General features: G+C 45.5%; 2 protein-coding genes across 2 annotated transcripts; one reads left to right on the forward strand and one right to left on the reverse strand.

The window, feature by feature from the left end:
• Window positions 1-23,399: 23,399 nt before the first annotated feature.
• Window positions 23,400-25,343, forward strand: LOC125547277 (uncharacterized). The gene is made up of 3 exons (XM_087516182.1): window positions 23,400-23,999; window positions 24,133-24,321; window positions 25,209-25,343. Exons 1-3 carry the CDS (start codon window positions 23,400-23,402, stop codon window positions 25,341-25,343), a joined length of 924 nt encoding a protein of 307 aa, XP_087372308.1.
• Window positions 25,344-25,752: 409 nt separating this feature from the next.
• LOC147982043 (uncharacterized) lies at window positions 25,753-27,349 on the reverse strand. Its single transcript, XM_087516183.1, has 3 exons — window positions 27,076-27,349; window positions 25,931-26,312; window positions 25,753-25,849 (listed from the first exon to the last, which is right to left on the reverse strand). The coding sequence occupies exons 1-3, from the start codon at window positions 27,347-27,349 to the stop codon at window positions 25,753-25,755; spliced, it is 753 nt and encodes a 250-aa protein (XP_087372309.1).
• Window positions 27,350-72,089: the final 44,740 nt, after the last annotated feature.

Consider the following 72,089-nt stretch of genomic DNA (forward strand, 5'->3'; position numbering starts at 1 on the left):
AACTCTAATGTCACCTAGGTACTCCAATGTCACCACAAGTATCCATGAGTTAATTATTCATATGCATCAAACAATTTGAGTTTCGAAATATTCAATCCAACACAATAACTTCAAAAGATTACCCCAAAGTTTCTATGAGAGAAAGTAGGATGAAAACGCGTATCAACCTTTGTGCCTAGATTACCCAAATGTCACCTGGGGAATATGCAAGCTGATTACCAAAACATATATCAAGTGACTCAATAGAATACCCCATGGTCACCACAGGTATCCACATGCAAGACATAAATAAAGTGATCTCAAATCCAAAGTATTGTATACAATAATAATGAAACCTCAAAGAGCAACAATTCATCACAATAAAGCTAGACAGGGAAGAATACCATGTGATTCATATATATTAACAAAGTCCATGATACATCAAGATCATGTCAAATCAAGCACACGAGAGAGAGAGAGAGACCGAACACATAGCTACTAAGTTGGTGGTGATGTTGATGGACAAGATGCCCCCGATGGTGTCCCGGTGCGACCGGAGGAGAGGAGGAAGGGGCCCCCCTCCTTATTATTCTTCCTTGACCCTTTGGGAGAGAGGGAGCTCTCCCCTAGATTGGATCTCTTTGCTGTCTTCTGTTTTTCGCGACTTTTTCTAGAGCCCTTCACCGTTTCTTATACTCCTGGAGATCTGTAACTCCGATTGGGCTGAAATTTTGAGGGGATTTTTATTCGAAAATCATCTTTCTTGCAGAGAAAGAATGGCTCCCACTAACCTAGCTACGAGGTGCCCACAAGGCATTAGGGTGGACCCAGGGGGTAGGGCACACCGTGTTGCCTTGTGGGCCCCTCAAGAACCATCTTGTGCTGATTCTTTTCCCAAACATCACATATATTCCAAAAAACTCTCCATAAAATTTTACCGCGTTTGGACTTTGTATTTGTTATGGTTTTTCTGCGAAACAAAAACATGCAAAAAACAGCAACTAGCACTAGGCACTAGATTAATAAGTTAGTCCACAAAATAAATATGAAGTGCACCAAAACCATATAAAATTATTGTAAACATGGCATAAATACTTCATAAATTATATATATGATGAATACGTATCACCTAGGAAGGCGGGTACCCCAACATCCTTTATAGGAGTAATGCTAGATTGTTGCATGCTACTTTTTGTTCTAGTCATGAATTATTTACCGAAATTAATCATGAATTTGCCTAATATTCCAATAGGTTAGACCTAGATAAAGAGGAGTTCGATGATCTAGTAATCGATGAGGTGGATCCGGTGATCAATAATCGTGTGCGCTGGCTAGCGCTCGCGAGGGTACACGTGAAGAAGACATTCAATCGGGTGGCATTCTTTAGAGGGATGCATGCCGCTTCGAACCCTGCACAGCCGATGCGCTTCTAGCCATTAGGAGCGGATTTGTTCATCTTCATGCCTTGGTGACTGGAAGAGAATTATGAATCTTGGCTCATGGATCTTCCGCTTTTGGGCAGTACTCCTCCATCTGTGTGATGGGATTAGTCATGTGGTGGATGTTCAGATGATCTACATGTCAATTAGGCTTCAAATCCACCGTCTTTCTGGATGGTCACTGTAGCAAAGAGATCATTGAAAATCTCACTAAGAAGACTGGAAGGTGTTAGAGGTGGGAATTACGGGGAACTAACATGGCGATTTATGCAAGGATCGAGATGTGTCATGATATCTGGGAGCCTCTGACTAAACATGTGAGCATTATATTAGGGAAAGAGTGCAAGGTATTTATCGTCCACTATGAGAAGCTTGCAAGATTGTGCCAATTTCGCGATAGGATCTAAGCTGAGTACAAAGAGTGCGGCTCTGTAATTTATGAGGCAAAGGATTTAAATTTTGGTGACTGGTTGTATGCAGATGCTATCAATAAACCTCAAGCATGGGTGGATAATCGTGCTGGTGGTAGAGGTGGAGAAAACATGGGTGATGGTCCTGGACAAAGTTCTGGTGGTGGTGGCATTGGTAACAACGAAAAAGAGGATGACTTGAGAAGCACCGACACTAGTCCTAGGAAGGCTCTACCCCTGAGTGATATTGATGCTGATAAGAAACTAAAGCTCTCTGGAAAGGAGTTGATGGATGTGGACAGGAACACTAGGAAGCGGCTTAACATGGAGACTCTAGATGGCCCTTCTATGTTTTTGACTGGGGCGGTCCTAGCGACCATCGATGGGAAGGATGATCTCCTGCCGGATTTTCAACCCCCTACATCAATTTCAACAACAAGAGGGCAAAGATGGACAAGAATGCAACTGAAGGTGATGAATTATTGATACATCCATTTTGCATCATGTTTTCCTATTGTTATTTATATTGTTTTGGGTCAATATATCACTTCATGAGGCAATTCTAATGACATTTCTATCTTATTTTGCAAGTTACAAATGAAGAGGGAAATTGTCGGCAGCTGGAATTCTAGACCTGAAAAAGCCACATCAGAGATAGCTATTCTCCAGAGCTCCAAATAACCTAAAAATTTATGAAGAATTATTTTGTAATAAATAAAAATACTAGAAGAAACATCACTAGGAGGGGACCGACCAGGGGGCCACAAGCCTGGGTGGCGCCCCCCTGGGGCGCACCATGTGAGCTTGTGGTCCCCCCAGCAGGCCTCTGGGGCCCTTCTTCTCCTATATGATGCCATTTGCCTTAGATAAAGAAAAATCAAGAGAATACTTTGTGATGAAGCGCCGTTGTCTCGAGGCGGAACCTGGGTAGGAGCACTTTTTGTCTCTGGTGGAGCGATTCTGCCGGGGATACTTCCCTCCGAGAGGGGGAAATCGAAGCCATCGACATCACCAATGATCCTCTCATCATGGGAGGACCGATCTTCATCAACATCTTCGCCAGCACCATCTCATCTCAAACCCTAGTTCATATCTTGTATTCAATGTTTGTCTCAAAACCTCAGATCGGTACCTATGGTTACTAGTAGTGTTGGTTACATCTTGTAGTTGATGTTAATTGGTTTATTTGGTGGAAGATTATATGTTCAGTTCCTTAACCATATACAACACCCCTCTGATCTTGAACATGAATATGATTTGTGAGTATTTACTTTTATTCTTGAGGACATGGGAGAAGTCTTGTTATAAGTAATCATGTGAAGTTGGTATTCGTTTAATATTTTAATGATGTGTATGTTGTTCTTCCTCTAGTGGTGTCGTGTGAAGGTCGACTACATGACACTTCACAAAGTTTGAGCCTAGGGAATGACACTGGGGAGTAATAAGTAGATGATGGGTTGCGAGAGTGACCGAATCTTAAACCCTAGTTTATGAGTTATTACGTAAGGGGCTGATTTGGATCCATATGTTTCATGCTATGGTTAGATTTATCTGAATTCTTCTTTCGTACTTGCGGATGCCTGCGAGAGGGCGTAATCATAAGAGTGTTCCTTGTTCAAGTAAGAATAGGACCCTAGCACTGGTGCACCCACATATCAAATTATCAAAGTAATAACATGAATCAACTAAACATGATGAACGTGACTAGACAAGAATTCCCGTGTGTCCTCGGGAACACATAGCTTAATATAAGAGAACTTTCTGGTTTGTTCTTTGTTACTATTGTTACTTGATACGTCCCAAATGTATCTAATTTTCCAAACACTTTTACTCTTGTTTTAGACTCTAATTTGCATGATTTGAATGGAACTAACTCAGACTGACGCTGTTTCAGCAGGATTGCCCTGGTGTTGTTTTTGTGCAAAAATAAAAGTTCTCGGATTGAGCTAAAATTGCATGGAGAATATTTTTAGAATATATAAAAAATATTGGTGAAGAGAACTACAGGAGGGTGGCTACCCAGGAGCCACGAGCTCAGGGGGCGCGCCTGGTGAGCTTGTGGGCCTCTAGAGGCTCCTGCAACCCTAATTCCAACTCCATATGGAAGGAATTAGAGAGAAGGAAACATAAGGTGTTCATGTATTCACTATGTGTTAATGCTTTGTTTTGGTTCTCTGTTAAAAGGAGGAATCATCGCGATGATACCCTAGTTTGAGGAGTTCATGTATTCACTATGTGTTAGTGCTTTGTTTTGGTTCTCTATTAAAAGGAGGCCTTAATATCCCTCAAATTTCCTTATGGATCCTGCTACCACGGGAGTGTAGGACAAAATATGTCATGCACGTTCTTATTATAAGCACGTATGACTATATATGGAATACATGCCTACATTACATTGATGAATTGGAGCTACTGTGTGCCGCTCTAGGTTATGACTGTTACATGATGAATGTCATCCAACACAAATATGCATCACTGATCCAATGCCTACGCTTTTCGCATACTGATCTTTGCTAAGTTACTTTCGTTGATGCTGCTGTTACAATCACTATAAAACTGCTACTGTTTTCATTACTATTGCTACTGTTACCTCTGCTATCAAACTATCATACTACTATGCTACTAAACACTTTGCCGCAGATATTTGATTCTCCAGGTGTGGTTGAATTGACAACTCAACTGCTAATACTTACAAATATTCTTTGGCTCCCCTTGTGTCAAATCAATATATTTGGGTGAAATACTACTCTCGAAAACTATTCTGATCCCCTATACTTGTGGGTTATCAAGACCTTTTTTTAGCGCCGTTGCCAAGGAGCATAGCTCTATTTGTTGAGTCACTTGGGAATTATATCTATTGATCACTATGAATAATCTGAAAGATACTAGAACCAAAAGATCATACCCTCTAAGACGAGGGGAGGTAAGGAACTGTCATCTATATGTCGCAAGTAATTGATGACACTACTTCTGCTATGAATGATGCTAGTACTCTGTTGAATGAAACAGTGCCACTAGGTGAATTTTATGATGAACAACTTGCTAAAGCTAAAGAACTTAAGACTGTTGAAACTGATGAAAATTATGACTCACCTATTATGCCTAGCTCTCCTACTAGAGTTGAAACACTTGAAATACCTGAGGGTTATGTTATGGATGGGGAGATGGCTAGAGACTTTCTTGCTTGTAATGATAGAGATGATGTTAAGAAATTACTGAGTAAGCTTAAAGAAAAATCTATGATGGAGAGAATGAACTATGATCCTAAAATTGCTACTTCTCCTATCTTTGTTACCGATAAGGATTATGAATTCTTTGTCGATCTTGAGTTAATTACTTTGGTTGAATCTGACCCTTTTCATGGCTATGAAACTAAAATTGTTGTGGCACACCTTACCAAATTAAATGATATAGCCACCCTACTTTCCCATGAGAAAAAAATTCGCTATTACTATATTCTTAAGTTGTTTTCTTTCTCGTTAAAGGGTGATGCTAAGAAATGGTTTAATACTCTTGCTCCTGGTTGTGTGCATAGTCCCCAGGATATGATATATTACTTCTCTAAAAAATATTTTCCTGCTCATAAGAAATAAGCTGCCTTATAGGAAATATTTAACTTTGTGCAAATTGAAGAAGAGAATCTCTCTCAAGCTTGGGGGAGGCTTCTCCAGTTACTTAATGCTTTGTTGGATCATCCTCTTAAGAAAAATGAAAGACTTGATATCTTTTATAATGGACTAACCGATGCTTCTAGGGACTACCTAGATAGTTGTGCTGATTATGTTTTTACGGAATGAACTGTTGAACAGGCTGAAGAACTATTGAATAATATATTGAGAATGATAATGATTGGACACTTCCCAAACCACCACCTAAGCCAACTCCGAAGAAGAGAGGTATTATATTCCTCGGTCCTGAAGATGTGCAAGAGGCAAAGGAATGTATGAAAGAAAAGGGTATTAAATCTGAAGATGTTAAGAATTTACCACCTATTGAAGAAATACATGGGCTCGACACCCCGACATAGGTATTAGAGGTAAATTATCTTATAAGATTTGATGAAGGTGATATTCCTCATAATAAATCCGCTCGTCAATGCCTGGATGAATTTGGTAACCACATTGTTAAGCAAGAACATTTTAATATGTATGTTAGCAGGCAATTGAAACTTAATGCTTTCATGATTGATCCTTTGAGTGATTTGATGTTTAGAATTGCTCATGATGTTAAGGGTTAAGGAAAACATGCATCCATGGTTCACACCCAGTTAGAACAAGTTGCTAAGTGATGTCGCTTGTAGCTACGTCGGTATTTCCCCAAAGAGGAAGGGATGATGCAGCATAGCGGTGGTAGGTATTTCCCTCAAATATGAAACCAAGGTTATCGAACCAGTAGCAGAACCAAGCAACACAACGTAAACAACCCCTGCACACAGATAACAAATCCTCGCAACCCGACGTGTCAAAGGGGTTGTCAATCCCTTCCGGGGTACGGCGCCTCAAGTAGGCAAATGGACGTGAGATAAATTTTTAGTAAATTGATAGATCGAAAGCCAAATAAAATAAATAAGAATAAATTGCAGCAAGGTATTTTTGTATTTTTGGTTTAATAGATCTGAAAATAAATGCAAGGAAAAAGTAGATCGCAAAGGCAAATATATTAGAAAGATACCCGGGGGCCGTAGGTTTCACTAGTGCACTAGTACAGCGAGCTGCTAAACAAATGGTTTTTAACCCATTTCCGCGCCGGCGTTTGGAACCATCGCCAAGTGAGTGTGGACGATAGGGGGGTCCTTCCCACGCAATCCAGAAACCTTCAGGGATATGCCCTCCTGGAACACACACTCGGCAAAATGAGGTCGTGTGCGACCGGCGAGCGCTCAAATACGAAAATACATACAGTAGAGCTAAAAAATACAACTATATGCCGAAATTGTTTCCGGTCGCAAGTACATCCCACACAGTCAGTCCCTGCTAAACATTTCCGTCCATATGTACATCCCACACAGTCGCTCCAAGGAAACCGTTTCCGTTCATAGGTACATCACACACAGTTTTTCCCGTTAAATCATTTGCGCTATTGAATGTATCACACACGGTCCGTAGAAGAAACTGTATGGCAAAGGCTGTCCATCACACATAGTTTTTATGTGGTAAAAGTTTGCGCAAGGTGGCATAACACAAACAGTTTTCAAGAGAAAGTCGTGTGTGATTGTTCATTGATCCAACACGGTTTATTCCTAGAAACTGTGTGCGCTGCCTGAGGTCATCGCTCACGGTATTTTTTCAACAACCGTTTGCAATAGCAAAACCCAATTAGCAGGCTAATTCGCCATTAGCAGGCTAATTATCTGATTATTCATAATCCATTTATTAATCTAATTGACATTTCATATTAAGCACACAATATATTTCCTTTTCATAATTGAAATACATCAGAGTACAACATCATATAACTTCAGCACTCAGCTACCCCATTACACAACTACACCAGGACCAAGTTTCACATGCAACATCTATAACCTTTCGAAATTAGCATCATAAACGGTACATAGACAAATGTATCTCATCTGGAAAACTGCTGAAGCAGAAGGCGAATATTGAGCCTTCATTGATGTTGAAGGTCTTTGTAACTTTGGGCCAGTGCCTGTGGATGATTGACCGTCCATCCTTCATCCTCTTCAGGAACACTCCAATATTGAACCGTAGGTGTTGTATGAATACCTTCCTCGCCTCCTGACCATACAGGTGGTTTGGGAGGTAATCATCAGAGAACTACTTTGGAAAGGCCTGAAAACAAGGATGTGCATAAATATCTTCTCTATATTGTAAATGGGGCAAAGGAATAAAAAGGCAAGGTATAATAGTTAGTACCACCTTGTAGTGAACTGATGTCTTCTTCATTGTGCAGACAAAGATCTTTTTGTTTTTTGTCACTAATTTCTTTATCCTAACAATCTTTTTGAGTTTCTTGACTTGACTGATATTCATGGACAACTCATTTCCCTATATGCAAAAAGGGTCGAACAGTGGGTCAAAACCTCTGATAGCAAGACCTACATGTGCAAGACCAAATTGTTAAAAACAAAAATATTAGAATTGTTCCTGCAATTGCACAATAATGTGCTATTAGATAATGGACCATGCACGTGCTAACCTCGATTGCAAACCTCAGTGCTTCCCATTGTTTCCCTGCAGCACATATAAGGTAGTTAGTCATCATGTTAAGTAAGGGTTCGCATGCTATCAGTAAAATATGTTGATGAAAAAGAAGCACATTGCAGATTCAGCAGATTAATTCAAGCCACATGGAAAACCCATTTATCCAAACCAAGCATGATTAAGAACTAGGAAATAAAGCACTTGTATATGTTTCTCATGTATTAAGTGCAGCCAAATTCGATTTATTTCTCACATGCACAACAATACAAAATTATACCCACGACAATTGGACATCGCATTGCAGAATTGAACCAAGCAGTTAACTAAACACCACAACAAATGAACCAACATTAACTGAGCACCACATTGCACAATATAACATACTCCAAATAGAAGATCAGACAGTTAACCAAACAGTTAATTACAACCAATTGTAGCAATTGTATTTGTTTCTCATGTATTTACTACAGCCAAATTCAATTTATTCCTCACATGGTATATAATAACAGAATGCACCCACAACTATTGAACATGGCATTGCAGAATTGAACCAAACAGTTAACTAAACATCACAACACAAATGAACCAAATGTTAACTGAGCACCACATTGCACAATGTATAACTAAACCAAACATGCTTGACAACTTGGAAATATAGCAATTGTATTCATTTCTCATGTATTTTGTAAAGATAAATTCGATTTATTTCTCACATGGAAGACAATACAAAATTGCAGCCTGAAGAATTGAACATCACATTTGCAGAATTGAACCAAACAGTTAACCGAAGACGACAACTAATTAACAAAACAGTTAATAAGTGAGCACCACACTGCACGACACATAGAACATATACACTAGAGCAACAGACTGCATGGTAAAATTAGATAGCACAATTCACTAGAAATTGTGAAGGAAAGGCAGGAGCAGCACACGCAACGGGTAAATCAAGCATGCTTAACCGGCGTAGCTAGCAAATGGCCAGGTGCTCCTCCAAGATCTGGGGGTCGGCACGAACGGCAGCCATCGCTGTTGGGGAACGTTGCAGAAAACAAAAATTTTCCTACGGTTTCACCAAGATCCATCTATGAGTTCATCTAGCAACGAGTGATCGGATTGCATCTACATACCTTTGTAGATCACGTGCGGAAGCGTTCAAAAACGGGGATGAGGAAGTCGTACTCGACGTGATCCAAATCACCGGAGATCCTAGCGCCGAACGGACGGCACCTCCGCGTTCAACACACGTACGGTCAGCGTGACGTCTCCTCCTTCTTGATCCAGCAAGGGGGAAGGAGAGGTTGAGGAAGATGGCTCCAGCAGCAGCACGACGGCATGGTGGTGGTGGAGCAGCAGTACTCCGGTAGGGCTTCGCCAAGCTCATGACGGAGGAGGAGAAGTGTTGGGGAGGGGAGGGGCTGCGCCTTGGATGTGTGTAGCAGCCCTCCCCTCGCCCCTCTATTTATAGGGGAAGGGAGAAGGGGGGCCGGCCCATCTAGATGAGATCTAGAGGGGGGGGGGGCAAGGGGAGGGGGCTTGCCCCCCAAGCAAGGGGAGGGCGCCCCCCTCAGGGTTTCCCCCAACCCTAGGCGCATGGGCCCTAGGGGGGAGTGGCGCCCCAGCCCACTTTGGGCTGGATCCCTTCCTCATACAGCCCATAAGGCCCTCCGGGAGAGGTGGCCCCTCCCGGTGGACCCCCGGAATCCCTCCGGTGGCCCCGGTACAATACCGATATGCCCCCGAACCTTTTCGGTGACCGTATGACAACTTCCCATATATAAATCTTTACCTCCGGACTATTCCGGAACTCCTCGTGATGTCCGGGATCTCATCCGGGACTCCGAACAACATTCAATAATCACATATAAGTCTCCCTAATAACCCTAGCGTCACTGAACCTTAAGTGTGTAGACCCTACGGGTTCGGGAGACATGTGGACATGACCGAGAAGGCTCTCCAGTCAATAACCAACAGCGGGATCTGGATACCCATGTTGGCTCCCACATGGTCCTCGATGATCTCATCGGATGAACCACGATGTCGAGGATTCAAGCAACCCCGTATACAATTCCCTTTGTTAATCGGTACGTTACTTGCCCGAGATTCGATCGTCGGTATCCCAATACCTCGTTCAATCTCGTTACCGGCAAGTCACTTTACTCATACCGTAATGCATGATCCCGTGACCAGACACTTGGTCACTTTGAGCTCATTATGATGATGCATTACCGAGTGGGCCCAGAGATACCTCTCCGTCATACGGAGTGACAAATCCCAGTCTTGATCCGTGTCAACCCAACAGACACTTTCGGAGATACCCGTAGTATACCTTTATAGTCACCCAGTTATGTTGTGACGTTTGGTACACCCAAAGCACTCCTACGGTATCCGGGAGTTACACGATCTCATGGTCTAAGGAAAAGATACTTGACATTGGAAAAACTTTAGCAAACGAACTATACGATCTTGTTCTATGTTTAGGATTGGGTCTTGTCCATCACATCATTCTCCTAATGATGTGATCTCGTTATCAATGACATCCAATGTCCATAGTCAGGAAACCATGACTATCTGTTGATCAACGAGCTAGTCAACTAGAGGCTTACTAGGGACATGTTGGTGTCTGTGTATTCACACATGTATTACGATTTCCGGATAACACAATTATAGCATGAATAAAAGACAATTATCATGAACAAGGAAATACAATAATAATCCTTTTGTTATTGCCTCTAGGGCATATTTCCAATAGTCTCCCACTTGCACTAGAGTCAATAATCTAGTTACATTGTGATGAATCGAACACCCATGGAATTCTGGTGTTGATCATGTTTTGCTCTAGGGAGAGGTTTAGTCAATGGATCTGCTACATTCAGGTCCGTATGTACTTTACAAATATCTATGTCTCCATCTTGAACATTTTCACGAATGGAGTTGAAGCGACGCTTGATGTGCCTGGTCTTCTTGTGAAACCTGGGCTCCTTGGCAAGTGCAATAGCTCCAGTGTTGTCACAGAAGAGCTTGATCGGCCTCGACGCATTGGGTATGACTCCTAGGTCGGTGATGAACTCCTTTACCCAAATTGCTTCATGCGCTGCCTCCGAGGCTGCCATGTACTCCGCTTCACATGTAGATCCCGCCATGACGCTCTGTTTGCAACTGCACCAGCTTACTGCCCCACCATTCAAAATATATACGTATCCGGTTTGTGACTTAGAGTCATCCAGATCTGTGTCGAAGCTAGCGTTAACGTAATCCTTTACGACGAGCTCTTCATCACCTCCATAAACGAGAAACATTTCCTTAGTCCTTTTCAGGTACTTCAGGATATCCTTGACCGCTGTCCAGTGTTCCTTGCCGGGATTACTTTGGTACCTACCTACCAAACTTACGGCAAGGTTTACATCAGGTCTGGTACACAGCATGGCATACATAATAGAACCTATGGCTGAGGCATAGGGGATGACACTCATCTCTTCTATATCTTCTGCCGTGGTCGGACATTGAGCTGAGCTCAATTTCACACCTTGCAACACAGGCAAGAACCCCTTCTTAGACTGATCCATATTGAATTTCTTCAATATCTTATCAAGGTATGTGCTTTGTGAAAGACCTATGAGGTGTCTTGATCTATCTCTATAGATCTTGATGCCTAATATATAAGCAGCTTCTCCAAGGTCCTTCATTGAAAAACTCTTGTTCAAGTAGGCCTTAATGCTGTTCAAAAGTTCTATATCATTTCCCATCAAAAGTATGTCATCTACATATAATATGAGAAATGCTACAGAGCTCCCACTCACTTTCTTGTAAACGCAGGCTTCTCCATAAGTCTGCATAAACCCAAACGCTTTGATCATCTCATCAAAGTGAATGTTCCAACTCCGAGATGCTTGCACCAGCCCATAAATCGAGCGTTGGAGCTTGCACACCTTGTTAGCATTCTTAGGATCGACAAAACCTTCCGGCTGCATCATATACAATTCTTCCTTAAGGAAACCATTAAGGAATGCCGTTTTGACGTCCATTTGCCATATCTCATAATCATAGAATGCGACAATTGCTAACATGATTCGGACGGACTTCAGCTTCGCTACCGGTGAGGAAGTCTCATCGTAGTCAACCCCTTGAACTTGTCGATAACCCTTAGCGACAAGCCGAGCTTTATAGATGGTCACATTACCATCCGCGTCTATCTTCTTCTTAAAGATCCATTTATTTTATATGGCTCGCCGCTCAACGGGCAAGTCAGTCAAAGTCCATACTTCGTTTTCATACATGGATCCTATCTCGGATTTCATGGCTTCCTACCTTCCTACCTTCCTTCTTCCTTCTCACGCTCGCCCCCAGCATGTCCTGCCCCAACCGCCGGACTCCACCACCTGCGGCACCGCCTTGCCTCCCCGCCCTTCCCTCAACCTCCCCCACTGTCGTTGCTGGCCATCCCTCTAGGTGTCGCATCGGTGAACAATTCCGGCGATCCCCTTGCACCCACGCACCCCTAAGATAGATAGCGAGCTTGCTACTTCCAGGCGAACCTGCACCTCCACATCTCTAAGAGAGAGAGTGGGGCTTCTACTTCTTCGGACAGTTTGCTTCTTTTCCGACGAGGTCCGGCCTCCCCATATCGCGCTCGGGGGAGGAAGGAAAAAGTGGCTGGTGCCAACAAAAAATTCAAGCAGCTGAGGTTTAACAAAACTGATAGTTTAATGGTTTAGTTTCTTTCTTGTAACCATTGTTTGCAATTTATAAAGCAGCCATGAAAACATTCCCTCAAACAAAAATTATCATTGGAAACATTTTTCAATATGAATAGAATGGTATACTTTTGATTATACCTTAATTTATGAGAAAGGTTCTGTTCCGACCAACCGAGTCGAAACTCAACCAGTCGTCGATGATGTCCCAGACTGGGGGGGCCTTATCACATCGCCTCTCGCCTAGTGGGACGGGTCGAGGGCCCCCCATGTCGGTTCATCAATGGGACACGTTTGAGCGGCCCATGGCATACAAAAGGAAGGCTTTCGAAGATTTGTCGTACACTCCAAGATGTTGAGATCGTATTAAACGCGTCCTTCCTGTTCGTACCAGACTAGGATGAAACCATAGCCCCCCTCCCGAATACCCATATTAGCCGAGGAGCAGGGCACGCAGAGGATACACATTGATCCTGACGTAGATCATCTGTACTTTGCAATGTTTCGGATATCGGTAACTTGTAGCTGCTCGGTCCGGTGAGGAGTAGGGATTAATCGGTGAATATGCATGTTAACAAAATTTACCGACAACCCATTTATCAATAGGTTAATTAGGGTCATATCTATATATCTTAGCTACATATGCAATAATGCAGCAGCAACAACAATAAAGGAGAGGCAATAAACATCAGTAGCATGTAGCATAGCACAAAACATATTAGCATATAACACAAACGGTTATATGCTGGTCTACAGGTGATGGCCTCGGGGAGGGGGAGGGGGCGGCGAGCTCGAGCAGCAGGAAGAGGCTCGGTTCCCGATACGTCGTATCTATAATTTTTTATTATTCCATGCTATTATATTATCAATCTTGGATTTTTATATACACTTTCAGGTAATTATATATTAATTTTTGGGATTAACCTATTAACTTAGTACCTAGTGCCGGTTACTTTTTTTTGCTTGTTTTTTGTTTCACAAAATATCGGTACCAAACGAAGTCCAAATGCCACGAAACTTTTTAAAGATTTTTTTCTGGACAAAAGAGACACTAGAAGCTTCGAGAGAAGACTAGATGATGAAGCGTGGGCCCACGAGGCACCGTTTGACCTAACTCCACCTTTATAAATTCTCTAAAATCATGAAATCAATAGAGGAGTCCATGAAATACTTTTTCTGCCGCTGCAAGTTCCAGAACCACGAGATCCCATCTGGAGGCCTTTTTCGGCACTCTGCCAGAGGGGGATTCGATCACGGAGGGGCTCTATATCATCCTTGTTGCCCCTCCGATGATGCATGAGTACTTTACCATGGACCTATGGGTCCATAGTTAGTAGCTAGATGGTTTTTTTTATCTCTATTTGATCTTCAATACAATGTTCTCCTCACTGTTATTGGATGTCTATTTGATATAATGACTTTTTGCGGTTTGTTTGTTGAGATCTGATAAATTGTGAGTTTATGATCAGATCTATCCATGAATATTATTTGAGTTTTCTCTGAACTCTTTTATGATTACTATAGCCTCGTATTTCTTCTTCGACTTATTAGTTTGTTTTGGCTAACTAGATTGATTTATCTTGCCACGAGAAGAGGTGATTTATAATGGGTTCGATCTTGCGGTGCTCAATCTCAGTGACAGAAGGTGGCATGACACGCATGTATCATTGCTATTAATAGTCAAAAGATGGTGTTTATTCATACGTGAGTTTATCTTGTCTACAACATGTCATCTTGCTTAAGGTGTTACTCTGTTTTTCCATGAAATTAATACACTAGATGCATGCTGGATAGCGGTCGATGCGTGGAGTAATAGTAGTAGATGCTGATGTCTATATATGATCACTGCCTTGGATATCGTCATAATTATTTGCTTTTTTCTACCAATTGTCCAGCAGTAATTTGTTTACCCACCGTATGCTATTTTCAAGAGAGAAGTCTCTAGTGAAAACTATGGCCCTGATACGTCTCCAACGTATCTACTTTTCCTAACGCTTTTCCCCTTGTTTTGGACTCTAATTTACATGATTTGAATGAAACTAACCCCGTACTGACGTTGTTTTCATCATAACTACCATGGTGTTGTTTTTGTGCAGAAATAAAAGTCTCGGAATGGAACGAAACTTTGCGAGGATTTTTTATATCGATAAAGAGAATTTCTGGGGCCAAGAGTCACCTGAGGGGGGCACCTGGGTGGGCACAACCCACCAGGGCGTGGCTGCCCCCCCAGGCGCGCCCAGGTGGGTTGTCCCCACCTGGTGGCCCCGCAGACCCTGAAACCGACGCTATAAAATCATATTTTTCTAGAAAAAAATCAGGGAGAAAGAATTATCACGATCCACGAGACGGAACCGCCGTCACTGATGACCCACCAGTATTGGGGATCAATTGTAGCTCTTTTCGATAAGTAAGAGTGTCGAACCCAACGAGGAGCAGAAGGAAATGACAAGTAGTTTTCAGTAAGGTAATGTCTGCAAGTGCTGAAATTGTAAGTAACTGAGTAGTTTGATAGCAAGATAATTTGTAACGGGCAAGTAACGATAGTAGTAACAAAAATGCAGCAAGATAGCCCAATCATTTTGAGGCAAAGGACAGGCCAAAACGGTCTTTTATGATAAGCAAAGCGTTCTTGAGGGTACACGGCATTTTCATCTAGTTACTTTCATCATGTTGGTTTAATTCGTGTTCGGTACTTTGATAATTTGATATGTGGGTGGACCGGTGCTTAGGTGTTGTTCTTACTTGAACAAACCTCCTACTTATGATTAACCCTCCCGCAAGCATCTGCAACTACGAGAAAAAGTATTAAGAATAAATTCTAACCATAGTATTAAACTTTTGGATTCAATCCGCCCCTTACGGAATACTGCATAAACTGGGGTTTAAGCTTCTGTCACTCTCACAACCCATCATCTAATTGCTACTCCACAATGCATTTCCTTAGGCCCAACTATGGTGGAGTGTCATGTAGCCGACGTTCACATGACACCATTAAGGGAATCACAACATACATACTATCAAAATATCGAACACATATCAAATTCACATGATTACTTGCAACATGATTTCTCCCGTGACCTCAAGAATAGAAGTAACTACTCACAAATGATAGTCATGCTCAACATCGGAGGGGTATTAAATAGCATATTGGATATGAACATATAATCTTCCACCAAATAAACCATATAGTAATTAACTAGAAGATGTAATCAACACTACACTACTAATCACCCACAAGCACCAATCTATAGTTTCGGTAACAAGATTGAACACAAGGGATGAACTACGGTGTGAGATGAGATGGTGCTGTTAAATATGTTGATGAAGATTGCCCTCCCCAAGATGAGAGAGTTGTTGGATGATGATGAGGACGATGATTTCCCTCTCTGGGAGGGAAGTTCCCCCGGCGGAATAGCTCTGCCGGAGGGCAAAAGTGCTCATGCCCAAGTTCCGCCTTGAAACGGCGGCGCTCAGTCCCAAAAGTCCTCTCCTTATTTTTCTATGTCAAAGTGACTTATATACAAGAAGACGGGCACCGGAGGTGGGCCTGGGTGAGCACAACCCACTAGGGCGTGACTGGGCTCCCTGGCGCGCCTAGATGGGTTGTGCCCACCTGGTGGACCCTCTCTGGTACTTATTTGCCCCAATATTCATCATATATTTCATAAAAATTCTCCGTGAAGTTTCAGCTTGTTTGGAGTAGTGTAGAATAGGTAGCCTGACGTAGCTTTTCCAGGTCCAGATTTCCAGCTACCGGAGTTCCCCCTCTTTTGTGTGTACCTTGTAAATTATGAGAAAAAAAGCATTAGACTTACTTCAAAAAGCATTATTATGCATAAAAACATCATAAATAACAGTAAAGAAACATGATGCAAAGTGGACGTATCAGTCACCTCTTGTTCTTCGTCGGGAGGCCAGATCTAGAGTCCGTTTGGGGGCTCCGGAGAGGGGAATCTTCGTCCTTCATCATCACCAACCCTTCTCCATCGCCAATTCCATGATGCTCCCCACCGGGAGTGAGTAATTCCTTCGTAGGCTCGCTGGTCGGTGAGGAGTTGATGAGATTCATCATGTAATCTAGTTAGTTTTGTTAGGGCTTGATCCCTAATATCTACTATGTTCTGAGATTGATATTGCTATGACTTTACCATGCTTAATGCTTGTCACTTTGGGCCCGGGTGCCATGATTTCAGATCTGAACCATTTATGTTATCACCATTATATTCATGTTCTAGATCTGATACGACCGTGTGTCCTGTCACTACTGGCGTTATTGTTATTCTGCCTTATCCTAAGGATGTATATGCACCATATATACCAAGGTACCTGCCTATCATCTACACTATGAGCCAGATTGCTAATTTGCATTGTACTGCTGAGAGCAAGATTATGCACGTCAAGGAACGAGTTAGCCAGATGTTACCAAGTTATGTATGCATGCAACCAATAACGTGTAGAGCTAGGATTGAGCAAACAAAAGAATCTGCATGCAACATTCATGCGCCAGAGATAAGGAAGGTCACGTGCATGCATGAGAAATTAGTCCATTACATAGCTACAATACAGGAAAGAGTCCTGACCAAATACAGGTTCCATCAGGTATGGCCACCCGATCAGGAATTGTACTTCATGAGGTACATGAAGATTCAAGATTTGCTTTCTTTGAAACAACAGGGTGGGGTCCACCTGCAGACTACACGAGAAGCCTCACCACCAACCAAACAAGTCATCGTTATTTTTGTTTCCTTAGATTAAATCAAGTCGATTGTTATCTTTTGGTAGAACAAGTTTGTTTTTCCTTTGAATTAGAGGTGTGCCTAGCGTGTTGGTCAAACCATGGTAGGGTCGGCTATACTAGTATAAATAGCCAGCGTATGGTCATTGTAAAGACATGTTATTTTTATATGAAATAGACACGATGTGTTTTTCAGGGTAGACACCTGTATCAAGTTTTAGAGGGATCTTTAGAAAACCTCTGTTTTGCGATTTCTCTTCGTGGAAATTGTTTTGCGCGTGAGTACCTTCGTTGAGATTGGTTTTCTCGTGCTGGGCCGCAGGTTCAAACCCTCTACTTCGTGTACATCGCATGCGCGGGCGAGAGGTTGCCACTGCTGGTGGTGGAGTGTCGTGAAAGATCGGGCCGCAACAACGGATCGGATCTCGCCACGAGGTTCGGTTAATATCAAGATCCGATCTTGCAAGTTATAGTCACCTACTACGTGTTACGATCCAACAACCCCGGAGTGACAATAGTCGGGACCACTCCTATGATGACCGTAGTTTGAGGAGTTCATGTATTCACCGTGTGTTAGTGCTTTGTTCCGGTTCTCTATTAAAAAGAGGCCTTAATATCCATTAGTTTCTAATTGGACCCTGCTGTCACGGGAGGGTAGGACAAAAGATGTCATGCAAGTTATTTCCATAAGCACGTATGACTATTTATGGAATACATGCCTATATTATATTTATGAACTGAAGCTAGTGCCGTATCGCCCTGGGTTATGACTATTACATGATGAATATCATCAAACAAATTACCGATCCAATGCCTACGAGTTTATCTTATATTGTTCTTACTAAGTTACTACTGCTATCGTTAGTGTTGCACTTGCTACAAAACTATTGCTATTACTGTTACCGTTACTATTGCTGCTGTCACTAATATCAAAACTATCATATACTTTTCTATTGATCACGTCGCTACAGATAATTAATCTCCAGGTGTGGTTGAATTGACAACTCAGCTGCTAATACTTGCAAATATTCTTTGACCCCCTTGTGTCGAATCTATAAATTTGGATTGAATACTCTACCTCGAAAATTGTTATGATCCCCTATACTTGTGGGTTATCAGGCCCATGGGTCTATCTTTTATCATATATTAAAATAAAAATACTTTGATGCAATTTTCATTTATTTCTTTTGTTTTGTATTTTTGTGTGATCTATATATCAAAAACTATAGAATTTAATCTTGCTTATAACCGTAAAGGGATTGACAACCCCTTGTTCGTGTTGGGTTGCAAGTATTTGTTGTTTGTGTGCAGGTGCTGTTAACGACTCGTTGCTTGATTTTTCTAGTTGATTGATAACCTTGGTTTCATAACTGAGTGAAATACTTATTTTTACTATACTGCATCATCCTCTCTTTTCAGAGAAATACCAACGCAGCTCACAAGTAGTAGTGCTTGAATCCTTAAGGAGTGCATGCGCCTTTGGCGGATGGTGCCGACAGCTGCTCGGAGACGGGAGCGGTGACGGTTGCTCCTAGCCTCCACAAATGAGGGTTACTACGGGAGGGGAGGGGAGAGTGAGAAGGGAGGGCACAGGTAAACCTAACACAGTAAAGGAGGGAACGGGCCAAAATTTTAAATCACAAAATTCTCTCCCTCTATTCAATTAATCGACCCGACAACTAGTTAATCTGCTAGACCAGTTAACGTGATGGATAAGGTGTTATCACATCTGTGACCTAAGAATTCGGGATTAACTACCCAATTACCTTAAATATCGGTTGATTTTTTAAATAGTGGTAGTTTGTATTTCACTTGAAAGCAATAAACAATAGTCTGACATAGGGTTTTATCTCTAAGGAGATCCTGAACCGGGGTAAAAACCCGTGGCCATGTTACCATCGTATCAAGACCCATAGTCCGGGACCCACTACCCGAGATCTGCTATATTTGAATCCGTAATTGGTGGTCCGTAGAGGTCCCTCTAAGAAGTCATGGCGATTCGATGGGGATCACGAGCAGCAAGCGGGTTAACGCCGGCATGACCTTCATACCTGGCCAAACCTTCGTCTTAGGAAACATCGCCCTCCTCACCGTCTCGGTTGGCAATCTTGGTGAAGTCAAAATCGCTGCCCCAGGCCAAATCACTAGATTTGTCGTTCTGAAGTATATCGTGAACTCATGTGGAGGGGTGGTCCCCGTAAATTGGGTGTCAAACACAAGCAGAGTATCTAAGAGAATCAAATGTGCAAGACATAGAAAAATTGATGGCTATTGGAGCAGCAAGAAGCTTTCCAGGTATGCTCGGTTCAATTGATTACAAGCATTGTCAAATGGACGAACTGATATGCGCGAGATGCACTAGTGTAGGAAGATATATAAAAGTCCTTTTCAAGATACCCCATATAAAGAAGGTATTAATTAAGATTGCATCCAAAATCAAATTTTAAAAATAATTAACAAGCAAGACGATAGCATATTTGAAGTCTACACATTTTTCTAAGAAAAATTCATATATAATATGTTAGATATTGATTTAGGATAAAAAATATATGAATATTCTAAAAAGTATTTGAATATGCTCGATAAAGAAATTAAACAAAAAACTGCACTAACCTGGGATCATTCGTGGAAGGGTCGCGCCCTAGCCATTGGGCTGCTTGCATGCTAGTAGGACATTCATGGACCGCTTGCTAATGAACCCTGTCCGGTTCAGTGACTTGTAAAAAAAAAATGCTTTTTTTGACTTACGGGTGACATAATGGGTAATTTGTGGCAACTTCAGAGTAATTTTGTTGATGTATCATCAGAAACAATAACTCCTTTATTATACATTAGCGAAATTGCTCCAAAGTTGCAAAATATTACCCATCAATACCACCTATAAGTTTTTTTAAGGGAAAATGCCACCTATAAGTGATAAAAAGCCTTTTCACACAGGGGAATCCATGCCTGGGCCGGCCCATGCAATAGGAACATTCTATACTATGCTTTGCGCGCTGGGAGAAGACACAACGCGCCTGTTTGGGCCGGGCTATGTCCGGACGGCCTGTTTTTTGAATTTCGTTTGTTATTTTTCATTTTTCTTTTTCTTTTTCATCTTCATTTTTCCACTTTAAATAATTTGGGACTTCAAAAAAGTTCCTTTAAAAAAATGAGAATTTTGATTTTTTTTAATAATTCATAAATATTTGTCGATTCAGAAAATGTTCATGATTTTTGAAAATTGTTCGCCTACAAATAATGCCTGTTCGGAAAATCAAAAAATGTTCATGCTTTTAAAAAGAGTTCATGTATAAAAAGTCTTAATGAAATTGAATTAAATTTCGCCAATTCAAAGAATGTTCATGAATTGAAAAAGGGAAAAGCTTCTGGTCAGCTGGTCGATAATCAGGCTCGCGTCCGCCGTCTCAATTAAGTGCCACACGTCCCCTATGGATCCCAGCACCACACTTTTTGCAGCCGCACGTCCCCATCTCGTACATTATCCCCATTTTCCTTGATTTTTCATCCCGAATCAGCACCGCAAGGAAACGCTCGTCGTGCGCCGGTGCTCGCCGCCGGCCCGGTTCGGCAACGGTCGTTTGCCAGCGAGGCCGGCCTTCGCCGCCCCACTTCCAACCCTTCTTTATTTTTTCGCTGCCTCACTTGTTGAGCTTGGGCAGGCGATTGCTTCGTCGCTCACATCTCTCCTCCCTGCATTTAGATCGGGCGAGTCGTCACCCAATGTCGGCGACTGAGATTCGCATGACCCAATTGTCGTTCCAACGACGCGTGGCACAGCCAACGGCCTCTCTGTCGCCGTTGTTGGTGTCGGAGAGTCCTTCGTGCTGGATCTGTCCCAGCCTTGCATATCATGTTTCTGAAACAAAACTCTTGTTGCAATAGTCAATGATGTTTTCGAAACAAAGCTCTTGTTGCAAAGAGGGATCATACGCGGAGATGCTTCACAACGTCACCAAATGTTTCTGAAACAAAGCTCTTGTTGTAATAATCACCGATGTGTTTCTGAAACAAAGCTCTTGCTGCAATAATCACCGATGTGTTTATGAAACAAAGCTCTTGTTGCAACAGTCGCCGTTGTTTCTGAAACAATATTCTTGTTGCAAAGACGGATAGTACGCTGGATCAGACGGCTCACGAGGTGGCGGATCTTTTAAAAAGATCCTGAAAATTCAAAAACTGTTTGTGACATACAAAATAGTTTATTGATCCATAAAATATCCGCTGATTCAATAAATGATCATACATTTTAAAAAATGTTCGTGAATTTCAAAAATTGTTTCACCAATTTCCAAAAAAATGTTTGTCAATTATAGAAATGTTCGCCTATTCAAGAAAAATGTTTTTAAAAATGTTCATTTTTTAGAAAATGTTTGAAGAATGTATAAAATGTTCATCAATTCAAAAAATGTTCATGATTTTAGAAAATGTTTGAAAATCTATAAAAATGTTTACGAATTTTAAAAATGTTCACGATCTCAAGTATGTTCATGAGTTTGAAAAATGTTCATAATTTTAAAAAAATGTTCAGGGTTTCACGAAGTTGGGAGTGATAGTATATCTCGACGACGCAGCAAAACGTGGTCATGACCATTGAAGATTATGAGGTTGTTTGGGTCGCGACCGACACTTACCATACCAAAAATTTGGCGTTGACTGATTATACATGTCAGTGTTTGGTTTCAAGCCTAACTTTCCTTTCCAGGCCAATATTTTGGTTGCCAGTTTTGGTTTTGGCCCACACGCTGGCGAAACCAGGGTGGCAGATTAGTCCGCCAAAATATTGGCTCGCCCTGATTTGACAGGGTCATCGTGGGTGAAATCCCCTATGATTTTTTGTTCTGTTGCAATGAATGAGCCGTTTTGCTAATAGATATAGATATAGATATAGATATATGGGTGATCCTAAATATAGAAAATGATGTCCTTTTAACTGGCTGATGGACACGCAGCGTCCGCCACCTGATTAGCCGTCGGATCGATCTTGATTAAGCACTCACGCTAGCCACAAGTCTCGTGGAGTTATTTTTTGCGACTAGCGTATTGCTTCCAAAGGTTTCAACAACAAAGGTCCGATTTCATGAAAAAATACCGACGATGAAGAAAATTTCTTCTACAACATGGTTCTTGTTTCCAAAACATAGCCCCGCTTGTAGAGCCGGTGGAGCGGCCGGCGTTAGAGAGCATACGAGGCCAAGCATCACAAACACGATGTTGTTTCAGAAACATAGCTTCGGTTGCAAAAATCATCGCAAGTGTGCCTGGTGCGAGAGCTTGTCGCCATCGTGCCAGAGTGGAGACAACTGCTCGAGGTGTTGGGTCGAAGGAGGCACGGCAGCTCCGGCGCTCAGGCCATGGCGGGGCAGCGATGCTGTCTCGACAGACCTTTGCAACAAGGCCCTTGTTGCATAGCCCCGAGCGCAACAAGCTAGCTGTTGCAAAGGTCCTTGGTTGGCTGGGCGGTTGATCGGACGGCTGTTGACAACTGCCGAGCCGGCCGGTTTAACCGATTTATCATCTAGCGAACGCGTAGCACTGCCCTCTAAATATTCCACTGAATTTGTGCTAGAGATGAAAAATATTCCGTTTAGAAAACCCTTGGATTTCCATCAAATTTACGTTGGCCTGCCACCGAGTGCCCAGTGCCCCAAACACACAAGAGCCCGCACGCTCTGCTTCTCCCCCTCCATCTCTCGACAAGTGGCTACCTAGGGTTTCACGCCGCCGCCTCTGCCCGCCGCCGCCGCCCATCCACACCGCCGCCCCTCCCCGAACCCCGACCACGTCCTCTGCCACCTACCGTCTCGACAAGTGCCTAGGGTTTCACGCCACCGCCGTCGCCACCCACCTCCCGCCGCCGCTGCCTCCGACCCCCCCGACCCCGTCCTCTGCCGGCTACACTCGCCTCCCGCCACGTCCAGCTACACCAGCAGAACGACGCCGCCGCCCAGCTCGCCTCGCCGTCATATCGTTCGATCGAGATGCTGCCCGTCCAGATTGGCCAACTGGCCGATGATGGAGATGAGGCAAACAAGGCGTGGACAGGGGAGAAGAGGCGCCGCAAGCACCTGCCCCCATCATCTTCCGATGCTCCTGCCACTGCCCAAGACCATGGAGACCCAATTTCTCATGCCACAGACATGGAGGACACCATCCAAGGGGCCCAAGATCGGATTCCTCATGCGACAGACATGGAGCTGCTGCTCAGAACAGATTCGGCACAAGAAGAAAGCTACGGGCCGGACTCCCTTGTCAGCGAGGAAGACCATGGAGACATGGAGGACACCATCCAAGGGTGCCAAGATCCGATTTCTCATGCAACAGACATGGAGGGCACCATCCAAGCAGGCCAAGATTATGATCTGCTGCTGAAAACAGAGCCGGCAAAAGAAGAAAGCGAGCAGTGTTTTGGGCCATACTTCCTTCTCAGCAAGGAAGACCAGGCCAAGGATTGTCAACTTTTGCTTGCCAATATTCAGAAGGAGGACGATTATCCTACTGACCTGCCACTTTATTTGACACGGGAGGAACACAGCAAGATAGAAGCGCGCCTTGCTCGCTATCGCGTCGCTCATTACAAGGTACCTACATGCTGTATCAATCAGTCACCGTGCATGTCTTAAAGTTTATACCTGTGTGCCATAGTAGCTGATTCAGTCTTCTCGTTTGTTATGCGTGGTGATTTTATCCCGTGTTTTTATCATCTATGTGTAGGTTGTGAATCCGGAGTGCGCATGTGAGCTCAAGGAACCAGAAGAATACACCGATGATGAACTTCTTAACGAGTCGTACTTTGAGAGGTTGGAGGATGATGAAAGTTTTGAGTGGTACATCCATCGTGAAGACACCTGCAACATTGAATTGAATGACTACCAACGGATTGTCCCTCGTAATTTTCTAAGTGTACTGTCTATATCTACATTTAGTCATCCGATTGACTAGTTTGGTTATCATAACCATGGGTGTTCAGAAACCATTTCAATACACACTGTGAAAACCGGCAATCAATGAGGTAGTTCATTTTGCTTCATTGACTCTAACCACAGCTGCAACGTTAGTATAGAAAATTGAGCCATGGGTTTATGGTATGAGTTAAAACTGTTTTTGAACAGCTTATTCTTAATAGAGGATGGTGATGATGATTGAGCCCTTGCTTTGTGGCTACTGATGGATGCTAGTACTTGGGGTGTCGGATTTGAAAAGTTGGCCTGTTTTTTTGTGTTTATTCAAACTTTGGGCAAGCCTTCCTGCTAATTTTAATGAGTGATCCCTTAAAATCGGTTGGTTCTTAATTCTTATTCATTTCATATGTAACGTTAACTCGGGGTGAAATGCTAGGAAGGGTATCCCCCTTGATTCATGAACCTCCTTGATTGCCTTAGTTTTAAAGCTGAGGTTCAGCATTAGAAGATAAAACTAGCATGATTTCTATGACTGTAGGGAGCAGTCCAAGGCTCACCTTGGATGTTTTCACAAACATTGCTATTTTCAAACTTCTTATCTCTTTCATTTCGCCGGTAACACTGGCTGCTGAAATTTGTTGATGTTTGAATTGCTTCTGAATTATATCATGTCAGTGTCTCAGTGGATTGAGTTGTTAAAGGTCATTTAATTATACGGTACTATTTCTAGCAAGCTAGACTATACTAGAAGGAAAAAAATGTGGATCTTTAGTCAGTTACTTCTATAGACAAAAGCATGTTATCTCACCACACTGTAGCCATTAAGTATCTGCACTTTTGTGCCTTTTTGGACGTGTCATCTGATTCTTGTCCCTTTCTTTTTTGTAGCTGCCTGGTAGGAGTGGAAACCTGTACTGCTATCACGATGAGTACCGCTCACGTTATCATACATATTTCCTGTTTCCCAGTTTTTTATGTTTATTCAAACTCTGGACTAGTCTAGCTGCTGATTTTAATGAGTGATCCCTTAAAATAGATTGGTTCTTAGCCATTTCGTATGTAACCTTAACTCGGGGTGAAGTGCTATGAAGTGTATCCCACTTGGTTCTTGAACCTCCCTGATTGCCTTAGTTTTAAAGCTGAGGTTCAGCATTAGAAGATAAACATATCATGATTTCTGTGACCGCAGGGAGCTTTCCAGGGCTCAAAGGAATGTTACCTTGTACTCCCTCCGTCCCAAGATAAGTGTGTCAACTTTGTACTAGCTCTAGTACAAATTTGTACTAAGCTCAAGACACTTATTTTGGGACGGAGGGAGTATTGTTTAACAATCACGTGCCGGTAACTTTGGCTGCTGAAATTAGTTGACTTTTGAATTGCTTCTGAATTATATCATGTCCGTGTCTCAGTTGATTGACTTGTTAAAGGTCATTTAACTTTGTACTAGCTTGATGTACAGGTCTTTCATTGAAAGTTCTTGAGGGCACTTTCCCTCGGCAATTATACTTTCGAGCAGGCCTGCTAGCTGGCTACATAGGGCAACAAGAAGAAGGTTAACAACTACATAAAAAACGGAAGGCATATGTTGCAGGGTGTAAGGCAAAACTTACTTCACCATTTTTCTTAGGATGGGGCGCATATCGCCTTCCTCAGTGAACAGTTCTGGGGTTTCTATGGTATTCAGCCATTTGTCGAACGACCCATTCACTTCAGAAACGACCACACACTCTGGGTGGAAGAAATTCTCCACTTGCATTGCAGCCGGATGTCGCAAAGCACTGACAAAATGGTAGTTGTGAGCCCAGTCCTTAGAACTTGCGAGCCCCCTCTTGATGAATCTTGTAAATTTCAAGGTACCAACTTGGTACGTGCACTTCTGGAACATCATTGTTGTGTGATCAAAATCAAGGACCACGTCATCATCACAGGGTTCTAATTTAACGTTGCCTTTGATTGGCCCCTGTTCACGGTAGAAATCCCTAATGGCTTTTACTGTTGGAAACAAAATGAATAGTTAATTAGTCACTCAGTTATGAAAGTTTACTGCAACAAACAAACATCACTTAGATCTTGGGGCATCAGTACTTCATTTTCTATGTAATACATACATACAGTAAATATGCATATATAATCAGGTCAGTTTGCTGACCCAGTAGCAGAAAATTGAAGCAATTTCAACATGATTATGCTAAAAGCAATTTGACTAATTTTTGTAATGGTAGACATGCCTTGGTTTAGATGTAAGAGCAGAGTCCCCTGTTTTTACTAGTACCAACAGAAAACCATAGGTATGTATGTATGAAGTGCTGTGGCTGCTGCCAAACTAGCAGAGGGACATGAAATTGGTGATATCTCCAGCATCAGCAGTAGGCTAAGGATCTACTGTAACATTAGCAGGGGTGGTAAGCAGAGCGCGAAGGCAGCATTGGCTCATCCAGATGGCAGCAATGGCGATGCCTGCCGGTCGATGTCCCTCTAACACCCCCCCCCCCTAATCCTTCCGTTGGGCATGGGCCTTTGCCTAGATCAAGGCCCTTTCCTGCTCTGTAGACGGCCGACTTGACAAGACGCTCGGTCCAAACGTCACTTAACTCACGCGCGCGGCGGCGACGAGCAGTTGCTAATGTCCGGGGCCGTAAAGACGACGGCTTTAAAGCAAGAAAATCTCCGCCGGTTCCCCACCTCATGAGACCGGCGGCGAGCGATTGCTAATGTTCGGGGTCGTAAAGACCACAACTTTAGGTAATCCGGCCACCAATGGCCGGCGCCGCGGCGTCGGAAAAGAGACAATGTCGTGAAGGGCACCAGTCGGCCAGCGGCCAGCCAGTTCCCCACCACATGTCGACCGTGCGCTCCCTTGTGGCGTCGACCTCACCCCTTGTCCCCTCCCCTGCAGCTTCTTGCCATCGCTCGGCTATGGCACTGGCCGGTGATGGACGGCGCGGCGGCGTGAGCAAAAAGGAGGCAATTGCTTTACCTGCAACTGGATCCGGCGGCAGAGGTTGCAGAGGGTCGGGGGCGCCCGCCATCGGTGGAGCTGGGGATGCCGCTGCCGCCTGCCGCCGGAGAGAAAGAGGAGTCCGGCGATACCAAGGGAAAAGTGTGATTCTCGAACCAGCTCGCCTCCCCTTAACTTTCTCTGCTACGAAGACACACAGGCCCGTTTCGGGCAAGATAATAATTGCTCTATTAACCGGTCAGCACGTCGTGTTCAATTTTCAAACTGGTTTCCAAGTGTTAAATCAAATGCCGCAGCATGTTTTTCTATTTTTCTTTTTAAATTTTAGTTTTCCTATTTCCTATCTACAGGGCTGGTCCAATATATTTTTGGGCCCGGGGCGATGTAAAATAATTGTTTTTCATATTAAACTTTTATACTTATTTTAAACTAAGTGTATCATATTACAATTGTAATTAATATTTTTTATTACTTAGCCACATAAAATGTTTTCAAATAACATTTATATTATTATTTGGTATGCATCTGTAATGTATATAATTGAATATTTTAATTTTACAAAATGAAAAATTTATGATGTACCAAAACTTTTCTTTACTGTTAAGACAATCTTTCATATTTATTTTTCTTATATTGCATAAACGGTGTAGTGTATACACATTTGCATATACATGCGTGTGTTCATATATCTTTTCATGTTATATTGAATATTATGATAGAGATTTATAAATTATAGACATACCAACAAATATTTTTATAGCAATTTCTAGTGTATATTAGGTGGTCATATTCATGGAAACTTCTAGGGCATAGAAAATGTGGCCTGCATGATAGGTTCAGTAATTTGAAGAACCAAAAATGTTGTTTATTATACTTTTACGCATGATTCGATTACCTAATGTGCTCGTCCAGATTCACTTGGTTTACTTTGGTGCAAATCAGATGCCTAGACGTTTATCAAATTAAAAATTGTGCATTGGTTTAAACATTGAAATCGATATATCATAATTTTCATTATGATACTAAGACATGCATTGTAAAAGAGAGACTAATGTATTTGAACTCAACTCCGCAGTCGGATTGGTTTGCCTAAGCGTGGTATAACTTATCAGTATGTGGTGTGAACTTATGCTTATGCTAATTGAGGCTCTATTTTATCCATTGAATAATATTCCAGATGTAATGTATACTCTTTTTTTGGAGAGATCTCGCAAGCTTTATTGATTCAGAGACATGTTCATAGGTACAATAGTTGGGTTATGAGGATTGTCCAACCACACATCTCTACCTATGCCTAGATTATATGCATACTTTGCGAGATTGTGAGCCTCCAAATTGAAGTTTCTACGCTCAAAAATAAACTTGCAAGAAGAAAAACCAGAACTACGACTTATTATTTCATGTGTGATTGCTGTGTTCGGTCCACTTGTTCCCCAGTTGATGTCATTAACTACTCCTTCGCAATCGGAAGCCAGAACCACATCATGAACATCCAGATCTTCTGCCAAAGCTAGTCCCTCTCAGCAAGAAAAGGTTTCTAAGACTGTTGGATCAATGACACCTTCGTAGAACACTGTCGAAGACCCCAGGTAGTTGCCATTCTCATCTCGACATAGTGCAGCCACAGCTTCGCCCTTCTGCTCCGAGCTACTGCTCCATCACCGTTCACTTTGACAGTGTCGGTTCCCGAAGCGAGCAAGCGTTGAGTCCTGGCCGCCCGTGCTGACATGCTCACCATCATGTTCACCTTAGGGATATGTTGCAAGTCCGCAAGGAAGTTGTTCACAAAAGAAATAGTTTGGTGCGGCGCTTGAAAGATTGCCTCGTACACAGCTTTTCGCCGAGCATACCAAATCGCTCAAAGTGTGACAACCATTGTTGTAAACTTGGAGTGATCCATCCTGCTGCATAATTCAAACAGCCATCTCTTTGCACTTGGTTCTTCTAGTTCTGCCATCGCTAGCAGCACATCTGCATCCAATAGTGCCCACACACACCTCGACATCGTACAGGAGATCAAAGTGTGCCGCCACGAGTCTTGGCATCCACACAAAGGACATGTGCCCTGGGTTGCCATATTCCTGTGGTGTAACACATCCGTGGTATGCAGCGAATGCCGTGCCAAACGCCAGATGAATAGTTTGATCTTCGAGAGTATAGGTATATTCCAAAGTGCCGACCAGGCTTTTCCTTCCTCCTGGCCTGCAGATGATCCCGATCTGCCCTCTAGCCACTCCTCTCGCTGCAGTTTTGTGCTTACCAAAAATCTTACTAGTGTAAGTTTTAGTTGGGCCCCTCCCCTCTTGGGGCCCGGGGCGGTCGCCCCTTTTGCCCGGCCTATGGGCCGGCCCTGCCTATCTATCAGAGCACCTACAACCGGGTGCCTCAAACACACGGGCGGATGGCGTGGTCACGCAAAAAGCAACCCAGGCGCCTCAAACACCCGGACGGACCGGCACCCCTCATATTTAGTCCAAATATAAGGCAGAATTGGGGGCGCCCTGACGTGTTCGTCGTGTCGGACCCGACCCACCCGACCCCACATATATTTCTCCCCATCCGCTCCTCGGACCAAACCCTAGCCACTTCACTACACTTCCCTCCGCCACCCAAGCTCTCGTCCGCCCATCTCCGGCCTTCTCTGGCATGGCTGGAAGCGGACCCGAGTCCTACTCCTCCTGATCCGTCGACCCCGAGCTCATCCCGTGCAACCCCAAGAAGGAGATGGCTGTCCGGCTTACGCTCCGCCGCTCCCAGGAGGAGGCCGCCCGACGGCAGCAGTCAGACTCTTTGCGATGGGAATCCATCGCGTCTGTGCAAATGGCGCCTGGATCCGCCGCGAGGTGTGCTGCCACTGTCTTATCGGAGGCATTGCGGTCCGTCTGGTGTCAGAGCATTGTGGTGGACGCGCAACCCTTCCGTTGGTGCGCCGAGCAGGAGGTGAATGCATGGACGTCGTCGGGCGCTAACATGGCGTGTCGTGCCTGCCGTGTGAGGTAGCGAGCGTAGGAGACGGCAGCAACCCTCATGACAACGGACGTTTGAGAGGCAGAGTCGCATTCTCCGGCGCCCGGACGGATGGCTTGCAACCCTGCCCGCCGCAACCATCTTGTGGTGGATGTCGTCGGCTCCTCTCAGGACGGATCCATCATCGATCTGGCGTCCACCGGCACCGTCAGTGTTCCGGGCTCCAATGAGGAAGAGTAGGGCATGGGAGACGGTGACTCCTTGAGTCCCGTGAGCCGGGCCGTGTCCCATGGCCTACTCTACCTGGCTGGCGACCGGACCAACACTCTGAAGAGCGCAGCCGGCCTTCGGACATGGCACGGCGAAGCCGGTCGGGCTTTGCGAGGTTTCCAATTTGAGATATCCGGTTGTGGAATCAATTATTTGAGGTGTGACCGGTCATTGTTCGCAGACGCGTCTGGACATGTCCACGGGTGTTTGATGGTCGGATTTGCGTGTAGACGCTCTTACTCCTTTCGTCCCAATTTTTTTCCTATTTAATTAATTTTACGTTTTTTTTCTTTGTCTTTTCTCAACGCCACGTGCACCTTCCGCGGGCAGCCGCAACTACAGTTGCATTTCATGGATGTCCACCGGTTTCCATAGTTGCCGACCGCGGGGGTCGTACACAAAACACAAGTACAAGTACAATTGCATGGCCATATCTATTGTTGGCTTGCTTGCATCTGCGTGTCCACCAACCACGCGCAAATGTAGTTGTAAATCTACCCACTGATAAGAAAATAGACAGTTTTCCGATTAAATTAATCCATGAATAAATCATGAGCATAACATTGACAGTATTGGTAATATACTGATTACGATCTAACAGAGCATGTACTACGTATATAGTAGAAACATCTACGCATATCGCTCGTACTGCTACAACAAAAAGAAACATGAGAGGGATAAACGATGTATACCCTCCTATTGGCCATGCGGCGGCGGTAGCGGCGGCAGTAGCCGCGGCATCCTCAGCGGCCTTCTTGTCGGCCTCGGCCTTCTCAGCGGCGGCACGGTCGGCGTCGGTCGACATGGTGATGTGGACGTAGATGAACAGAAGCGAGTAGTCGCGTAGTCGCTACCCAAAAACCTAATCGCCCCTCTCTCGTACAGGATCCGGAGAGGCGGGGTTTCGGAGGCCTGCTCTCCCGTCAACCGTGTACGCAGTGAACGGGACGGAGTTGCCGGCGGCAGCAGCAGCAGAGGAACGACGCGGGCGTGGAGGCGGGGATGCGTTCTGTTTCGTAGCGGCTAGGGTTGGCAGCGCCCCACATATATATGTGCGGCTGCGTGTGGAGAGTCCTGGCCGGCAAAAAGAAGCACATAGGAGTGAGCTCGGCTCGGCTCAATCCCGCAACCCGCGTCGCGTCGTGATGAGGCGTGGCCTGGCGAGGCGAGCGGAGGAGGAGGAGTGCGCGAGGGCCTCACCTCTTCTCAAGCTCCAATAGCATGAGGAAGGGAATCCCTTATAAATCACTCCAACTCTCCTTCCACTTCCGGGGTGGGACTAAACTTCCCACCACCTTGTCATGCCACCTACATGAGCCCTTAGAGATCAAATCTGAAATTGTCATATAGGCTCTAGGCCCATCTCATATTTCAACAATCCCCCACCAGATCTCAGGGGCCCAGTTTGTCCTTTGTTCCAAACGCTGTTTTGATATACCAGCATCTCAGTGGAGACCGATTAAGGTTGAGCTCCACCTAGACCAAGTAGTTACACTCCTTCACAACTGAACAATGGACTATGCCTTGAATTGTCAGTTTGGCGTCAAGAAGTTTCACCACAAGTCTCACTGATACGAGGCTGCCGAAGGCCGACCCCTCGGGTGGAGCATATTAGTCACACTCCTGGCCTGTTCATGAGCTTGCTAGAGATCACCCCAATCTCATAGACTGTGACCAGCAGTCGGACTCATATAGGTGTGTTCCTCCAAAGATCGCTCTGTAGAATAGCATCTTGCTTATGCATATAAGTCTTGGAACACATTAAGACAGTAGTCATCCTTCCATACAGTTTTCGAGAGTATTGCATCTCCAACGGAGTGGGTTAGTAAAGTTACTCTCCTCAGTTCACCACTGGCTTGTTTTCCCAGGTCCTACTTCACGGGATCTCCGATCACATAGGTTGGGTTACTACCATGGCAACTCATGTGGGTCTCATACCCATCTTCCTTGATGCGTTGTCTATCACAACACGTGATAGCCCTTTAGTAAAGGGATCTGCCAGATTCTTAGCCGTTTGAATATAATCCAACGCTATCACTCTGGAGTTCCTCAATTTTCTGACAGCTTTCAATCTCATTCTTATGTGTTTGTTGGACTTCATGTTGTCCTTTGAACTCTTCACCTTGACAATAACTGTTTGATTGTCACAGTTCATAAGGATGGCCGGAACGGGCTTCTCAACCACTGGCAAGTCCATCAACAGATCTCGAAGCCATTCTGCTTCGCCACCCGATGTGTCTAATGCTGTTAATTCTGCTTCCATTGTCGATCTTGTTAAGATCGTTTGCTTGCAAGACTTCCAGGAAACAGCACCACCTCCAAGAGTAAATATATACCCAGTTGTGGCCTTCATCTCATCAGCATCAGAGATCCAATTCGCATCACTATACCCTTCAAGTACCGACGGGTATCCGGTATAGTGAAGTCCATAGTTCATAGTACCTTTCAGATAGCGCATAATTCTCTCAAGAGCACGCCAATGTACATCACCCGGTTTGGAAACAAATCGGCTCAGTTTGCTAATAGCAAATGCGATGTCAGGCCTCGTTGCGCTCGCTGGATACTGTAGTGAACCAACAATCTGAGAGTATCTCAATTGATCTATAGCTGTTCCTTTAGACTTTCGAATCAGCACACTAGAATCATATGGTGTTTGAGATGGTTTGCAGTCCGAATATCCAAAACGACTCAACACCTTCTCAACATAATGGGATTGCAAAAGTGTAATCCCACCCTCATCATCTCTCAATAGCTTGATGTTCAAGATAACATCAGCCACTCCAAGGTCCTTCATCTCAAAGTTCTGAGATAGGAAAGACTTAACCTCCTCGATTAACTTGAGATTAGTCCCAAATATCAGTATGTCATCAACATACAAACACAACATAACTCCTTCGCCCCCACCATAGCGATAGTATACACATTTGTCAGCCTCATTAACAACAAAGCCAACAGATGTCAATGTTTCATTAAACTTGTCATGCCATTGCTTAGGCGCTTGTCTCAGGCCATACAACGATTTCACCAACTTACACACCTTTTCTTCCTGACCATCCATCACAAAGCCATCAGGCTATTGCATATAGATTTCCTCCTTTAGCTCTCCGTTCAGGAAAGCCGTCTTAACATCCATCTGATGAATGAGAAGACCATGCGAGGCCGCCAACGAGAGTAATACTCGAATGGTGGTCAGTCTGGCCACAGGTGAATAAGTGTCGAAGAAATATTCTTCTTATTTCTGGGCATAGCCCTTGGCCACAAGCCTAGCCTTGTACTTTTCTATCGTAACATCGGGCCTAAGCTTCTTCTTGAACACCCACTTGCATCCCAATGGTTTGCAACCATAAGGACGTTCAGTAAGCTCCCAAGTCCCGTTAGCCATGATGGAATCCATCTCGCTACGGACCGCATCCTTCCAGTAGTCAGCTTCTGGAGATGCATACGCTTCTGAAATAGAAGTGGGATTATCCTCCATGAGGTATATGAAGAAATCATCACCAAAGGTCCTTACAGTCCTTTGTCTCTTGCCCCTACCAAGGGATTCCTCATTACCCTCCTCAGGATTTTCATCATGTGTTTGATTATAATATTCCATCGGAATGGCAGGTTCAGGAGTCTCCTCAGATTCCTATCTAGAAGTGCTTTGTACATCTCTCATGGGAAAAATGTCCTCAAAGAATGTAGCATCTTTAGACTCCATAATTGTACCGACTTTCATGTCAGGTACCTCAGATTTCACTACTAGAAATCTATAGCCAACACTATTCATAGCGTAGCCCAAATTAACACAGTCCACAGTCTTTGGTCCAAGCTTATGCTTTTTGGGGATCGGCACATTAACTTTCGCCAAGCAGCCCCAGGTACGTAAGTACGAGAGTGTTGTCCTTCTCTTGGTCCACTTCTCGTAAGGAGTGATCTCGTTATCCTTTGTCGGAACTTTATTCAGGACATGATAGGATGTCATTATAGCCTCCCCCCACCATGCCTTGGATAAACCCGACGTATCTAACATGGTGTTAACCAAATCAGTTAGAGTATGGTTTTTCCACTCGGCAACCCCGTTTGACTGGGGTGAGTAGGGCGGCGTCCTCTCGTGAATAATGCCGTGTTCCGCACAAAAGGCATCAAACTCTTGCGAGAAGTACTCTCCACCACGATCTGACCGGACTCGTTTAATTTTCTTTTCAAGTTGATTCTCAACTTCTGCCTTATAGATTTTGAAGTAGTGTAGAGCCTCATCTTCAGTATTTAACAGATACACATAGCAATATCTAGTGGAATCATCTATCAAAGTCATGAAATATTTCTTTCCACCTTTAGTCAACACACCATTCATCTCACAAAGATCAGAATGTATGAGTTCCAGTGGCGCCAAGTGTCTCTCCTCTGCTGCCTTGTGAGGCTTGCGAGGTTGCTTAGATTGCACACACGAATGGCACTTAGAACCTTTGGCTAAAGTGAAACTCGGGATTAAATTCGATTTTGCTAGCCAGTCATAACACCGAAACTAATGTGGCAAAGACGTGAATGCCATACTTCAGATTCATTAACACTCAAATGAATATTGTTCACGACTTTATTACATAGGTTCGAATACGGCCTATGTTTGAACAGGAAGCCCCCAAGTGACCTTGAAAGTTGTTTAATGACGCTGATTCGAATACGATCCACGTCAGACTCAAAGGGGTTGAGCTATGATTCGGCTACGATCAAGAAGCCCCCTAGTGAGCTTGGCAGTATGCCGATCAAGAGGGTATCGACAACTATGTTCTCTTTGGTTCGAATACAACCTATGTTTGAACAGGAAGCCCCCAAGTGATCATGGCTAGATTCAGAAATGATCATAAGCCGTACCAAAGGGAAAGCCGGATTCAAATATGATCTGCTCCCTGTTGGTTGTTTCAACAATATAATAAAGAAGACATGTAAAGTTTTGAGGATGAAAAGGACAGAGGTCCTGCTTTATTGTCTTTCATAATATATACATCTTACAATATGTACATCCTGAGAGCCGGTGGCTCAAGTGTAGTAAGGCTGAAGATGAGCGATATTCCATGGCCGGCGGGTCTCCTCTTCCGACTTACGTGAGTCTTTGTGCTCTCGAACATCGATGAGGTAATATGACCCGTTGTTCAGGTTCTTGCTGACCACAAAGGGTCCTTCCCAAGGGGGGGGATAGCTTGTGCATATCGGATTGATCCTGGATGAGCCGGAGCACTAAGTCACCTTCCTGAAAGGTGCTGGATCTAACCCGACGGCTGTGATACGGTGCAGGTCCTGTTGGTAAATCGCCGAGCGGGCTATTGCCAAATCTCGCTTCTCATCCAACAAATCAAGTGCATCCTGACGAGCTTGTTCATTATCAGCCTCAACGTAAGCCGCCACTCGGGGCGAGTCATGATGGATGTCACTTGGAAGGACCGCCTCTGCTCCGTAAACCATGAAGAAAGGTGTATAACCCATAGATCTGTTAGGTGTAGTGTTGATGCTCCAAATCACAGAGCGTAATTCCTCCACCCAACAACCCGGCGTCTGCTGTAAGGGGACCATGAGCCGAGGTTTTATACCTTTCAAGATCTCCTGATTGGCTCTTTCAGCTTGACCATTGGATTGAGGATGAGCTACCGCCGAAACATCAAGCCGGATATGTTCTCGTTGACAGAAATCTTCCATAGCTCCTTTGGAGAGGTTAGTGCCATTGTCAGTTATGATGCTGTGTGGAAAACCAAAACGAAAGATCACCTTTTTCATGAACTGAACTGCCGTGGCCGCATCACACTTACTGACCGGCTTTGCCTCGACCCACTTTGTAAATTTATCAACCGCCACCAGGAGGTGTGTCTTTTTATCCTTGGACCTTTTGAAAGGCCTGACCATATCAAGCCCCCAGACTGCAAACGGCCAAGTAATTGGAATCATCCTCAATTCTTGAGCCGGCACATGAGCTCGTCGTGAGAATTTTTGGCAACTGTCACATTTACTGACCAGATCTTCCGCATCAGCATGAGCCGTCAGCCAATAAAAACCATGACGGAAAGCCTTGGCCACAAGAGATTTTGAGCCGACATGATGACCACAATCACCTTCATGGATCTCATGAAGTATTTCCTGACCTTCCGCAGGTGACACACAATGTTGAAACACCCCAGTGACACTGCGATGATGCAACTCACCATGAACAATTGTCATGGATTTAGACCGCTGGATGATTTGTCTCGCCAAGATCTCATCCTCAGGCAACTCCCCCCGGGTCATGTAAGCCAAATATGGCACTGTCCAATCCGGGATGAGTGAAGATCCGCCACCAACTGTGCTTCTGGGTCTGGAACAGCTAAGTCTTCCTCTGTTGGTAACTTGACAGAAGGATTATGCAAAACATCCAAAAAGGTGTTAGGCGGCACCGGCTTACGCTGAGATCCCAGCCGGCTTAAAGCATCAGCCGCCTCATTCTTCCTTTGATCAATGTGCTCCACTTGATAACCCTTGAAGCACCCAGCTACAACATCAACTTCTCGGCGATAAGCCGCCATGAGGGGATCCTTAGAGTCCCACTTGCCTGACACCTGTTGAGCCACCAGATCTGAGTCGCCCAGGCACCTTACCCGGCTTAAGTTCATCTCCTTGGCCATCCGAAGACCATGGAGCAAGGCCTCATATTCAGCTGCGTTGTTAGTACAAGGAAACATGAGCCGGAGCACATAACAAAATTTTTCACCTCTAGGGGAAGCTAAAAAGACTCCAGCCCCCGAGCCTTCCAACTGCCTGGATCCATCAAAGTGAATAGTCCAATATGTGTTATCCGACTTCTCCTTAGGTGCCTGCAGCTCTGTCCAATCATTGATGAAGTCCACCAGGGCTTGAGACTTAATAGCAGTGCGTGGCACATACTTCAAACCATGAGGCCCAAGCTCAATGGCCCACTTGGTGACTCGTCCTGTGGCCTCTCTATTCTGGATGATGTCTCCCAAGGGAGCAGAGCTTACCACGGTGATGGGGTGACCCTGGAAGTATTGCTTAAGCTTCCGGCTCGCCATGAACACCCCGTAAACAAGCTTCCGCCAATGTGGATATCTTTGCTTAGACTCAATGAGCACCTCACTGATGTAGTAAACCGGCCGTTGAACCGGATGCTCCTTGCCAGCCTCCTTGTGCTCCACCACAATTGCAACACTGACAACACGTGAGTTAGCGGCCACGTATAACAGCAACGGCTCTCTATCAATGGGAGCCGCAAGGACCGGCGGCTCAGATAACTGTCTCTTTAAATCTTCAAAGGCAGTATCAGCAGCTTTACTCCAGACAAAAGTGTCCGTTTTCTTCATCATCTGGTACAGCGGTATGGCCTTCTCACCTAACCGGCTTATGAACCGGCTTAAAGCAGCGATACGACCCGCCAATCGCTGAACATCATTGATGCACGCCGGCTTAGCCAAAGAGGTAATTGCCTTGATCTTCTCCGGATTAGCTTCAATGCCCCTGTTGGAGACTAGAAAACCCAAAAGCTTGCCTGCTGGCATGCCAAACACACATTTGGCCGGGTTAAGCATCATCTTATAGACCCAGAGATTATCAAAGGTTTCCTTCAGATCATCTATCAAGGTTTCCTCCTCTCTGGATTTCACCACGATATCATCCACGTAAGCGTGAACATTGCGCCCAATCTGGTTGTGGAGACAGTTCTGTACACACCGCTGATAAGCCGCCTGGGCACTCTTGAGCCCAAACGGCATAGACACATAGCAGAAGGCTCCAAACGGAGTGATAAATGCCGTCTTCTCCTGGTCCTTAACTGCCATCTTGATCTGATGATAACCAGAGTAAGCATCCAAAAAGCTAAAACGCTCACAACCCGCCGTAGCACCAATGATTTGATCAATGCGGGGGAGAGCAAAAGGATTAGCCGGACAAGCCTTATTTAAGTCCGTGTAATCCACACACATCAGCCAGGTGCCGTTCTTTTAAGTACAAGCACCGGGTTAGCCAACCACTCTGGGTGAAAAACTTCAACAATGAACCCGGCTGCCAAGAGCCGGGCCACCTCCTCACCAATAGCTTTCCGTCTCTCTTTGTTGAATCGTCACAGAAATTGCCTGACCGGCTTAAACTTTGGATCAATATTAAGAGTGTGCTCAGCGAGTTCCCTCGGTACACCCGGCATGTCAGAAGGTTTCCATGCAAAGATGTCCCGATTCTCATGGATGAACTCGATGAGCACGTTTTCCTATTTAGGATCCAGATTGGCACTGATACTGAATTGCTTAGATGAATCGCCTGGAACAAAATCAACAATCTTGGTTTCATCAGCTGACTTAAGCTTCATCGCCGGGTCATGCTCTGTAGTTGGCTTCTTCAGAGATGTCATGTCTGCCGGGTCAACGTTATCTTGATAAAACTTCAGCTCTTCTGCTGCACAAACAGATTCGGCATAGGCAGCATCACCCTCCTCACATTCCAGGGCTATCTTTCGACTCCCATGCACAGTAATGGTGCCCTTGTGACCTAGCATTTTGAGCTGCAAATAAACGTAACACGGCCGTGCCATGAATTTGGCGTAAGCCGGCTGCCCAAACAGAGCGTGACATGGACTCCTGATTTTGACCACCTCAAAAGTTAATTTCTCAGCCCTAAAATCATACTCATCTCCAAAGGCTACCTCCAGCTCAATCTTGCCGACCGGGTATTCCGACTTACCGGGCACCACTCCATGGAAAACAGTGTTGGACGTCTTTAAATTTTTGTCAGTCAACCCCATACATCGAAAGGTCTCATAATAGAGGATGTTGATGCTGCTACCTCCGTCCATGAGCACCTTAGTGAATTTATATCCACCAACCTGAGGTGCTACCACCAAGGCTAACTGACCCGGATTGTCAACCTGGGGAGGGTGATCTTCCCTACTCCACACAATAGGCTGCTCTGACCACCTTAAATTACGGGGAACCGCCGGCTCAACAGCGTTCACAACCCTTTTATGAAGCTTCTGGTCTCGTTTGCATAAGCTAGTGTTGAACACATGATACTGTCCACTATTCAGCTGCTTTGGATTGCTCTGATAACCCGACTACTGCTGTTGCTGGCCTCCCTGACCAGACTGCTGCTGATTATAGCCACCTTGATTTCCCTGAAAACTGGAATTTGAACCGCCACCCGGGCCATGAAAACCGCCGGCACCTGAGCCGCCACCCGACCCATGATAGCCGTCGAACGTGTTGGAATTTTTGAAAGCCTTCATGATCGCGCAATCCTTCCATAAGTGAGTGGCCGGCCTTTCCCGGGCGCCGTGTTTCGGACAGGGTTCATTGAGTAATTGCTCAAGAGATGGACCTGACCCGCCGGACCGAGGGGGCGGCCTCCCCTTCCGTCTCTGATTATTACCATGTGCATTGGCATTGGCCACAAACTCCGGGTTACCATCGGCCTTACGCTTACTGCCACCTGGATTCGCCGGGTTATGCTGCTGACCCTTTCCATTGCCGTTCTTCTTTCCCTTCCATGTCTTTTCCTCATCAGACGCGGGATCCTTGGTACTATCAGAATCAGCGTATTTGACTAGAGCCGCCATCAACTGACCCATATCATTACAATCACGCTTGAGGCGCCCCAGCTTCTGTCTCAGCGGTTCAAATCCGCAATTTTTCTCCAACATTAAGACTGCAGAATCGGCATCCATCTTGTCAGACGAATGTATTATCTCCTTAACCCGGCGCACCCAATGAGTGGTAGATTCACCCTCCTCTTGCTTACAATTAGTCAAGTCCACAATTGACATGGATTGCTTATAGGTATCTTTGAAGTTCTGAATGAACTGGACTTTTAACTCCGCCCATGAGCCAATGGAATTAGGCGGCAGGCCCTTTAACCAAGTCCGGGCTGTTCCATCCAACATCATGGTGAAGTATTTAGCCATTGCCACGTCACTGACCTCCAACAGCTCCATGGCCATCTCATAGCTTTCGATCCACGTCCCGGGCTGTAAGTCGGCCGTGTAATTTGGCACCTTTCGGGGTCCCTTGAAGTCCTTAGGAAGGCGCACATTACGTAGAGCCGGCACCAAACAAGGGACACCGCCGGTTCTGGTAGCTACTCCTGCCTCAACAGAAGTCGTTGGATAATCCGGGAAGGTTTGATGAGCCGCCCGCTCATCCTCCTGACGTATCCTGTCCTGCACCGGGTTATAACCGCCGGGCTGGTTACGGCGCTGGGCGTTGCTTGACAAGGCCTCCAAATCCATACGCCTGCTGTAACTTGGGCTCCGACTTGGGCGAGGAGTCGAATGAATCCTATCTCGACTATAGGAATAGGCCTCCTACTGAGCAAGAGCCGTCTGGACAAGTTCTCTGATCCTTCGCGTCTCCACCGCTGTCGGATCATCGCCGTCCACTGGGAGAGCCGCCAAACATGCTGATGTTGTGATCAGGTTCTCCATGGGGTTAGAAAAGTGATGCGATGGTGTTGGTACGTAGCGGGGCGGGGCCATATTCACATGAGGAGGTGCCATCACCCGAGGCTGAACCGGTCCCCCTACTCCGGATGTTATGAATTAATTTTCCTCTGGCGGGTTACTAGGGCCGGCTCCGGGCATGGAGAAAAGGTTCCGAGGATCATAAACCTGAGGCAAACGGGATTGAGTTTTCTGATGTCTCCTCCTCATCACCTCGTTAGATGCGTTTAGGCTCATCGTAAGCTGGAAACCCTCTGACTGGAGCTGTTGGGCCCGTGCATCCAAAGCCGCCCATTCTGCGGCCAACCTGGTATCCTCAGCTGCTAAGGCCTCCTTGGCCCGGGCTATTTCCTCACGTACCTGTGCCACCTCTGCATCGTGCTCATCTTGACTTGCAGGAATAACTGTGGCGGTTAACAGGGCCGTCAATTTGTCCATGAGATCAATTAACACCTGAGCCGGCGGGCGCACAGGGCCTCCTGCCCCGGCCGCTCTTGACCCGGAGATTATTGCTGCTGAAGCGGTAGAATTTTGACCGGGTTGGGTACCAGCCATGAAGATCCCCACCATGTTCGGCAGCCCAAAGGGGTCCAGAATACTGCTGCCATCGGAACAGCCCCCGAGCACGCCGTCTTGCACCTGATATAACGAATCTGTCTCACCAGTGGACGACTCATCACCAGAGTAGATGGCCATCTCACCACCCTCTATGGATCCTTCAGAAAATTCTCCTCCATGGATGCAACCCACGAAAGCACGCTTCATGGCGGGTTGAGCCCGGGCGGGTCTCGCGCGCTGAGCCATTTCGACGATGTCGGTGCAGTTGTCCGGCGTAGGGCCCGGCTCACCAATCCGGCCGATGAAGACGTGGATTCCGCCGAAGGGGACCCAGTACCCATACTCAATTGAGCCGGCGTCGGGGCCCCAACCTTCATCGTCGATGTAGATCTTGCCGCGACGACTCCTGGTCATCCGGCCCATAGCGTATCCCTTGAGCCCTTCGAAGTTGCCCTTCAAGAACTCAAATCCACCGTGCGCTGTCCCCACGGTGGGCGCCAACTGTCGTGGAATTGTCACGGCAGATGTCCTCGTGAAAGGACTTAGTCGTGGAGCCATCGCAACTAGGAAGCTTCAAGGGGTTAACAGGACAAGGGACACAAGAGAGTTTTTATACTAGTTCGGCCCCTTACGATGAAGGTGAAAGCCTACGTCTAGTTGGGTTGGTATTGCTAGGGTTTCGACAACCGGGGAGCAAGATATGCTATGCCCGGCTCTCGATTGGATGTTACCTGCCCTAAGCCGCCGGCGGGTCGTCCCCTTATATACACGGGTCGACGCCCTCCGGCCTACAGAGTCCCGGCCGGCTCATAAACAGTGTCTGGCTCGGTGACTAGTTAACCTGCCTTATAATACAAGTCATGCCATTACGGCGGTTTATCACTATGGGCCTTAGGTCGCCTGTGGGCTTTAGGCCCTTTATTGAACCGCCATCTTCATGCTTGATCTTGGGCTCTGTAAGGATGAATCGCCTTTGCGTAACCCGGCCCCTCCTGGGCGGTTTACACAAATAGTTATATCCCCAACAGCGGCAATGGACGATGTTTGAATTGCTAGACCTTTTATCTGCAGTGAACATGCAACTATATGTGTGTCGTAAAAGAATTGGAATTATTCAGGGTTCGTTTGGACATTTTGTACATTAAACTGGGTTTCTAGCCATTTCAGGCTCACAATTCAAAATTAAACTAAATGCACATGCTCCGGTGCAAAAAAATTGGTTGAAAAATCAAATCCGTGTCCTTCAGTGCATGCTTAGGTCCTATGCAAGAAATGGGAATGAATTTTTCGGGGTTCGTTTGGCTTTTTTATACATTAACTGGGTTTTCTAGGCATTTTATGTGCATAATTCACATTTGAACTACAAGCACATGCTCCAATGCATCAAAGTTGGTTGAAAAATCGCACACGTGTTTCCTTGGGTGAATTTCTAGGTCCCATGCAAGAGATCGGAATGAAATTCAAACACCAGGGCACTGTTGATTGCCGGCAAAACGTTGAGATGCCTGGTTTTTAAATTCTAGTAAATCCAAAACTCGTCTGAAATTCATGAAACTTGGCATGCTATAATGGAGCGGCATCAACATGCCGTGGTAAAAAATTTGTCCCATTTGGGGCAGGTTCGAGTATATAAGCTTCTCACGAACCAGAGCTTCTGACAACATGCATGATGGTTTCGATAGGGAACGTCCCACCTTTGGGGACAAAACGATATCCATTGCCTCTTATTGCTTTCAAATTTTTTCTCGTGTCAACATAGAACAACATGAGTGTTGTGTCAATTTTTGTGATTTTTCGGGGTTTGTTTGGACATTTTTATGCATTAACTGAGTTTTCAATGCATAATTCAAATTTGAACTACATGCACATGCTCTAGTGCATATAAATTGGTTGAAAAATTAAATATGTGTCCTTGGGTCCATGCTTAGGTCCCATGCAAGAAATGGGAATGAATTTCAAACACCAGGGCACCATTGATTGCCGGCAAAACATTGAGATGGCTGGTTTTTAAATTATAGTAAATCCAAAACTCGTCTGAAATTCATGAAACTTGGCATGCTATCATGGAGCGGCACCAACATGCCGTGGTAAAAAAATTGTCCCATTTGGGGCAGGTTTGGGTATAGGCTTCTCAGAAACCAGAGCTTCTCACAACAAGCCTGATGGTTTCGGTAGGGAACGTATGTCCCACCTTTGGGGATGAAACGATATCCATTGCCTCTTATTGCTTTCACAAATTTTCTCATGTCAACATAGAAGAACAGGAGTGTTGTGTCAATTTTTGGGATCTTTCGGGGTTCATTTGGACATTTTTATGCATTAACTGAGTTTTCACTGCATATATGTGCATAATTCAAATTTGAACTACGTACATGCACATGCTCTAGTGCATATAAATTGGTTGAAAAATCAAATCTGTGTCCTTGGGTGCATACTTAGGTCCCATGCAAGAAATGGGAATGAATTTTTCGGGGTTCATTTGGCCTTTTTTATACATTAACTGGGTTTTCTAGGCATTTTATGTGCATAATTCAAATTTGAAATACAAGCACATGCTCCAATGCACCAAAGTTGGTTGAAAAATCACATGTGTGTCCTCGGGTGCATGCTTAGGTCCCATGCAATAGACGGGAATGAATTTCAAACACCAGGGCACTGTTGATTGCCGGCAAAACGTTGAGATACCTGGTTTTTAAATTCTAGAAAATCCAAAACTCGTCTGAAATTCATGAAACTTGGCATGCTATCATGGAATGGCACCCGACATGCTGTGGCATTTTTCGTGTCCATTTTGAGAGAAGGCGCACTCGAATAATGACAGCCAACAAAGGCATTTTGAAAAAATAGCTGCCACTTTAATGAAGGAAATATGCCCTAGAGGCAATAATAAAGTTGTTATTTATATTTCCTTATATCATGACAAATGTTTATTATTCATGCTAGAATTATATTAATCGGAAACTTAGTACATGTGTGAATACATAGACAAACAGAGTGTCACTAGTATGCCTCTACTTAACTAATCAAAGAAGCTTATGTTTCCTAATCATAGACATGAGTTGTCATTTGATTAACGGGATCACATCATTAGAGAATGATGTGATTGACTTGACCCATTTCGTTAGCTTAGCACTTGATCGTTTGGTATATTGCTATTGCTTTCTTCATGACTTATACATGTTCCTATGACTATGAGATTATGCAACTCCCGAATACCAGTGGAACACTTTGTGGGCTACCAAACGTCACAACATAATTGGGTGATTATAAAGGTGCTCTACAGGTGTCTCCGATGGTACTTGTTGAGTTGGCATAGATCGAGATTAGGATTTGCCACTCCAATTGTCGGAGACGTATCTCTGGGCCCTCTCGATAATGCACATCACTATAAGCCTTGCAAGCAATGCAACTAATGAGTTAGTTGCGGAATGATGTACTATGGAACGAGTAAAGAGACTTGCCGGTAACGAGATTGAACTAGGTATTGAGATACCGATGATCGAATCTCGGGCAAGTAACATACGGTTGACAAAGGGAACAGCGTATGCTATTATGCAGTTTGACCGATAAAGATTCGTAGAATATGTAGGAACCAATATGAGCATCCAGGTTCCGCTGTTGGTTATTGACCGGAGATAAGTCTCGGTCATGTCTACATAGTTCTCGAACCCGTAGGGTCTGCACGCTTAACGTTCGGTGATGATCGGTATTATGAGTTTATGTGTTTTGATGTACCAAAGGTAGTTCGGAGTCCCGGATATGATCACGGACATGACGAGGAGTCTCGAAATGGTCGAGACATAAATATCAATATATTGGACGACTATATTTGGACATTGGAATGGTTTCGGGTGAGATCGGGCATATACCGGAGTACCGGGAGGTTATCGAAACCCCCCGGGAGGTATATGGGCCTTATTGGGCCTTAGTGGAGAGAGAGAGGCAGCCAGGGCAGGCCGCGCGCCCCCTCCCCCTCTGGTCCGAATTGGACTAGGAAGGGGGGGGGGCGGAGCCCCCCTTTCCTTCCTCCGCCTCTCCCCCTTCCTTCTCTCCTAGTCCAACTAGGGAAGTGGGGGGGGGGGGAATCCTACTCCCGGTGGGAGTAGGACTCCCCTTGGGGCGCACCTAGGAGGCCGGCCCTCTCCCCTCCTCCACTCCTTTATATACGGGGGAGGGGGCACCCCATAGACACACAAGTTGATCATTGATCTCTTAGCCGTGTGCGGTGCCCCCCTCCACCATAATCCACCTCGGTCATATCGTCGTAGTGCTTAGGCGAAGCCCTGCGCCGGTAGCTTCATCATCACCGTCATCACGCCGTCGGGCTGAAGAAGCTCTCCCTTGAAGCTCTACTGGATCGTGAGTTCGTGGGACGTCACCGAGCTGAACGTGTGCAGATGGTGGAGGTGTCGTATGTTCGGTACTAGGATCGGTCGGTGGTGAAGATGTACGACTACATCAACCGCGTTGTCATAACGCTTCCACTTTCGGTCTACGAGGGTACGTGGAGAACATTCTCCCCTCTCATTGCTATGCATCACCATGATCTTGCGTGTGTGTAGGAATTTTTGTGAAATTACTACGTTACCAACAGTGGTATTAGAGCCAGGTTTATGCGTAGATGTTATAGGCACGAGTAGAACACAAGTGAGTTGTGGGCGATACTGGTCATACTGCTTACCAGCATGTCATACTTTGATTCGGCGGTATTGTTGGATGAAGCGGCCCGAACCGACATTACGCGTACTCTTACGCGAGACTGGTTCTACCGACGTGCTTCGCACACAGGTGGCTGGCGGGTGTCAGTTTCTCCAATTTTAGTTGAATCGAGTGTTGCTACGTCCGGTCCTTGTGAAGGTTAAAACATCACATACTTGACACAATATCATTGTGGTTTTGATGCGTAGGTAAGAGCGGTTCTTGCTCAGCCCGTAGCAGCCACGTAAAACTTGCAACAACAAAGTAGAGGACATCTAACTTGTTTTTGCAGGGCATGTTGTGATGTGATATGGTCAAGACATGATGCTAAATTTTATTGTATGAGACGATCATGTTTTGTAACGGAGTTATCGGCAACTGGCAGGAGCCATATGGTTGTCGCTTTATTGTATGAAATGCAATCGCCATGTAATTGCTTTACTTTATCACTAAGCGGTAGCGATAGACGTAGAAGCAATAGTTGGCGAGATGACAATGACGCTACGATGGAGATCAAGGTGTCGCGACGGTGACGATGGTGATGATGACGGTGCTTTGGAGATGGAGATCAAAGGCACAAGATGATGATGGCCATATCATATCACTTATATTGATTGCATGTGATGTTTATCCTTTATGCATCTTATTTTGCTTAGTACGGCGGTAACATTATAAGATGATCTCTCACTAAATTTCAAGGTACAAGTATTCTCCCTGAGTATGCACCGTTGCGAAAGTTCGTCGTGCCGAGACACCACGTGATGATCGGGTGTGATAAGCTCTACGTTCACATACAACGGGTGCAAGCCAGTTTTGCACACGCAGAATAATTGGATTAAACTTGATGAGCCTAGCATATGCAGATATGGCCTCGGAACACTGAGATCGAAAGGTCGAGCATGAATCATATAGTAGATATGATCAACATAGTGATGTTCACCATTGAAAACTACTCCATCTCACGTGATGATCGGACATGGTTTAGTTGATATGGATCACGTGATCACTTAGATGATTAGAGGGATGTCTATCTAAGTGGGAGTTCTTTAGTAATATGATTAATTGAACTTTAATTTATCATGAACTTAGTACCTGATAGTATTTTTCATGTCTATGTTGTTGTAGATAGATGGCCCGTGCTGTTGTTCTGTTGAATTTTAATGCGTTCCTAGAGAAAGCTAAGTTGAAAGATGATGGTAGGAACTACACGGACTGGGTCCATAACTTGAGGATTATCCTCATTGCTGCACAGAAGAATTACGTCCTAGAAGCACCGCTAGGTGCCAAACCCGCTGCAGGAGCAACGCCAGATGTTATGAACGTCTGGCAGAGCAAAGCTGATGACTACTCGATAGTTCAGTGTGCCATGCTTTACGGCTTAGAACTGGGACTTGAACGGCGTTTTAAACGTCATGGAGCATATGAGATGTTCCAGGAGTTGAAGTTAATATTTCAAGCAAATGCCCGGATTGAGAGATATGAAGTCTCCAATAAGTTCTACAGCTGCAAGATGGAGGAGAATAGTTCTGTCAGTGAGCATATACTCAACATGTCTGGGTATAATAATCACTTGATTCAACTGGGAGCTAATCTTCCGGATGATAGCGTCATTGACAGAATTCTCCAATCACTGCCACCAAGCTACAAGAGCTTCGTGATGAACTATAATATGCAAGGGATGGATAAGACAATTCCCGAGCTCTTCACAATGCTAAAGGCTGCGGAGGTAGAAATCAAGAAGGAGCATCAAGTGTTGATGGTCAATAAGACCACCAGTTTCAAGAAAAAGGGCAAAGGGAAGAAGAAGGGGAACTTCAAGAAGAACAACAAGCAAGTTGCTGCTCAGGAGAAGAAACCCAAGTCTGGACCTAAGCCTGAGACTGAGTGCTTCTACTACAAGCAGACTAGTCACTGGAAGAGGAACTGCCCCAAGTATTTGGCGGATAAGAAGGATGGCAAGGTGAACAAAGGTATATGTGATATACATGTTATTGATGTGTACCTTACTAGAGCTCGCAGTAGCACCTGGGTATTTGATACCGGTTTTGTTGCTAATATTTGCAACTCGAAACAGGGACTACGGATTAAGCGAACACTGGCAAAGGACGAAGTGACGATGCGCGTGGGAAATGGTTCCAAAGTCGATGTGATCGTGGTCGGCACGCTACCTCTACATCTACCTTCAGAATTAGTTTTTGACATAAATAATTGTTATTTGGTGCCAGCGTTGAGCATGAACATTATATCTGGATCCTGTTTGATGCGAGACGGTTATTCATTTAAATCAGAGAATAATGGTTGTTCTATTTATATGAGTAATATCTTTTATGGTCATGCACCCTTGAAGAGTGGTCTATTTTTGATGAATCTCGATAGTAGTGATACACATATTCATAATGTTGAAGCCAAAAGATGCATAGTTGATAATGATAGTGCAACTTATTTGTGGCACTGCCGTTTAGGTCATATCGGTGTAAAGCGCATGAAGAAACTCCATACTGATGGACTTTTGGAACCACTTGATTCTGAATCACTTGGTACTTGCGAACCGTGCCTCATGGGCAAGATGACTAAAACACCGTTCTCCGGTACTATGGAGAAAGCAACGGATTTGTTGGAAATCATACATACAGATGTATGTGGTCTGTTGAATGTTGAGGCTCGTGGCGGATATCGTTATTTTCTCACCTTCACAGATGATTTAAGCAGATATGGGTATATCTATTTAATGAAGCATAAGTCTGAAACATTCGAAAAGTTCAAAGAATTTCAGAGTGAAGTTGAAAATCATCGTAACAAGAAAATAAAGTTTCTACGATCTGATCGTGGAGGGGAATATTTGAGTTACGAGTTTGGTCTACATTCGAAACAATGCGGAATAGTTTCACAACTCACGCCACCAGGAACACCACAACGTAATGGTGTGTCCGAACGTCGTAATCGTACTTTACTAGATATGGTGCGATCTATGATGTCTCTTACTGATTTACCGCTATCGTTTTGGGGTTATGCTTCAAAGACGACCGCATTCACGTTAAATAGGGCACCATCAAAATCCGTTGAGACGACGCCTTATGAACTGTGGTTTGGCAAGAAACCAAAGTTATCGTTTCTGAAAGTTTGGGGCTGCGATGCTTATGTGAAAAAGCTTCAACCTAATAAGCTCAAACCCAATCGGAGAAATGTGTCTTCATAGGATACCCAAAGGAGACTATTGGGTACACCTTCTATCACAGATCCGAAGGCAAGACATTCGTTGCTAAAAATGAATCCTTTCTAGAGAAGGAGTTTCTCTCGAAAGAAGTGAGTGGGAGGAAAGTAGAACTTGATGAGGTAACTGTACCTGCTCCCTTATTGGAAAGTAGTTCATCACAAAAATCGGTTCCTGTGACGTCTATACCAACTAGTGAGGAAGTTAATGATGATGATCATGAAACTTTAGATCAAGTTATTACTGGACCTCGTAGATCAACCAGAGTAAGATCCGCACCAGAGTGGTACGGTAATCCTGTTCTGGAAGTCATGTTACTAGACCATGATGAACCTACGAACTATGAAGAAGCGATGGTGAGCCCAGATTCCGCAAAATGGTTAGAGGCCATGAAATCTGAGATGGGATCCATGTATGAGAATAAAGTATGGACTTTGGTTGACTTGCCCGACGATCGGCAAGCAATTGAGAATAAATGGATCTTCAAGAAGAAGACTGATGCTGACGGTAATGTTACTGTCTATAAAGCTTGACTTGTTGTGAAAGGTTTTCGACAAGTTCAAGGGATTGACTACGATGAGACCTTCTCTCCCGTAGCGATGCTTAAGTTTGTCTGAATCATGTTAGCAATTGCCGCATTTTATGATTATGAAATTTGGCAAATGGATGTCAAAACTGCATTCCTGAATGGATTTCTAGAAGAAGAGTTGTATATGATGCAACCAGAAGGTTTTGTCGATCCAAAGGGGGCTAACAAAGTGTGCAAGCTCCAGCGATCCATTTATGGACTGGTGCAAGCCTCTCGGAGTTGGAATAAACGCTTTGATAGTGTGATCAAGGCATTTGGATTTGTACAGACTTTTGGAGAAGCCTGTATTTACAAGAAAGTGAGTGGGAGCTCTGTAGCATTTCTGATATTATATGTGGATGATATATTACTGATTGGAAATGATATAGAATTTTTGGATAGCATAAAGGGATATTTGAATAAGAGTTTTTCAATGAAAGACCTCGGTGAAGCTGCTTACATATTGGGCATCAAGATCTAGAGAGATAGATCAAGACGCTTAATTGGACTTTCACAAAGCACATACCTTGACAAAGTTTTGAAGAAGTTCAAAATGGATCAAGCAAAGAAAGGGTTCTTGCCTGTGTTACAAGGTGTGAAGTCGAGTAAGACTCAATGCCCGACCACTGCAGAAGATAGAGAGAAAATGAAAGATGTTCCCTATGCTTCAGCCATAGGCTCTATCATGTATGCAATGCTGCATACCAGACCTGATGTGTGCCTTGCTATAAGTATAGCAGGGAGGTACCAAAGTAATCCAGGAGTGGATCACTGGAAAGCGGTCAAGAACATCCTGAAATACCTGAAAAGGACTAAGGATATGTTTCTGGTTTATGGAGGTGACAAAGAGCTCATCGTAAATGGTTACGTTGATGCAAGCTTTGACACTGATCCGGACGATTCTAAATCGCAAACCGGATACGTGTTTACATTGAACGGTGGAGCTGTCAGTTGGTGCAGTTCTAAACAAAGCGTCGTGGCGGGATCTACATGTGAAGCGGAGTACATAGCTGCTTTGGAAGCACCAAATGTAGGAGTCTGTATGAAGGAGTTCATATCCGATCTAGGTGTCATACCTAGTGCATCGGGTCCAATGAAAATCTTTTGTGACAATACTGGTGCAATTGCCTTGGCAAAGGAATCCAGATTTCACAAGAGAACCAAGCACATCAAGAGATGCTTCAATTCCATCCGGGATCTAGTCCAGGTGGGAGACATAGAAATTTGCAAGATACATACGGATCTGAATGTTGCAGACCCGTTGACTAAGCCTCTTCCACGAGCAAAACATGATCAGCACCAAGGCTCCATGGGTGTTAGAATCATTACTGTGTAATCTAGATTATTGACTCTAGTGCAAGTGGGAGACTGAAGGAAATATGCCCTAGAGGCAATAATAAAGTTATTATTTATTTCCTTATATCATGATAAATGTTTATAATTCATGCTAGAATTGTATTAACCGAAAACATAATACATGTGTGAATACATAGACAAACAGAGTGTCACTAGTATGCCTCTACTTGACTAGCTCGTTGATCAAAGATGGTTAAGTTTCCTAGCCATTGACATGTGTTGTCATTTGATTAACGGGATCACATTATTAGGAGAATGATGTGATTGACATGACCCATTCTGTTAGCTTAGCACACGATCGTTTAGTATGTTGCTGTTGCTTTCTTCATGACTTATACATGTTCCTATGACTATGAGATTATGCAACTCCCGTTTACCGGAGGAACACTTTGTGTGCTACCAAACGTCACAACGTAACTGGGTGATTATAAAGGTGCTCTATAGGTGTCTCCAAAGGTACTTGTTGGGTTGGCGTATTTCGAGATTAGGATTTGTCACTCCGATTGTCGGAGAGGTATCTCTGGGCCCTCTCGGTAATGCACATCACTTAAGCCTTGCAAGCATTGCTACTAATGAGTTAGTTGTGGGATGATGTATAATAGAACGAGTAAAGAGACTTGCCGGTAACGAGATTGAACTAGGTATTGAGATACCGACGATCGAATCTCGGGCAAGTAACATACTGATGACAAAGGGAACAACGTATGTTGTTATGCGGTCTGGCCGACAAAGATCTTTGTAGAATATGTGGGAGCCAATATGTGCATCCAGGTTCTGCTATTGGTTATTGACCGGCGACGTGTCTCGGTCATGTCTACATAGTTCTCGAACCCGTAGGGTCCGCACGCTTAACGTTTCGATGATAGTTATATTATGAGTTTATATGTTTTGATGTACCGAAGGTTGTTTGGAGTCCCGGATGTGATCACGGATATGACGAGGAGTCTCGAAATGGTCGAGATATGAAGATTGATATATTGGAAGCCTATGTTTGGATATCGGAAGTGTTCCGGGTGAAATCGGGATTTTACCGGAGTATCGGGAGGTTACCGGAACCCCCTGGGGACTTAATGGGCCTTAATGGGCCTTGGTGGAAGAGAGGAGAGGCGGCTAGGGCTGGGCCGCGCTCCCCTCCCCCCTAGTCCAAATAGGACAAGGAGAGGGGGGCGGCGCCCCCTTCCTTCTTCTCCTCCACTTCTTTCCCCCTCCCAAGTCCTAATCCAAGCCCGGATTGAGAGAAATGAAGTCTACAATAAGTTCTACAGCTGCAAGATGGAGGAGAATAGTTCTGTCAGTGTACATATACTCAAAATGTCTGGGTATAATAATCACTTGATTCATCTGGGAGTTAATCTTCCTGATGATAGTGTCATTGACAGAATTCTTCAATCACTGCCACCAATCTACAAGAGCTTCATGATGAACTATAATATGCAAGGGATGGATAAGACAATTCACAAGCTCTTCGCAATGCTAAAGGCTGCGGAGGTAGAAATCAAGAAGGAGCATCGAGTGTTGATGGTCAACAAGACCACTAGTTTCAAGAAAAAGGGTAAAGGGAAGAAGGGGAAATTCAAGGAGAACAACAAGCAAGTTGCTGCTCAAGTGAAGAAGCCCAATTCTGGACCTAAGCTTGAGACTAAGTGCTTCTACTGCAAAGGGACTGTTCACTGGAAGCGGAACTGCCCCAAGAATTTGGCGGATAAGAAGGATGGCAAGGTGAACAAAGGTATATGTGATATACATGTTATTGATGTGTACCTTACTAATGCTCGCAGTAGTACCTGGGTATTTGATACTGGTTCTGTTGCTAATATTTGCAACTCGAAACAAGGACTACAGATTAAGCGAAGATTGGCTAAGAACGAGGTGACGATGCGCGTGGGAAATTGTTCCAAAGTCGATTTGATCGCGTTCGGCACACTACCTCTACATCTACCTTCGGGATTAGTTTTAGACCTGAATAATTGTTATTTGGTGCCAGCATTGAGCATGAACATTATATCTGGATCTTGTTTGATGCGAGATGGTTATTCATTTAAATCTGAGAATAATGGTTGGTCTATTTATATGAGTAATATCTTTTACGGTCATGCACCCTTGAAGAGTGGTATATTCTTATTGAATCTCGATAGTAGTGATACACATATTCATAATATTGAAGCCAAAAGATGCAGAGTTGATAATGATAGTGCAACTTATTTGTGGCACTGCCGTTTAGGTCATATTGGTATAAAGCGCATGAAGAAACTTCATTCTGATGGACTTTTGGAATCACTTGGTACTTGCGAACCATGCCTCATGGGCAAGATGAATAAAAATCCGTTCTCCGGAACAATGGAGCGAGCAAAAGATTTATTGGAAGTCATACATACTGATGTATGTGGTCCGATGAATGTTGAGGCTCGCGGCGGGTAACGTTATTTTCTCACCTTCACAGATGATTTGAGCAGATATGGGTATATCTACTTGATGAAGCATAAGTCTGAAACATTTGAAAAATTCAAAGAATTTCAGAGTGAAGTGGAAAATCATCGTAACAAGAAAATAAAGTTTCTACGATCTGATCGTGGAGGAGAATATTTGAGTTACGAGTTTGGTCTTCATTTGAAACAATGCGGAATAGTTTCGCAACTCACGCCACCCAGAACACCATAACGTAATGGTGTTTCCGAACGTCGTAATCATACTTTACTAGATATGTTGTGATCTATGATGTCTCTTACTGATTTACCGCTATCGTTTCGGGGTTATGCTTTAGAGGCGGCTGCATTCACGTTAAATAGGGCACCATCTAAATCCATTGAGACGACACCTTATGAACTATGGTTTGGCAAGAAACCAAAGTTGTCGTTTCTTAAAGTTTGGGGATGCGATGCTTATGTGAAAAAGCTTCAACCTGATAAGCTCGAACCCAAATCGGAGAAATGTGTCTTCATAGGATACCCAAAGGAGACTGTTGGGTACACCTTCTATCACAGATCCGAAGGCAAGACATTCGTTGGTAAGAATGGATCCTTTCTAGAGAAGGAGTTTCTCTCGAAAGAAGTGAGTGGGAGGAAAGTAGAACTTGATGAGGTAACTGTACCTACTCCCTTATTGGAAAGTAGTTCATCACAGAAATCTGTTCCTGTGGCTCCTACACCAATTAGTGAGGAAGCTAATGACGATGATCATGTAACTTCAAATCAAGTTACTACCGAACCTCGTAGGTCAACCAGAGTAAGATCCACACCGGAGTGGTATGGTAATCCAGTTCTGGAGGTCATGTTACTTGACCATGATGAACCTACGAATTATGAGGAAGCGATGATGAGCCCAGATTCCGTGAAATGGCTTAAGGCCATGAAATCTGAGATGGGATCCATGTATGAGAACAAAGTGTGGACTTTGGTTGACTTGCCCGATGATCGGCAAGCCATTGAGAATAAATGGATCTACAAGAAGAAGACAGACGCTGACGGTAATGTTACTGTCTACAAAGCTCGACTTGTTGCGAAAGGTTTTCGACAAGTTCAAGGAGTTGACTACGATGAGACCTTCTCACCCGTAGCGATGCTTAAGTCCGTCTGAATCATTTTAGCAATTGCTGCATTTTATGATTATAAAATTTGGCAAATGGATGTAAAGACTGCATTCCTCAATGGATTTCTGGAAGAAGAGTTGTATATGATGCAACCTGAAGGTTTTATCGATCCGAAGGATGCTAACAAAGTGTGCAAGCTCTAGTGATCCATTTATGGACTGGTGCAAGCATCTCGGAGTTGGAATAAACGTTTTGATAGTGTGATCAAAGCATATGGTTTTATACAGACTTTTGGAGAAGCCTGTATTTACAAGAAAGTGAGTGGGAGCTCTGTAGCATTTCTAATATTATATATGGATGACATATTGTTGATTGGAAATGATATAGAATTTCTGGATAGCATAAAGGGATATTTGAATAAGAGTTTTTCAATGAAAGACCTCGATGAAGCTGCTTATATATTAGGCATTAAGATCTATAGAGAAAGATCAAGACGCTTAATTGGACTTTCACAAAGCACATACCTTGATAAAGTTTTGAAGAAGTTCAAAATGGATCAAGCAAAGAAAGGGTTCTTGCCTGTGTTACAAGGTGTGAAGTTGAGTCAGACTCAATGCCTAACCACTACAGAAGATAGAGAGAAAATGAAAGGTGTTCCCTATGCTTCAGCCATAGGCTCTATCATGTATGCAATGCTGTGTACCAGACTTGATGTGTGCCTTGCTATTAGTTTAGCAGGGAGGTACCAAAGTAATCCAGGAGTGGATCACTGGACAGCGGTCAAGAACATCCTGAAATACCTTTAAAGGACTAAGGATATGTTTCTTATTTATGGAGGTGACAAAGAGCTCGTCGTAAATGGTTACGTCGATGCAAGCTTCGACACTGATCCGGATGACTCTAAGTCACAAACCGGATACATGTTTATATTGAACGGTGGAGCCGTCAGTGGGTGCAGTTCTAAGCAAAGCGTCGTAGCGGGATCTACATGTGAAGCGGAGTACATAGCTTCTTCGGAAGCAGCAAATGAAGGAGTCTGGATGAAGGAGTTCATATCCGATCTAGGTGTCATACCTAGTGCATCGGGTCCAATGAAAATCTTTTGTGACAATACTGGTGCAATTGCCTTGGTAAAGGAATCCAGATATCACAAGAGAACCAAGCACATCAAGAGATGCTTCAATTTCATCCGCGATCAAGTCAAGGAGGGAGACATAGAGATTTGCAAGATACATACGGATCTGAATGTTCCAGACCCGTTGACTAAGCCTCTCTCACTAGCAAAACATGATCAACACCAAGACTCCATGGGTGTTAGAATCATTACTGTGTAATTTAGATTACTGACTCTAGTGCAAGTGGGAGACTGAAGGAAATATGCCCTAGAGGCAATAATAAAGTTCTTATTTATATTTCCTTATATCATGATAAATGTTTATTATTCATGCTATAATTGTATTAAGCGGAAACTTAGTACATGTGTGAATACATAGACAAACAGAGTGTCACTAGTATGCCTCTACTTAACTAGCTCGTTGAATCAAAGATGGTTATGTTTCCCAACCATAGACATGAGGTTTCATTTGATTAACGGGATCACATCATTAGAGAATGATGTGATTGACTTGACCCATTTCGTTAGCTTGGCACTTGATTGTTTAGTATATTGCTATTGCTTTCTTCATGACTTATACATGTTCCTATGACTATGAGATTATGGAACTCCCAAATACCGAAGGAACACTTTGTGTGCTACCAAACGTCACAACGTAACTGGGTGATTATAAAGGTGCTCTACAGGTGTCTCTGATGGTACTTGTTGAGTTGGCATAGATCGAGATTAGGATTTGTCACTCCGATTGTCGGAGAGGTATCTCTAGGCTCTCTTGGTAATGCACATCACTATAAGCCTTGCAAGCAATGCAACTAATGAGTTAGTTGCGGAATGATGCATTACGGAGCGAGTAAAGAGACTTTCCACTAACAAGATTGAACTAGGTATTGAGATACCGACGATCAAATCTCAGGCAAGTAACATACCGTTGACAAAGGGAACAACGTATGCTGTTACGCAGTTTGACCGATAAAGATCTTCGTAGAATATGTAGGAACCAATATGAGCATCCAGGTTCCGCTGTTGGTTATTGACCGGATTTAAGTCTCGGTCATGTCTACATAGTTCTCGAACCTGTAGGGTCCGCACGCTTAACGTTCGGTGATGATCCGTATTATGAGTTTATGTGTTTTGATGTACCAAAGGTAGTTCGGAGTCCCGGATATGATCACGGACATAACAAGGAGTCTTGAAATGGTCGAGACATAAAGCTCGATATATTGGACAACTATATTTGGACATTGGAATGGTTCCAGGTGAGATCGGGCATATACCGGAGTACTGGGAGGTTATCGGAACCCCCCGGGAGGTATATGGGCCTTATTGGGCCTTAGTGGAGAGAGAGAGAGGCAGCCAGGCAGGCCGCGCGCCCCCTCCCCCTCTGGTCTGAATTGGACCAGGAAGGGGGGGGGGCAGCGCCTCTGAGGGAGTCCTGGATTAGGGGGTGTCCGGATGGCCGGACTATACCTTTAGCCAGACTCCAGGACTATGAAGATACAAGATTGAAGACTTCGTCCCGTGTCCGGAAGGGACTTTCCTTGGCGTGGAAGGCAAGCTTGGCGATACGGATATTCAGATCTCCTACCATTGTAACCGACTCTATGTAACCCTAACCCTATCCGGTGTCTATATAAACCGGAGGGTTTTAGTCCGTAGGACAACATACACATCAACAAGCATACCATAGGCTAGCTTCTAGGGTTTAGCCTCTTTGATCTCGTGGTAGATCTACTCTTGTACTACCCATATCATCAATATTAATCAAGCAGGACGTAGGGTTTTACCTCCATCGAGAGGGCCCGAACCTGGGTAAAGCTTCGTGTCCCCTGCCTCCTGTTACCATCCGGCCTAGACGCACAGTTCGGGACCCCCTACCCAAGATCCGCCGGTTTTGACACCGACATTGGTGCTTTCATTGAGAGTTCCTCTGTGCTGTCGCCGTCAGGCCCGATGGCCCCTACGATCTTCAACAGCGATGCAGTCCAGGGTGAGACCTTCCTCCCCGGACAGATCTTCGTCTTCGGCGGCTTCGCACCGCGGGCCAATTCACTTGGCCATCTGGAGCAGATCGAAAGCTACGCCCCTAGCCGTCAGGTCAGATTCGGAAGTTTTAACTACACGGCTGACATCCACGGGGACTTGATCTTCGACGGATTCGAGCCACTGCCGAGCGCGCCGCACTGTCCCGACGAGCATGATCTAGCTCTACCGCCGAACAGTGCCTTGGAGGCCGCACCCGCATCGGCTTCGGTCCCTAATTCGGAGCCAACTGCGCCGATCGAGGATGGGCGGTTGGACGCCACCTCGGGGGCTGCGATCCCAACGGCGATTGAGACGAACACCAGCCCCGCACTCCGTGATACTCATGACTCCAAGTAGACGGACTCCTTTCTAGACTCCGAACCCTCCGCGCCCCGGCCTATCGAATCCGATTGGGCGCCGATCATGGAGTTCACTGCCGCGGACATCTTTCAGCACTCGCCTTTTGGCGATATTCTGAAGTCACTGAAGTCTCTCTCTTTATCAGGAGAGCCCTGGCCGGACTACGGCCAGCGAGGTTGGGATTCGGACGATGAAGAAATTCAAGGCCCACCCTCCACCCACTTTGTAGCCACTGTCGACGACTTAATAGACATGCTCGACTTCGACTACGAAGACATCGACGGTATGGACGCGATGAAGGAGATAATGAAGAACCAGCTCCTACTAGGCCCTGGAAAGCCACATTGTCGTATGACATATACATGGTGGACACCCCAAAAGAGGGAGATGGCGATGGAACAGCGGAGGATGACCCCTCCAAGAAACAGCCTAAGCGCCAACGTCAGCGGCGCCGCTCAAAATCCCGCCAAAAGAAACACGGTGATTCCAGCACGGGAGATAATAATACTCTGGAAAGCGCCGAAGAAAACCCCCTCCAGCAAGATTTAGCACAAGAGGATGGAGAAACCAGCCCTCATGAGAGAGCAGCAGACAGAGAGGTCGAGGACGATAATTATATGCCTCCCTCCGAAGACGAGGCAAGCCTCGACGACGACGAATTCGTCGTGCCAGAGGATCCCGTCGAGCAAGAGCGTTTTCAATGCAGGCTTATGGCCACGGCAAGAAGCCTCAAGAAAAAACAGCAACAGCTCAGAGCTGATCAAGATTTGCTAGTTGACAGATGGACTGAAGTCCTTGCGGCCGAAGAGCATAAACTTGAACGCCCCTCCAAGAGCTACCCAAAGCGTAGGTTGCTACCCCAATTAGAGGAGGAAGCACTCGATGCGGCCGACCGGCCACCTCGTGGCCGCGACAGAGAGGCCTCTCGGCCCTCCACTCAAGCCGCACCCCGTACCAAGGCATGGGACTATGCGCCGGACTTACGAGATATGTTGGAGGACAAGGCTAAACAAACAAGATCGATCTATGGATCGCGTGGGAGCCCCACGGCTCGAGACAGCATCCGTCACGCCGGCCACAAATTCGGCAGGGCCGAACACAGTAGACAAGGCTCACTGGAGCTACGTCATGATATAGCCCAGTACAGAGGCGCCGCACACCCACTCTGCTTCACAGACGAAATAATGGATCATCAAATCCCCGAGGGTTTCAAACCCGTAAACATCGAATCATATGATGGCACAACAGATCCTGCGGTATGGATTGAGGATTATCTCCTTCATATCCATATGGCCTGCGGTGACGATTTCCACGCCATCAAATACCTCCCACTCAAGCTTAAAGGACCAGCTCGGCATTGGCTTAACAGCTTGCCAACAGGATCAATCAGTTGTTGGGAGGACCTGGAAGCCGCATTCCTCGACAATTTCCAGGGCACTTATGTGCGACCCCCAGACGTCGATGACCTAAGCCACGTAATTCAGCAACCAGATGAATCGGCCAGACAATTCTGGACACGGTTCTGAACAAAGAAAAATCAAATAGTCGACTGTCCGGACGCTGAGGCCCTAGCAGCCTTCAAGCACAATATCCGCGACGAGTGGCTAGCCCGACACCTTGGACAGGAAAAACAGAAATCTATGGCAGCACTCACGACACTCATGACCCGCTTTTGCGCGGGAGAACACAACTGGCTTGCTCATAGCAACAATATAACCAAAAACCCTGGTAATTCGGACACCAGGGACAGTGGTGGCAGGTCGCATCGAACCAAGCAGAAGCGCCGCATTAACGGCGACAATGCTGAGGATACGACATTTAATGCCGGATTCAGAGGCTCTAAATCTGGTCAGCGGAAGAAGCCATTCAAAACGAATCCTAGGGGCCCATCCAGTTTGGACCGAATACTCGACCGCTTATGCCAGATACATGGCACCCCCGAAAAGCCGACCAATCACACCAACAGGGATTGTTGGGTGTTCAAGCAAGCAGGCAAGCTAAACGCCGAAAACGAAGACAAGGGGCTGCATAGCGATGACGACGAGGAGCCCCGGCCGCCAAACAACAAGGGACAGAAGGGTTTTCCCCCACAAGTGCGGACGGTGAACATGATATACGCAACCCACATCCCCAAGCGGGAGCGGAAGCGCGCGTTAAGGGACGCATACACGATAGAGCCAGTCGCCCCAAAGTTCAACCCATGGTTCTCCTGCCCGATCACCTTTGATCGAAGGGACCACCCCACTAGCACCCATCACGGCGGCTTCGCCGCATTGGTTCTAGACCCAATTATTGATGGATTTCATCTCACTAGAGTCCTTATGGACGGCGGCAGCAGCCTGAACCTGCTTTACCAGGATACAGTGCGGAAAATGGGCATAGATCCCTCGAGGATTAAGCCCACCAAAACGACCTTTGAAGGCGTAATACCAGGTGTAGAGGCCAACTGTACAGGCTCAGTCACACTTGAAGTGGTCTTCGGATCTCCGGATAATTTCCGAAGCGAGGAGTTAATCTTCGACATAGTCCCGTTTCGCAGTGGTTACCACGTACTGCTCGGGCAAACCGCATTCGCTAAGTTCAATGTGGTACCGCATTATGCATACCTTAAGCTCAAGATGCCAGGCCCTCGAGGAGTAATTACGATCAATGGAAACACCGAACGCTCCCTCCGAACGGAGGAGCACACGGCGGCCCTTGCGGCGGAAGTTCAAAGTAGCCTCTTTAGGCAATTCCCCAGTCCGGCCACTAAACGACCAGACACCGTCAAGCGCGCCCGGAGTAACCTACAACAAGACCGCCTGGCATGATCCGAGCAGGCGTAGCAATGCGGCCCCAACCCCAACCCTCGCAAAAAGGCGACGCTAATACTTCGCGTACATAACTACGCTCTAGAGATACCATGGGCACAGGGGGAGGGGCACCATCACGGCACGCCCAAAACACGGCTTCGACCGTACGAGGGGCTGCCGATTTTTTAATTTTCTCTTACTTTCAGGACTCCACTCTTCGAAAGGCCTGTTCGGCAGTTCAATTGCCGCACAAACGATGCAAGAACCAGGGAAGCAGACAAGCCGCGCCGCATTACGGAACTCCCAGGTGGTCTCTATCACGAGCAGTATACCTGTTTCGCACATTATTCCGCAGCTTGCCCCTAGAGCAGACATGTTACATAGTCCAACCTTTTGCTTATCGCATTATCTGTATCATTCTGCTTTGATCGCAGCTCTTTTTAATAAACAATGCATAGCTTTTTGTCTATTTTTGCATTACTTTTTTTATATATTTATATATGTTCCTTAACGACATGTTGCACCCGTACACTTTGGTACGGCCAAAATACGCCAGGGGCTTCCGTACCCCTCAACATGGTGTGAGAAGTCCGAACACTTTAACAAGTATGACACCCCGAACTTATAGCATTATATGCATCGGCTCCGAATCATGTCTTGGGTCAATAGTTGGGTTTGCCCGGCTCCTATGTTTTGGTGCCTTACGTTCCGCTATATCGGCTAAGGTAGCACTAGGAGAACCACTGCGATTGTGCCCCGGTTGAGCTGGGTCGAGCACCTCAGTGGAGAAAGCTAAAACTGACCGTCATGATGAGGCGAGAGCTGGTCGCTGTTCGAGAGGTTTTTTCGAGTCCCTAAAGACTTATGCCGCTTAGGGAGAGGAGCCGGCTCTGTCCGGCCAAGGCGTGGATAGCGCCCCGAACTCGGTCTTCCGAATACTAGGGGCTTCGCCGAAATTTAAAATTATAGAATTCTATGGATAAGTGAGAGTGTTCAAGCATTATAGTCCGATTGCCTCATTCGTCGGACTGAGCGCCTCCCTCGAAGGACCCAAATATGGGAAAAGGAGCGCCCAGGTTTATCCCCGAACACCCCAGCACTAGCGGCAAGGGGGCAGAAGCCGACGACTCGCCATCTCTCAGTATTGATAAACAACCGCACAGAAGGTAATATTTTAAATTCAAACAACATTGCTTAAGCGCATATGAACAAGTTTTCAGTGCACAGGACAAAACGAGCGAGTTTTACTCAAAAATTACATCCATAGATCATTCCTCCGCCACAAGGCGGGCACCCTTCAGAACATCCTTATAATATTTTTGGGGCTTACGATGCTCTTTCCCCGGCGGTGGCCCGTCCTTCACAAGCTTCTCAGCATCTAGCTTGCCCCAGTGCACCTTCGCACGGGCAAGGGCCCTACGGGCACCTTCAATGCAGACGGAGCGCTTGATGACTTCGAGCCTTGGACAGGCCTCCACCGGCTGCCGCACCAGCCCGAAATAGCTCCCAGCCTGAGCCTCTCCAGGACACAGCCGAACTATGAGGCCCTTCATGGCCTGTTCGGCCGCCTTGTGGAGCTCGACCAGTTGCTTCAACTGGTCGCTCAGGGGCACGGGGTGTCCGGCCTCAGCGTACTGAGACGAGAACACCTTCTCCGTCGAGCTGCCCTCCTCGGCTTGATAGAATGCGGCGACATCAGATACACTCCGGGGAAGGTCTGTGAACACGCTTGGAGAACTCCGGATTCGGGTCAGTAACAAGTAACTCACGCTTATGTGTTTACTTTGCATAAAGAATGCCTTGCCCGCCGCTATCTTCTTCACCTCATCCAACTCCTGGAGGGTCTTCTGGGATTCGGCCTTGGCAGACTTGGCACTTTCAGTAGCCGCCGCGAGCTCGGACGCTCGCGTCCTTGAGTCACGCTCCAAACTCTCATGTTTTTCCATGAGAGCCTGGAGCTCTTGCCGCACCTTGCCAACCTCGGCCTCATACTTTTCTCACTCAACGCGCTCCGTGGCCGACCTATTCTCGGCCTCGAGCAGCGCTTGCTTCAGGGTCGCCACCTCAGACGTGGCCCCTACAATAGCCACGATAATCCTGTCATTTTTTGCAATTGCACCTTTTTATATATACATATATTTAATTTAAACAAGGTATTTCTTACCTTCATTGTCCTTGAGCTGCTTCTTGGCACGTCCGAGCTCTTGCTCGGACCGCTCGAGGTTCTGCTTTAGCACGTCCATTTCCGCAGTCAGTGCGGCGGACGCCATCAGGGAAGCCTGCACACGCATATTGACTCTTTTTTAGACTCCTGCGATTTTTATTTGATCCTCTATTCGGCTTTTCTTTCCGAACGCCAAACAGAGCATCAGGGGCTACTGTCTATGTGGTAATGTTATTTACACATTCTTTACTTACCTCAAAGCCTGTTAAAAGGCTTGTACAAGCTTCAGTCAATCCGCTCTTGGCAGACTAAACCTTCTGGATCACCGCACTCATAATAGTGCGGTGCCCCTCGTCGATGGAGGCGCCTTGGAGCGCCTCCAACATATTGTCCGGCGCCTCCGGCTGGACGGAGGTCGCCGCCGCGGTGGGTTTGCTCCTCTTGGAAGGAGGTTCCCCGCCGGACTCTGGAAACTTTGAAGGTTCCGGAGCAGTGTCTGGCCTAGGGCCGGACTTGGAGCCCTGGGGGGTTTCATCCCCTTTACTCCTAGAGTCCGGGAGGTTGCCTTGCGGCGCCTCCAGGACCACCTCCTCCCGGATTGGACCCTGTTGGGACAACACTTCGGTGTCGTCCGTAGGGCGGGGGGAGGAAGCCGTCGGCAGCAAGTTCACGTCCGACGAGTCCAGTGAGCCGCTGACGACGCGTCGAGCCGGTCTTTGGGTGGGTTGCATAAACATATTCGACATAAGGGAAAGCTGTGCAATAAACGAATACTATGAAATCACTCCGGTATCCGGATACTTACGATTTCGCCAGGGGCTTGGCCCTGGGCGGCCACTCTTCTTCGCCGTCGTCGGCGTTGGTGGAGTAGTCCGGAGGAGGGGTTCTCCCTCTCTTGGACCCTTCGGCCTCCCAGTTGGGGCGGCCTTCCTTTTCTTCCCTTCCCCCGCTGGAGGGGGAGGAGTCTCTTCTTCCTCCTCCTCATCTTCGTGGGTGGAGTGCGTCTTGGATTCGTCGGATGATGAATCTGACACCTCCGGGTGCCGGGCACTCTTTCGAGTCCCCGTGGCCTTCTTCTTGGCCTTCTTCTCTGGCACCACATAGGGTGCCGGAACTAGCAGCTTCGCCAGTTGAGCGTCCGCTGGGCCTTCGGGCAAAGGAGCCGGACAGTTGATCTGTCCGGACGTCACCTGCCAATCCTGTCAAAGGAAAGGGAGCTTAGATCCCGCATGAAGTCAAACTATGAAACACCGATACCCTGTAACAGGAAAAAGACAGCTTGCCGCAAGAGCGTGACGCTGTGCACTGAATCTGCGATCCTCAGTAGCGGATGTGGGAGCCACGGCGCCCTTGAAAAGCACCTTCCAGACATCTTCGTACGTCGTGTCAAAGAGCCTGCTCAGAGTTTGGTGCCGCGCCGGGTTGAACTCCCACAGGTTGAAAGCCCGTTGTTGACACGGGAGGATCAAGCGGATGAGCATAACCTGGACTATGTTGACAAGTTTAAGCTTCCTGTCCACCAAGGTTTTGATGCATGTTTGGTGTCCGGTCAGCTCTCCTTTTTTAGCCCACGACAGGCCCGTCTCTTTCCAGGACGTGAGCCGCGTTGGGGGTCCGGACCGAAACTCAGGGGGTGCGACCCATTCGGCGTCGCGCGGCTCGGTGATGTAAAACCTGTTGGGGAACGTTGCAGAAAACAAAAATTTTCCTACTCGTTTCACCAAGATCATCTAGGAGTTCAACTAGCAACGAGCTATCGGATGCATCTACATACCTTTGTAGATCGCGCACGGAAGCGTTCAAAAGAACGGTGATGATGTAGTCGTACTCGACGTGATCCAAATCACCGATGACCAGCGCCGAACGGACGGCACCTCCGCGTTCAACACACGTACGGGATGGGAGACGTCTCCTCCTTCTTGATCCAGCAAGGGAGAAGGAGAGGTTGATGAAGATCCAGCAGCACGACGGCGTGGTGGTGGATGCAGGGCGTCACAGTAGCAGGGCTTCGCCTATGCTACAAGAGGGAGAGACGTAACGGGGGGGAGATGGAGGCGCCAGGGGCTGGGGTCAAATCCCTCCTCTCCCCCCACTATATATAGGGGTGCCAAGGGGGGGGCGCCGGCCCTAGTAGATGAGATCTACTAGGGGGGCCGGCGGCCAAGGGGAGGTTTCCCTCCCCCCCAAGGCACCTAGGGGTGCCTTCCACCACTTGGACTCTTCCTTGGTGGAAACCCTAGGCGCATGGGCCTATAGGGGGTGGCGCCCCAGCCCACTATGGGCTGGGTTCCCTCCTATTTCAGCCCATGGGGCCCTCCGGGATAGGTGGCCCCACCCGGTGGACCCCCGGGACCCCTCCGGTGGTCCCGGTACAATACCGATAACCCCGAAACTTGTCCCGATGGCCGAAACAGCATTTCCTATATATAATTCTTTACCTCCGGACCATTCCGGAACTCCTCGTGACGTCCGGGATCTCATCCGGGACTCCGAACAACATTCGGGTTACTACATATACATATCTTCACAACCCTAGCGTCACCGAACCTTAAGTGTGTAGACCCTACGGGTTCGGGAGACAAGCAGACATGACCGAGACGACTCTCTGGTCAATAACCAATAGCGGGATCTGGATACCCATGATGGCTCCCACATGCTCCACGATGATCTCATCGGATGAACCACGATGTCGAGGATTCAATCAACCCCGTATGCAATTCCCTTTGTCAATCGATATGTTACTTGCCCGAGATTCGATCGTCGGTATCCCAATACCTCGTTCAATCTCGTTACCGGCAAGTCACTTTACTCGTACCGTAATGCATGATCCCGTGACCAGACACTTGGTCACTTTGAGCTCATTATGATGATGCATTACCGAGTGGGCCCAGTGATACCTCTCCGTCATACGGAGTGACAAATCCCAGTCTTGATCCATGTCAACCCAACAGACACTTTTGGAGATACCCGTAGTGCACCTTTATAGTCACCCAGTTACGTTGTGACGTTTGGTACACCCAAAGCACTCCTACGGTATCCGGGAGTTACACGATCTCATGGTCTAAGGAAAAGATACTTGACATTGGAAAACTCTAGCAAACGAACTATACGATCTTGTGCTTTGTTTAGGATTGGGTCTTGTCCATCACATCATTCTACTAATGATGTGATCTCGTTATCAATGACATCCAATGTCCATAGCCAGGAAACCATGACTATCTGTTGATCAACGAGCTAGTCAACTAGAGGCTCACTAGGGACATGTTGGTGTCTGTTATTCACACATGTATTACGATTTCCGGATAACACAATTATAGCATGAATAAAGACAATTATCATGAACAAGGAAATATAATAATAATGCTTTTATTATTGCCTCTAGGGAATATTTCCAACAGTCTCCCACTTGCACTAGAGTCAATAATCTAGTTACATTGTGATGAATCGAACACCCATGGAATTCTGGTGTTGATCATGTTTTGCTCTAGGGAGAGGTTTAGTCAACGGATCTGCTATATTCAGGTCCGTATGTACTTTATAAATCTCTATGGCTCCATCTTGAACATTTTCATGAATGGAGTTGAAGCGACGCTTGATGTGCCTTGTCTTCTTGTGAAGCCTGGGCTCCTTGGCAAGAGCGATGGCTCCAGTGTTGTCACAGAAGAGCTTGATCGGCCCCGATGCATTGGGTATGACTCCTAGGTCGGTGATGAACTCCTTCACCCATATTGCTTCATGTGCTGCCTCCGAGGCTGCCATGTACTCCGCTTCACATGTAGATCCCGCCACGACGCTTTGCTTGCAACTGCACCAGCTTACTGCCCCACCATTCAAAATATACACGTATCCGGTTTGTGACTTAGAGTCATCCAGATCTGTGTCGAAGCTAGCGTCGACGTAACCCTTTACGATGAGCTCTTCGTCACCTCCATAAACGAGAAACATTTCCTTAGTCCTTTTCAGGTACTTTAGGATATTCTTGACCGCTGTCCAGTGTTCCTTGCCAGGATTACTTTGGTACCTACCCACCAAACTTACGGCAAGGTTTACATCAGGTCTAGTACACAGCATGGCATACATAATAGACCCTATGGCTGATGCATAGGGGATGACACTCATCTCTTCTATTTCTTCTGCCGTGGTCGGACATTGAGCTGAGCTCAATTTCATACCTTGCAACACAGGCAAGAACCCCTTCTTAGACTGATCCATATTGAACTTCTTCAATATCTTATCAAGGTATGTGCTTTATGAAAGACCTATGAGGCGTCTTGATCTATCTCTATAGATCTTGATGCCTAATATATAAGCAGCTTCACCAAGGTCTTTCATTGAAAAACTCTTATTCAAGTAGGCCTTGATGCTGTCCAAGAGTTCTATATCATTTCCCATCAAAAGTATGTCATCTACATATAATATGAGAAATGCTACAGAGCTCCCACTCACTTTCTTGTAAACGCAGGCTTCTCCATAAGTCTGCATAAACCCAAACGCTTTGATCATCTCATCAAAGCGAATGTTCCAACTCCGAGATGCTTGCACCAGCCCATAAATCGAGTGTTGGAGCTTGCATACCTTGTCAGCATTCTTAGGATCGACAAAACCTTCTGGCTGCATCATATACAATTCTTCCTTAAGGAAACCATTAAGGAATGACGTTTTGACGTCCATTTGCCATATCTCATAATCGTAGAATGCGGCAATTGCTAACATGATTCAGACAGACTTCAGCTTCGCTACCGGTGAGAAAGTCTCATCGTAGTCAACCCCTTGAACTTGTCGATAACCCTTAGCGACAAGCCGAGCTTTATAGATGGTCACATTACCATCCGCGTCTGTCTTCTTCTTAAAGATCCATTTATTTTCTATGGCTCGCCGTTCAACGGGCAAGTCAGTCAAAGTCCATACTTCGTTTTCATACATGGATCCTATCTCGGATTTCATGGCTTCTAGCCATTTGTCGGAATCCGGGCCCGCCATTGCTTCTTCATAGTTCGAAGGTTCACCATTGTCTAACAACATGATTTCCAAGACAGGGTTGCCGTACCACTCTGGTGCGGAACGTGTCCTTGTGGACCTTCGAATTTCAGTAGGAGCTTGATCAGAAGTATCTTGATCATTATCATTAACTTCCTCTCTAGTCGGTGCAGGCACCTCAGGAACATTTTCTTGAGTTGCGCCATTTTCCGGTTCAAGAGGCAATACTTCATCAAGTTCTACTTTCCTCCCACTTACTTCTTTCGAGAGAAACTCTTTCTCTAGAAAGGACCCATTCTTGGCAACAAAGATCTTGCCTTCGGATCTGAGGTAGAAGGTGTACCCAACAGTTTCTTTTGGGTATCCTATGAAGACGCATTTTTCCGACTTGGGTTCGAGCTTTTCAGGTTGAAGTTTCTTGACATAAGCATCGCATCCCCAAACTTTTAGAAACGACAGCTTAGGTTTCTTCCCAAACCATAATTCATACGGTGTCGTCTCAACGGATTTCGACGGAGCCCTATTTAAAGTGAATGCGGCAGTCTCTAAAGCATAGCCCCAAAAAGATAGCGGTAAATCGGTAAGAGACATCATAGACCGCACCATATCTAATAGAGTGCGATTACGACGTTCGGACACACCGTTACACTGAGGTGTTCCAGGCGGCGTGAGTTGTGAAACTATTCCACATTTTCTTAAGTGTGCACCAAATTCATGACTCAAGTATTCTCCTCCACGATCGGATCGTAGAAACTTGATTTTCCTGTCACGTTGATTTTCAACCTCACTCTGAAATTCCTTGAACTTCTCAAAGGTTTCAGACTTGTGTTTCATTAAGTAGACATACCCATATCTACTCAAGTCATCAGTGAGGGTGAGAACATAACGATAGCCACCGCGAGCCTCAACACTCATTGGACCGCACACATCAGTATGTATGATTTCCAATAAGTTGGTTGCTCGCTCCATTGTCCCTAAGAACGGAGTCTTGGTCATTTTACCCATGAGGCATGGTTCGCACGTGTCAAATGATTCATAATCAAGAGACTCTAAAAGTCCATCTGCATGGAGCTTCTTCATGCATTTGACACCTATGTGACCAAGGCGACAGTGCCACAAGTATGTGGGACTATCATTATCAACCTTACATCTTTTGGTACTTACACTATGAATATGTGTAGCATTACGCTCGAGATTCATAAAGAATAAACTATTCACCATCGGAGCATGACCATAAAACATATCTCTCATATAAATGGAACAACCATTATTCTCAGATTTAAATGAGTAGCCATCTCGAATTAAACGAGATCCCGATACAATGTTCATGCTCAAAGCTGGCACTAAATAACAATTATTCAGGTTTATAACTAATCCCGTAGGTAAATGTAGAGGCAGCGTGCCGACGGCGATCACATCGACCTTGGAACCATTCCCGACGCGCATCGTCACCTCGTCCTTCGCCAGTCTCCGTTTATTCCGCAACTCCTGCTGTGAGTTACAAATATGAGCAATGACACCGGTATCAAATACCCAGGAGTCACTACAAGTACTGGTTAGGTACACATCAATTACATGTATATCACATATACCTTTTGTTTTGCCGGCCTTCTTGTCCGCTAAGTATTTAGGGCAGTTCCGCTTCCAGTGACCGCTTCCCTTGCAATAAAAGCACTCAGTCTCGGGCTTGGGTCCATTCTTTGGCTTCTTCCCGGCAGCTTGCTTGCCGGGCGCGGTAACCTCCTTGCCGTCCTTCTTGAAGTTCTTTTTACCCTTGCCTTTCTTGAACTTAGTGGTTTTATTGACCATCAACACTTGATGTTCCTTCTTGACTTCTACCTCTGCTGATTTCAACATTGCAAACAACTCAGGAATGGTCTTTTGCATCCCCTGCATGTTGAAGTTCATCACAAAGCTCTTGTAGCTTGGTGGAAGCGACTGGAGGATTCTGTCAATGACCGCATCATCCGGGAGATTAACTCCCAGCTGAGACAAGTGGTTATGCAACCCAGACATAGTGAGTATGTGCTCACTGACAGAACCATTTTCCTCCATCTTATAGCTGAAGAACTTATCGGAGACTTCATATCTCTCGATCCGGGCATGAGCTTGAAAAACCATTTTCAGCTCTTCGAACATCTCATATGCTCCATGTCTCTCAAAACGTTTTTGGAGCCCCGGCTCTAAGCTGTAAAGCATGCCGCACTGAACGAGGGAGTAGTCATCAGCACGTGTCTGCCAAGCGTTCATAACGTCTTGGTTCTGTGGGACGGGTGGATCACCTAGCGGTGCTTGTAGGACATAATCTTTCTTGGCAGCTATGAGGATGATCCTCAGGTTCCGGACCCAGTCCGTATAGTTGCTGCCATCGTCTTTCAGCTTGGTTTTCTCTAGGAACGCGTTGAAGTTGAGGACTACGTTGGCCATTTGATCTACAAGACATATTGCAAAGATTTTAGACTAAGTTCATGATAATTAAGTTCATCTAATCAAATTATTAATGAACACCCACTTAGATTAGACATCCCTCTAGTCATCTAAGTATTACATGATCCGAGTTAACAAGGCCGTGTCCGATCATCACGTGAGACGGACTAGTCAACGTCGGTGAACATCTTCATGTTGATCGTATCTTCTATACGACTCATGCTCGACCTTTCGGTCTTCTGTGTTCCGAGGCCATGTCTATACACATGCTAGGCTCGTCAAGTTAACCCTAAGTGTTTTGCATGTGTAAAACTGTCTTACACCCGTTGTATGTGAACGTAAGGATCCATCACACCCGATCATCACGGCGTGCTTAGAAACGACGAACTTTAGCAACGGTGCACAGTTAGGGGAGAACACTTCTTGATATTGTTATGAGGGATCATCTTATTTACTACCGTCGTTCTAAGTAAACAAGATGCAAAAACATGATAAACATCACATGCAATCAAATAATAAACGTGACATGATATGGCCAATATCACATAGCTCCTTTGATCTCCATCTTGGGGCTCCATGATCATCTTGTCACCGGCTTGACACTATGATCTCCATCATCATGATCTCCATCATCGTGTCTCCATGAAGTTGCTCGCCAACTATTACTTCTACTACTATGGCTAACCCGTTTAGCAATAAAGTAAAGTAATTTACATGGCGTTTCCCAATGACACGCAGGTCATATAAAAGAATAAAGACAACTCCTATGGCTCCTGCCGGTTGTCATACTCATCGACATGCAAGTCGTGATTCCTATTACAATAGCATGAACATCTCATACATTACATATAGATCATTCATCATTCATCACAACTTTGGCCATATCATATAACAACCACTTGCTGCAAAAACAAGTTAGACGTCCTCTAATTGTTGTTGCAAGTTTTACGTGGCTGATTTAGGGTTCTAGCAAGAACGTCTTCTTACCTACGTTAAAGCCACAACGTGATTTGTCAACTTCTATTTACCCTTCATAAGGACCCTGTTCATCGAATCCGCTCCAACTAAAGTGGGAGAGACAGACACCCGCCAGCCACCTTATGCAACTAGTGCATGTTAGTCGGTGGAACCGGTCTCACGTAAGCGTACGTGTAAGGTTGGTCTAGGACGCTTCATCCCACAATACCGCTGAAGCAAGAAAAGACTAGTAACGGCAAGAAAGTTGACAAATCCACGCCCACAACTAATTGTGTTCTACTCGCGCAAGAAGAACTACGCATAGACCTAGCTCATGATGCCACTGTTGGGGAACGTTGCAGAAAACAAAAATTTTCCTACTCGTTTCACCAAGATCATCTA

The sequence above is a fragment of the Triticum urartu genome, chromosome 3A (genome assembly GCF_056163025.1).
Source record: "Triticum urartu cultivar PI428250 chromosome 3A, HENAU_Tu73, whole genome shotgun sequence".
Taxonomy (NCBI): domain Eukaryota; kingdom Viridiplantae; phylum Streptophyta; class Magnoliopsida; order Poales; family Poaceae; genus Triticum; species Triticum urartu.

Bases quoted from the DNA above. Each gene is read 5' to 3' on its own strand.
- LOC125547277 (XM_087516182.1), top strand. From the start codon at position 23,400: ATGCTGCCCGTCCAGATTGGCCAACTGGCCGATGATGGAGATGAGGCA. The intron at 24,000-24,132 runs GTACCTACATGC...ATCTATGTGTAG, and splicing joins ATCGCGTCGCTCATTACAAG to GTTGTGAATCCGGAGTGCGC. The intron at 24,322-25,208 runs GTACTGTCTATA...TCTTTTTTGTAG, and splicing joins TCCCTCGTAATTTTCTAAGT to CTGCCTGGTAGGAGTGGAAA.
- LOC147982043 (XM_087516183.1), bottom strand. From the start codon at position 27,349: ATGGCGGGCGCCCCCGACCCTCTGCAACCTCTGCCGCCGGATCCAGTT. The intron at 26,313-27,075 runs GTGGCCGGATTA...TGTTTCCAACAG, and splicing joins CGCCGCGGCGCCGGCCATTG to TAAAAGCCATTAGGGATTTC. The intron at 25,850-25,930 runs GTAAGTTTTGCC...TGCCCTATGTAG, and splicing joins ATCCTAAGAAAAATGGTGAA to CCAGCTAGCAGGCCTGCTCG.